General features: G+C 39.4%; 1 protein-coding gene across 1 annotated transcript; it reads left to right on the top strand.

Moving 5' to 3' along the window:
• The first annotated feature begins 5,195 nt into the window (after window positions 1-5,195).
• LOC129641318 (sulfotransferase 6B1-like) lies at window positions 5,196-49,729 on the top strand. Its single transcript, XM_055566078.1, has 8 exons — window positions 5,196-5,289; window positions 5,386-5,510; window positions 23,926-24,070; window positions 25,767-25,951; window positions 31,705-31,831; window positions 41,861-41,955; window positions 42,108-42,294; window positions 49,611-49,729. Exons 1-8 carry the CDS (start codon window positions 5,196-5,198, stop codon window positions 49,727-49,729), a joined length of 1,077 nt encoding a protein of 358 aa, XP_055422053.1.
• Window positions 49,730-60,948: the final 11,219 nt, after the last annotated feature.

Here is a 60,948-nt window from a genome sequence, read left to right as displayed (position 1 = left end):
TAGTGGTTTTCCTTACTTTCTTTAAGTCTGAATTTGGTAATAAGGAGTTCATGATCTGAGCCACAGTCAGCTCCTGGTCTTGTTTTTGTTGACTGTATAGAGCTTCTCCATCTTTGGCTGCAAAGAATATAATCAGTCTGATTTTGGTGTTGACCATCTGGTGATGTCCATGTGTAGAGTTTTCTCTTTATTCTCTTTATTAACTATGCCAAAGCCTTTGACTGTGTGGATCACAATAAACTGTGGAAAATTCTGAAAGAGGTGGGAATTCCAGACCACCTGACCTGTCTCTTGAGAAATTTGTATGCAGGCCAGGAAGCAACAGTTAGAACTGGACATGGAACAACAGACTGGTTCCAAATAGGAAAAGGGAGTATGTCAAGGCTGTATATTGTCACCCTGCTTATTTAACTTATATGCAGAGTACATCATGGGAAACACTGGGCTGGAAGAAGCACAAGCTGGAATCAAGATTGCTGGGAGAAATATCAGTCACCTCAGATATGCAGATAACACCACCCTTATGGCAGAAAGTGAAGAGGAACTAAAAAGCCTCTTGATGAAAGTGAAAGTGGAGAGTGAAAAATGTTGGCTTAAAACTCATCATTCAGAAAACAAAGATCATGGTATCCGGTCCCATCACTTCATGGGAAATAGACAGGGAAACAGTGGAAACAGTGTCCGACTTTATTGTTCTGGGCTCCAAAATCACTGCAGATGGTGACTGCAGTCATGAAATTAAAAGACGCTTACTCCTTGGAAGGAAAGTTATGACCAACCTAGATAGCATATTGAAAAGCAGAGACATTACTTTGCCAACAAAGGTCCATCTAGTCAAGGCTATGGTTTTTCCTGTGGTCATGTATGGATGTGAGAGTTGGACTGTGAAGAAAGCTGAGCGCCGAAGAATTGATGCTTTTGAACTGTGGTGTTGGAGAAGACTCTTGAGAGTCCCTTGGACTGCAAGGAGATCCAACCAGTCCATTCTGAAGGAGATCAGCCCTGGGATTTCTTTGGAAGGAATGATGCTAAAGCTGAAACTCCAGTACTTTGGCCACCTTATGCGAAGAGTTGACTCATTGGAAAAGACTCTGATGCTGGGAGGGATTGGGGGCAGGAGGAGAAGGGGACGACAGAGTATGAGATGGCTGGATGGCATCACTGACTCGATGGACGTGAGTCTGGGTGAACTCCGGGAGTTGGTGATGGACAGGGAGGCCTGGCGTGCTGCGATTCATGGGGTCACAAAGATCGGACAGGACTGAGCAACTGTACTGAACTGAACTGAACTGAAAGGAGATAAAACATGTATAAAAATTAGAATAAATGAAGCCATGAGACAAATGTTGGCAAAGAATTCAAAAACAAAGAATTCTAAAAATTCAAAGAAGTAGTGAACGCTTGCCCAGTTTAAGTTTCACTGACTTGGGAAAAAAAAGAAGTGGTATTTCCATAGTGCAGTGGCCAGCCCCTGTATTTCAAATGATTCTTCTCACTGGGGTTTGAGCAAGAATCAGCCACTTCTTGCTAGTGCCTTCAAGGGACAGCTGAGGTAGTGGTGGCAACATGTGCTTCTTCTTGTCTTTCTCTCCCTTTTTCTCTTCCCTTCACAGACTTCCCTTCTATCTGTGTCTTCTTTCTTGGAGTATTTATTCCAAACCACAGTGGCCCAACAGTGACTGTAATATGCAGTCTTAATCTTAAGGGCCACATTGTGGACCTAAGAATTTGTCTACCCCAGTTCCAAGGTAATTTCTGGAGCATATTTTTTCCCCAGGAAGAGACTGTGGCCATCAACACCTCTGATTAATAATACTAAGTTGTCCACTCCAGTTCCAGGGTAAATTCTACAACATTTATCTCCCCAAGAAATTACGGCCATCAACACCTGTTATTAGTATTACTGTGTATGCATTTTCCAATCTTGCCAAAACTGCAATGAAATATTCAACTCTCTCTGAATTAAAGAAGCAAATTGTCAGAGCAGGAGCAGAAATAGAGCTGAAGAAATATTGACCTCTTTCCATTATCATCATGCATACACATTTTTGCCCACTTCCTACCCCAGCTATACTCTGGCCTTACTTTCTGAGCTCTTAGACCTCCCAAAGCTATAATCTTTGGGACATTTTGAAATCTTTCCTGAGAATTCAAGAGGTCTACTCAATTCTATGGGCCCAGGGCAAAAAAAAAATCTCTGTTTTCTTATTTTGGCTTTCCTTCTTCATTGAGAAACTAAAGATTCATTTAAATTATTTATTTAAAAACCCAAATTTAAAAAAACCATCAGATTTAAAATGTTCTGAAAATCCTGCTCTCTTATAACCTTTACTCAGAGGCAACAATCATTAATGTTTTGCCCATATTTATCTATCTCTCTAATCTTTGCTACTGTTATTATTGATGAAACATCTCAGAGTAAATTCTAGACACCATAATCTTTTAACCCTTTAATTTTTCAGCATATATCTCCTAACAACAAGGACATTTTCCTACATAACCACAGTATAAAGATAATTTCAGAAACTTAATATTGATGTAATAGTATCATATAAGTATTTTTATTCATATTTTATCAATTGTCCCGTTTACGGTCTTTAAAATTAGTTTTCTTTTTCCTGTTCCAAGATCCATTCTAGGATCACATATTGCATTTAGTTGTCATATCTTTTTAGTTTCCTTCAATTTGGAACTAGTTCTCTGTCTTTAACATTGAAAGATTTTAGGAGTTCAGAGTCATCAGAAAGTCTCTGAGTTTGGGCTTGTCTGATAGCCTCACCTGATTAGATTCTGTTAATGCATTTTTTGGCCGGAATGCTATACATTCTTAGAATATTATATAAAGAGGCATATGATTCCTCTCCTTAGGGCTTGAAAGATTTTTTCCTCCCTAAGCAATATGAGTATTCATTAAACCCAGCCTCATCAAAAAAGTGTGCTGTCTAGCTTTTGAAATTTTTGCTAATGTGATAGGTTAAAAAAAAATGGTATCTTAATATAGTTTTAAAAAATCTTTATTGAAGTAGAATTTAAAAGGAATAACATGAATACGTTTTAAGTGCACAGTGTGATGAGTTTTTGGAAATGATGTAAGGGATAGATATGTCCATAACTCTAAAAAGTTTCTTGTTCTCCTTTTCAGTAAATTCTCCCAATATTGGCCCCAGAAAACCACTTTCTGACAGTATAGATTAGGTTTTTGTACTGTAGAATTTTACACAAATGGAATCATATGGACACATTTTTGTCTGTAAGGAAGAAAATACTGGTGGTATCTCTATGGTAGATTACACAAAGAAAATGAGATTTATTTTTAGTATGATTAAATTCAGGCCAGATGACCTGAAATATATAGATTATAAGTAAAACTGAATTCTTCTAATTTTAAATAAAATACACTTTCTATTCTAAATGTTTTAGTTGGTCTTCCTACTATACCAATATAATAAGCTACAAAGGATGGCAGAATTTTACTATCTGTAGGAATGTTAAGACATCATTTTCATAAGTTCTACCCTTACTCTGGAGTAACTTTTTGTAAACCTTCTGTGACAAGGATTCTGTATCTTCCAAAGAAATTGATCTCCATTTAAATAACCTTCTTTCTCCCTTGGGATGCTATATTAAGATCAGTGGTTATTTCTGGAAAAAGGAAAAAAAAGACTGAGTTTAATTCTACCTTTCCAAATAAATGCATTCTGAACAAGTGTTGCAAGGGTTATATGAGGGGGGATGGGGGATATAAGTGCTCTCATTTGTAAAATTGTCTTTTCTCTAAAGGTCCTCAGTTTGTCAAGGGGCACTAATGATTTTATTGAAATGTTGATTCCATATCATCTTAACTTTTCATTGTGTCATAGGTGTCTCTTCTGGGGTTTAGGAGAAAAAAAAGAACATTGCATCTTTGATACTTCATTTAGCACTGACTTCACTGGGTGTTAGTGCTGCTTTTAGCAATCTTTGGAAGTACGTGGGTGAGCATGGTGAACAAACCGAGCTGATGCAATAAAGGAAGATCCACTTGATTGAAACATCTAATAACCCCTCACAAATCAATCCCCACCATACTTGTATTCACAACTAAGCTTCTTGGTAGCTATGAATCAATATCTGTGTGAGATTCAAAAGAAGAAAAGCAATTAATCTTCAATACTAGTGAGAAATATGCCCTGTTCTGGTGTAAAATACTTCCCTAAACTGAATCTCGTCTGCATAAAGTATATTTCTGATTCAACAGCTAAATGAGGAAATAAAGCCCTGATATTTAAAGTCAGTGATGCTTTGGTTCACTTTGCTTTTCAGATGGTACTTCTGGGGGGCCAGGAGGGAAGTTGACAGAAAATGACACACTAGGAGGAGGGGAGAGTGGCAGGCTGGGAGGGCAGAGAAAATAAGGGCATGTAAAAAGCCTCTTGATGAAAGTGAAAGTAGAGAGTGAAAAAGTTGGCTTAAAGCTCATCATTCAGAAAATGAAGATCATGGTAACCGGTCCCATCACTTCATGGGAAATAGATGGGGAAACAGTGAAAATAGTGTCAGACTTTATTATTTTGGGCTCCAAAATCACTGCAGATGGTGATTGCAGCCATGAAATTAAAAGACGCTTATTCCTTGAAAGGAAAGTTATGACCAATCTAGATAGCATATTGAAAAGCAGAGACATTACTTTGCCAACAAAGGTCCATCTAGTCAAGGCTATGGTTTTTCCAGTGGTCATGTATGGATGTGAGAGTTGGACTGTGAAGAAAGCTGAGCACCAAAGAGTTGATGCTTTTGAACTGTGGTGTTGGAGAAGACTCTTGAGAGTGTCTTGGACTGCAAGGAGATCCAACCAGTCCATCCTAAAGGAGATCAGTCCTGGGTGTTCATTGGAAGGACTGATGCTAAAGCTGAAACTCCAAAACTTTGGCCATCTCATGTGAAGAGTTGACTCATTTGAAAAGACCCTGATGCTGGGAGGGATTGGAGGCAGGAGGAGAATGGGGATGACAGAGGATGAGATGGCTGGATGGCATCACCGACTCGATGGACATGAGTTTGAGTGAACTCCGGGAGTTGGTGATGGACAGGGAGGCCTGGCGTACTGTGATTCATGGGGTTGCAAAGAGTCAGACACAACTGAGCAACTGAACTGAACTGAACTGAAACCAATGAAAATACAAATGTAAATAAAATCAGTAACTTTAAGGACCAAGATGGCAGTGCCCATGTGTGTCCCGGAAGTGGAACCTGTGGTGTCTCTGGCCTGCCCTGCACACCTGCATGGCCGGCGCCAAGAACCGCGAGATGGTGAGTTCTAGCAGGTGAGAAGGACAAGCCAGTGACCTGCAAGGCACGCACCTCGCTACATCACCCACCCCAAAAACTGGCCATGCCTGCACATAGGTAACTTGGATGGGGAGGACCATACTGCAGAGCGAACGGTGGAAGATGTTTTCCTTTGCCAATTTCTGATGGACATCCCAGCCTGCCTGGCCAATCGTCTTATTCTGAAGCTCAGGGCTAATCAGGTTTGCTCAACTCTGGGAGATAGTGGACGACAGAGGAACCTGGCTGTGCTGCAGTCCACGGGGTGGCAAAGAGTCAAACAACGACCTAGCCACTGAACAGCAACAACAAAATCAGGTGGAGATCTGTGCCCTGGTCCCTGCCACACAACTTCTACTTCCTTGTGGGCTATGGTGAGACACTGTCCCACTTTTACAAATGTCCTGTGCCTCTCCAAATTGTGCCCTCAAAGGTTGTGTATATCTATGACAACCACCTTTTGGAGGGTTGGGGGAGGACAAGCGATAGCTTACAAAGGACAGAAATTTGTGGAAAGATGCAGAGTACATCATGAGAAACACTGGGCTGGAAGAAGCACAAGCTGGAATCAAGATTGCTGGGAGAAATATCAATCACCTCAGATATGCAGATGACACCACCCTTATGGCAGAAAGTGAAGAAGAACTAAAAAGCCTCTTGATGAAAGTGAAAGAGAAGAGTGAAAAAGTTGGCTTAAAGCTCAACATTCAGAAAACTAAGATCATGGGATCTAGTCCCATCACTTCATGGGAAATAGATGGGGAAACAGTGGAAACAGTGAAGACTTTATTTTTTTGGGCTCCAAAATCACTGCAGATGGTGATTGCAGCCGTGAAATTAAAAGATGCTTACTCCTTGGAAGGAAAGTTATGACCAACCTGGATAGCATGTTCAAAAGCAGAGATATTACTTTGCCAACAAAGGTCCATCTAGTTAAGGCCATGGTTTTTCCAGTGGTCATGTATGGATGTGAGAGTTGGCCTGTGAAGAAAGCTGAGCACCGAAGAATTGATACTTTTGAACTGTAGTCTTGGAGAAGACTCTTGAGAGTCCTTGGACTGCAAGGAGATCCAACCAGTCCATCCTAAAGGAGATCAGTCCGGGGTGTTCATTCGAAGGACTGATGCTAAAGCTGAAACTCCAATACTTTGGCCACCTCATGTGAAGAGTTGACTCATTGGAAAAGACCCTGATGCTGGGAGGGATTGGGGGCAGGAGGAGGAGGGGACGACAGAGGATGAGATGGCTGGATGGCATCACTGACTCAGTGGACATGAGTTTGGGTAAACTCCAGGAGTTGATGATGGACAGGGAGGCCTGGCGTTCCGTGATTCATGGGGTCGCAAAGAGTCGGACACGACTGAGCAACTCAACTGAACTGAACTGAGAAATAGGAGAAAGACATCCACTCAGAGTATGAAGGCTGTGTCTTCAAGATGGCTGTTGAAGAAATGGCTCTTCATCTTGTCTTGTCTCTGGGTCCTTCTAAAGAACTAGACTGGGGTTTCTTTGAGGATGCTCCAGGGTTCTCAGGTAGGATGCCAGTTACCTGAGGTATGTTATAGCTACAGTTCAGTAGTATCTTGTGCCAAACACTGTGTCAGGAACTTTACCTGAAGATTTTTGCCTTCTCTTAAAATGGAAAGATCCATTTTTAGGCGATTATAAAGCAATGTTAATTTAAAAAAAAATCAAAACAATAGGGATATGTGATAAATCAACCATGTCATTTACTCATAATTCTGCCCCAGAGAGAACCGCTGTGAACAATTTGTTGTGTTTTATTATCAGATATACTTTCATCCCCCAGAAATACTGTAGTGCATACTCATCATTTGTTAAATAAGTTTTTAGCTGTGCAAAACTAGTAACTCTAATAAGAAAGACACCAACACAATTACATGATATTTCTAATCGTGTGGCATTGTTAACTTTAAAACTACTAATCAAATTTCTAAATAAAAAACTTCTAAACAATTTGTAAAGATAAACGATTTATCAAATAATTTCAGTAGCACTGGTAAAGACCAACCTCACATTGACTACACACACACACATTAAATAGGAAAGAGTCTGCAGTAACCTTTGATTGTCAGGTTCTACATATTGAAATATTTTCCTTGATAATTTTAACAGCTTCATTGAGGTACAATTGGTATACAATAAATTGCACATATTTAAAGTATACAGTTGGCATATGTACACACCTATGAAAAACATCACCACAATCAAAATAATGAGTATATTCTGCTGCTGCTAAGTCGCTTCAGTCGTGTCCGACTCTGTGCGACCCCACAGATGGCAGCCCACCAAGCTCCCCTGTCCCTGGGATTCTCCAGGCAAGAACACTGGAGTGGGTTGCCATTTCCTTCTCCAATGCATGAAAGTGAAAAGTGAAAGTGAAGTTGCTCAGTCGTGTCTGACTCTTTGCGACCACATGGACTGCAGCTGACCAGGCGCCTCTGCCCATGGGATTTTCCAGGCAAGAGTACTGGAGTGAGGTGCCATTGCCTTCTCCAAATGAGTATATTAATCACACCCAAAAGATTCCTTGCACACCTTTGTACTTCTGCTTCCTGCCTATCCCCACCTCCTTCCAATCCCTGGCAAACACTGATCTATATTCTGTTATTATAGAAGAATTTACTTTTTTTTTTAGGATTTTCTATATATAAGATCAGAGAAGGCAATGGCACCCCACTCCAGTACTCTTGCCTGGAAAATCCCATGGACAGAGGAGCCTGGTAGGCTGCAGTCCATGGGGTTGCTAAGAGTCGGAAACGACTGAGCGACTTCACTTTCACTTTTCACTTTCATGCATTGGAGAAGGAAATGGCAACCCATTCCAGTATTCTTGCCTGGGGAATCCCAGGGATGGGGGAGCCTGGTGGGCTGCCATCTATGGGGTCGCACAGAGTCAGACACGACTGAAGCGACTTAGCAGCAGTAGCAGCAGCATATATAAGATCACACAGTGTATACTCTGTGTTTTCTGGCTTTTTATCTAGCAAAACTTCTTTGAGATGTATCCATGTAGTTGCACGTATGTGTGCATGCTCAGTTGCTCAGTTGTATTCGATTCTTAGTAGCCCACCAGACTTCTCTGTCCATGGAATTTTGGCAGGCAAGAATACTGGAGCAGATTACCATTTCCTACTTCAGGATATCTTCCCAACCCATGTTTTCTGCATTAGCAGGCAGATTCCTTACCACTGAGCCACATGGGAAGCCCCATGTATCAGTTGTTTGTTCCTTCATATGGCTCTACCATGATTTGTTTTTCCATTTACTTCCTGATGGACATGTTTTTTGTTTGTTTGTTTGTTTGTTTTGTCTTGTTTCTCAGTTTTTGGCTATCAGAGACCAAACTGCTATGAGCTATATGTACACATCTTTGTGTGGATGTTTGTTTTCAATTCTTATACCTACGTGTGAAATATCTGGGCTACATTGATAGCCCAGATATGTTTAACTTTCTAAGAAACTACTAAACTGTTTACAACATGGTAATAACAAAATTTTACATTCTCACTAGAGACCTAGACCAGTCAATTAAATTTGGTAATTTAATAAGAAATATGCAGTAATATGGGCAGGATAAACTACTAATCCCCTGTTTCCAATGTCTTAAAAATCTATTGCTTCTTGATGTCCAACTCTTGTGACCCCATAGACTATAGCCTGCCAGGCTCCTTTGTCCATGGGACTTTCCATGCAAGAATACTGGATTGGGTTGCCATTTCCCTCTCCAGGGGATCTTCCTGACCCAGGGATCAAACCCTGGTCTCCTTCTTTGCAGGCAGATTCTTTACCAACTGAGCCACCAGAGAAGCCCTATTGCTTCTTAGATCTTCTATTTTGTTCTTTTGTGTCTGTTTTATTTCAAGTTGGAAAGTAAGCCAACTCCCAGTTACTCCATCTTTGCCAGAAACCTCTCTCAATTTATATTAAAGGCAAGAAAACACTCCGTGAGAGAAAAATAAAACACTGAAGTAAACAAATAAATTAAAAACCAATTTTCACTTGCCAATACTGCATTGGAATAATGGCTGTATCTGTGTTCAGCTGAGAATTTTCCCTACCAGTGAGCGCAATTTAACAGTGTCAGGACTCTCTTAGCAAATTCCTCAGGTTCTGTCCTCCTTGGCTCAGGGTGATTTTCTTTTCACTTACTCATATAACAGTACACGTTTAGATTCTAGATGAGGACCTCCTCTTGAATGTAGAAAATGGAAACTGGCCCCTCATAGAGAAACCTCTCCTGACCACCCAAATCAAAGTACCCCTAGTTATTCTGTACTGCATCACTGTGGTTTTTCTTTGTATCTTACTTATCATAACTTAATATTTTCTATTTAAAAAAAATTATCTGACTCCTGAACTAGAATTCTTTTCACGAAAGTACAGACTTTACAATCATATTCAGATTCTATTTCCTGTAGTCAGAATAATGTCTAGTGCATTAGAAGTGCTTGATAAAATATGTCAGAAGAGTATTTTCTGCCTCTGGCCTTGGAGCAACTGTTGCTTTATTAATTAAAAAAAAGTGTCCTTAAAGAAAAGGAAACATTAAAAAAAAGTTGGTATCACAAGGCAGCTCCGTATTCACTGACATCCAAACTCCTTTTTACTTCATTTCTTGTATTACCTCTGAACCTTTCCTGACATCTTCTTGTCTGACTTCTTTCTGCCTGTACTGTTCCTGTTGCTTCACATCTCCTGTTCAGAAGCACTTGAGGTCTTGAGGTCACTGTCATACCCTCCCTTGGTGTCAACATCCTGCTACCAAATCGTAACTCTCTTTCACAGTCCTACACCTGGAAACACCTTTCCATTTCCTTAGCATCCTACTCATTTCAAGCCAAGCTTTTTGAAAGATGCCTTAACTGGTTATCTGCTGTGAGTTCTCCTTTTGCTTTAGTTCATTTCATATGTGACCAGCAGATATGTTCCTAAAGTAAATTCTAAATGTGTTATCCTTCTATTCAAAAAGCATTATTTCCTAAACAAAGGTGCAAATTAGGAGCCTATAGTTCTAATGTAGATGGAATATATATTTTGTTTATTTGGCTTACTCAGTTTTTTAATTTTTTAGCCTTTGTTAAGCAATCAAATGACTTTACATCAAAACCAGAACTTCTGATTTTTCATGAAAACCTAAAAGATCTGCAAGTCCTGGGCCCAGGCTGTCATGAGGCAATAAAGAGCTGAGTATTGAGTACCTCCTAAAGACAAAAGTCCACGCCAGTTTGTCCAAGTCCTCAACTGTGCCTTTTGATTCCTGATGCTGGGACTGATTTGTTACTTACATGTGTGCTTGTGCTGTTCTTCTTAGAGTGGAGAACTATTCTCTTTCCTCCTATCACTTTCAAAGATAAGACGATGAAAGATAACCTGAGAAGCTATATATTTAAGTTATAATTGAAAAGTAACATATTTGCTTAGGAAAGTAAAGATAATTTCTAAATGTTTAATATAAATTCAGTGTATGCCTGTGTCTTATACTTGGCTCTCTTCACCCACTTATGTTACCTACCTGGCCTATGTTGCGGTGAGAATTTGTGACCCTGTCCTATTTCAGATTGAGAACAGACTCCTCACTTGGGAGTCCAGTACTGTCAGGGCAGAGACTTAGTCTGACTTTTTAACCTCATCTTCTGCTGCTCCTATTCTATCTCCAACCCAAGTTGTTGTACTTGCACTTCTCAGCTACTGTCCTCTAGGCCTAAATCTCCCTCCTTCAGCGCCCCTACAACTTCTATCTAAATAAAATCCTTACCCACTTCAGCTCAGTTCAGCTCATTCGCTCAGTCATGTCCAATCTTTGCAACCCCATGGACTGCAGCACACCAGGACTCCCTGTCCATCACCAACTCCCAGAGCTTGCTCAAGCTCATGTCCATCGAGTCAGTGATGCCATCCAACCATCTCATCCTCTGTCGTCCCCTTCTCCTCCTGCCTTCAATCTTTCCCAGCATCAGGGTCTTTTCCAATGAATCAGTCCTTCACATCAGGTGGCCAAAGTATTGGAGTTTCAGCTTCAGCATCTGTCCTTCCAATGAATATTCAGGACTGATTTCCTTTAGGATGGACTGGTTCGATCTCCTTGAAGTCCAAGGGACTCTCAAGAATCTTCTCCAACACCACAGTTCAAAAACATCAGTTCATTGGTGCACAGGTTTCTTTATAGTCCAACTCTCACATCCATACATGACTACTGGAAAAACAATAGCTTTGACTAGATGGACCTTTGGTGGCAAAGTAATGTCGCTGCTTTTTTTACCCACCTACACTTTGTGAAAACCTTCCCATCTTTGAGGCCCTGGTCAAAGTCCACCCTCTCCAGCACCCATTATTGACTGTTTATTAGATGCTCTCTCCCTTCACTCAGCTGCCAGAGCACCATGTTTCAACTTCACAGAGCCTGGATCTTCTCTTGGGTTTAGTTCCCTACTGAGGATTATACCTAGGCTTCTGGAAGGCCCCAGATATGCAAATCTTGCTTTTAGAAATGGAGGGAATGAACAGAGTTTATTTGCAATAAGTCCCCTACATTAAAATGAGTTCTGAGAGCACATTCTTAGGTCCAATTTTTTTGTAAGTCCAACAAGCTTAGCCTAGGTACCCAACTAATACTAATTAGCTATATAGTACTATACTGTAATAGGTTTATAGTACTTTTCATACAAATAATACATAAAAGCAAACAAACACAAATAAAGCATTTTTAATCTTATAATACAGTAGCTGGAAAAGTATAGTAGTCCAGTACAACAGCTAACATACAGGGGCCAGCATCCAGTGAACAGGCAAGAAGAGTTACTGACTAGAGAAGGGAGAGGAGGTGGGAGATGGTAGAGCTGAAGGATCATCAGCAATAGGAGATGAAGGGCAAACTTTGATTTCATTCATGCCTAATGTTGATGGCACAGGTTCTGGTTCCTTGCTAAATTTAATTCTGTCTACCCTTTTGAAAAAATGATCCAGTGAAACCTGGGTGGTAGCTCTTTTTTTCTCACCATAGATATCATGGTAGCACTGGATTGCATTCTGAACAGCTGATGCAACCTTCAGGTACCATTCTTTGTTCTGGTCCTGTGATTCAAAAACTAACGGTGGAGGTTTAGTTGCTAAGTCGTGTCCGACTTGTTGCAACCTCATGGACTGTAGCCCGCCAGGATTTACTAGGATGTTAAATATCAGATAAAAACTTCTAATATTTACAGACAAAGGAAGACATTTTACTCATACATTAGTGCACATACACAGAGGCACACGCTCTCATGCAAGTGAGACCAGAAGGACTGTTTCACATGGGCAAACACACACAGACATGTTCTGTGTGGTTAAGAGCAGATGTTTTCAAGCTAATAGTATTTACCACTGACGGTGATATTCTAAGTGTATTCTTAAGTAAATTACTTAATCCCTTGAGTCTGTTTCTTTTCACTAAAATACTTGAGTTTAACAATATTTCTTGTATAATGTTGTTGTAAGGATGTGCATATAGAACACTGCAGTGTCTGACACGTAATAAGTTCACTGTAAATGGAACTTGTTGTGATGGGGGTAACATTTTGGTAATATTACCAAAACATTTGAAATATTTGGTAATTTTTAAAAATAATTACTATAATTTCCTCTTTTGAATTTCCAAGCACATGAACTTTACCGCAGTACTTTAGAGGTAGGAAAAGGGAATTATGCAATGTTACAAAAGAAAGCAAATAAAAGATCATTTTCCACATTCGACATTGAAAACAGAATTATGCATTAAGATGTATTCTAGTGAACAGTTTATCATTTTGAAAGAAGACTTAAATTTTTCCTTAATATTCTCCTCCCACCTTTTTTCTAAAGCCTATAAAGGCTAGCTTCTTTACTTTCCCAACCAGTCCTTCCAGGTGAGGGTCTTCCTTCAGGAGGTTCAGACAAGATGACTACGGAAGCGAGTCTGCCCCTTTCTGGCCCCAGGGGATTATGGGAGGAAGGAGAGGGAATGAGGGCGGAGTTAAGGGCTTGCACATGTGTTGCTATTGGCGGTTGTCATTTCTTGGTCATCACTGCCACACACACTGATACCCAGTCGTCACACCCACAAGGGCCCTGACCCTCTCTCAGGCAAGAGGAGAGCACTCCTATCTGTATGATGGGTTTTCCTTCCCATACTATTAGATCTCTTTTGGTCAACTTTCAATTCTTGAGCTATCAAGGCTCTCTTGCAGGACCATCCAGTGCTACATCAAAGCATATTTCTGGCTGATAGTCAACTAGGCATCCTTTCAGCTTTCAGCCCTTTTCTAATGTGTTCATTAAAGTTTTATCTAGTCTTCCTCTCCACATTTTTGAGGATGTGAGGATATTGTCTGTAAAAATAAAATTCAAATGATTATTAACATGTATGTAAGAAAATTATATATATAATATATATTATATATATATAAACTCCTTTCTGCAAATAGATACACATTTATTGTTGCTGTTCAGTCACTAAGTCATGTCCGACTCTTTGCTACCTCATGGACTATCGCACACTAGGCGTCCCTGTCTTCCACCATCTCCCAGAGTTTGCTCATATTCAGGTCCACTGAGTCGGTGATGCTGTCTAACCATCTCATCCTCTGCTGCCCATGTCTCTTTTTGCCTTCAGTATTTCCCAGCATCAGGCTCTTAACATCATGTGGCCAAAGTGTATGTCTATGTAATTACATAATTTGTGCCATATCATGTTTGCTGTTTTTCTCAGAAACAATCTTCTTGATCTTTTTTATTACCTCTTTCTTCTTATGCAGTCATAATATCCATGTGTTGTAAATTTTTGTGTCTTTCTCTGACTCATATTATCATATACAGACAAATACATATGTTGTAAGGTTTTGGGGGAACTGCTTGCTTTATAAAAATGGGATCATATTATGATATTTCTTTTTATGCTTATACCTTTGATGTATCTTTTTAATGGTACCATAATATTTTTACTGTATGACTATATCCAAATTAATATAGCCATTTCCTTATTGATGAAAGTAAGGCTCCTATTATATATTTACTTTGATTTGGATCTGTAGTTTGTCTCATATTTTTATCAAGTTTTCTTTTTCAAAATCAATTTTAAGTCTTTTTATTATAGATAAAAACACTATCTGCCATAGTGTTTGGAAATAGTTTGCACGCATGCATGCTGAGTCACTTCAGTCACATCCGACTCATTGTGACCCTATGGACTGTAACCCACCAGTCTCCTTTGTCCATAGGATTCTCCAGGCAAGAACACTGGAATGGGTTGTTGTGTCATCCTCCAGTTGGAAATAGTTTATATTATCTTAATTTAGTTCATAATTTATGACCTTTTCCCATTGTCATTGTTCATTTGCTAAGTTGTGTCCTACTCTGTGACCCTACTGACTGCAGCATACCAGGCTTCCCTGTTCTTCACTATCTCCTGGAGTTTTCTAAAACTCATGTCCATTGAGGTAGTGATGCCATCCAACCATATCATCCTCTGTCACCACCTTCTTCTCCTGCCCTCAATCTTTCCCAGCATCAATGTCTTTTCCAATGAATTGGTTCTTTGCATCAGGTGGCCAAAGTATTGGACTTTCAGCTTCAGCATCTGTCCTTCCAATGAATATTCAGGATTGATTTCCTATACAATTGATTTTTATGATATCTTTTCTCATTAAACATTTATTTTCTACCTAGGCAAATATGTCTATTTTTTCTCTTATGTCTTGTAATAAAATATTATGCCTCCTGGATCTGTCTTCCATTTATATTATTTTTGCTTTATTTCTTTTACATTTTGCTCTGTGTTTTGTGATTTTCCTCTGAGTGGCTCTTATAGGTTACCTGTTGGGTATTCATCAAGAAACAATCTCTCCTTTGAATCACTTGCTAACATTTGTGATTGTGAATCATTTCTAAAGGTCTTTAAAAAGGGTTTTAATAGAATCTCCTTAAATGCTCTGATTATTTATTTTCTAAATTTGTCACTTATCTCTTCCAGCAATTCTAATCCACAAAGTTCTTTCAAGTCTGGGTATTCCATTTGTTTTTCTTCTTTCTGGCTATTTGCTGATGGATTATAATTACCCATCACTTATTTGTAGTTTTACAGCCTTAGGTCTCAAACCAAGCTTTAGGGACCCCATGTGGCACAAACCTACTAGTGATGGGAGATGTACCATGCTCTGCACCTGTGGGCCAGAAATACATTTACTGACAAATTGTTGACATCTAGCCAAGACACGAAGATGAGGTCTCTCTCGTCTCAGGTTTCCTCACTGCAAAGACTGAAGTCTCAAAGTATCAAATAGAAAGAAAGGAAGGAAAGAAGAAGGAAGGGAGAAAGAATGAAAGGAAGAAAGAAATAAAGAAAAGGAAGGAGAGAGAGAAAGAAAAGCAGAAAAAGGAAGGAAAGAGAGAAGAAAATAAAGAGAAGCAAGAGTAGGAAGGCAAGGGGGAAGGAGGTAAGTTTATCTGGTAGGCAGTCTAAGATGAGCTCCCAGCCAACAGACAGCATTAATTCTTACCCATGTAGAGGAGCCATCTTGGATGATCAACTCAGTCTTCCTGTGACTCTAGTCCCAGCTTCCATGAAAGACTCCAAATCAGAATTGCCCAGCTAAGCCCATAACATCATAAAACCCTGAGAGATTACACTGTTACTTTAAAATGCTGCATTTTGGTAGTTGTTTGTTAGTCAGCAAATATATAATGAAATAGAAATTGATACCTGTATGTGAGGTGTTTTTGTACCAAAAACCTAAAACATGTAACATTGATTTGGGGACTGGACAGTGAGAAGAAGCTTGACAGAGCATAAGGAAACTGTTATCAAACTTTGTGAGGGACTGTGAGGAAGTTATTATTGGAGTCCAGATGAGAGAGGATATATGGCAGAAAAATTAGGAACACCATCCACTGAATACATTTGGAAAATAGGAGTTCTTAACATGTAATTTTTCTAAGGAGAATTTCAGGCAAAATTTGAAAGTGATAAGTGGCTTCTTCTAGTGTCTACAATAAAAAGAGGAGGAGTTGAATTAAGGAGGGAACTGTCCAGTTTTGTTTTTCCTAATCAGAATTTATGAAATAAGACCCATGACAGTGTTTCTAGCTAGCAAAATGTTCTCAGCATAAGAAATGACCTCAGAACAAGATTTGGCGCTATCAGCAAAAGATGGTCTCAGGGTAAAGATGAAGTCTAGGATGTGACTGTAAGATCTTTTGCTGATAACTCAGAAAGACAGAATGTTTCCCATAGACCTCATAAACAATAGACTTTTAAGAATCTTAAAAGCGTGACTCTCAGGCCCTATCTACTAGACAAAAAGGCTTCTAAGAATCTCAAAGACATCATCTCAAAGCATTCTGTTCCTCATTCCAAAGAAGAATGTGACCTATCTGGGAGATATTTTGGGGTGTGCCTTTTTGTCTCACAAGCAGAGCAACAATAATAATCACAGAAAGCTTACACCATTTTCCAAGAGCATTGCATTGGAAAAATAAAATAACAAACAGGCAAAAAAAAAAAACCACCTACTAGGACTTCAGGGACAGAGACAGTTCAAAAGAAAAAGAGCCCTTATAACCCCCAGCTTCCTACAAGAATGAGTCATTCTGAGAAATGTGCTCAGCTCTTAGAGCTCAGAGTGTAAAACCAAGAGCCCAGAACAACACAAGAGAAGACTCTACACATGGATATCACCAGATGGTCAACACCAAAATCAGATTGATTATATTCTTTGCAGCCAAAGATGGAGAAGCTAAAAACAGTCAGCAAAAACAAGACCAGGAGCTGACTGTAACTAAGACCATGAACTCCTTATTGCCAAATTCAGACTTAAATTGAAAAAAGTAGGGAAAACCACTGGACCATTCAGGTATGACCTAAATCAAATCCCTTATGACTATACAGTGGAAGTGAGAAATAGATTTAAGGGACTAGATCTGATAGATAGAGTGCCTGATGAACTATGCATGGATGTTCACATTGTACAGGAGACAGGGAACAAGACCATCCCCAAGAAAAACAAATGCAAAAAACCAAAATGGCTGTCTGAGGAGGCCTTACAAATAGCTGTGAAAAGAAGAGAAGCAAAAAGCAAAGGAGAAAAGGAAAGATATACCCATTTGAATGCAGAGTTCCAAAGAATAGCAAGGAGAGATAAGAAAGTCTTCCTCCATGATCAGTGCAAAGAAATAGAGGAAAACAATAGAATGGGAAAGACTAGAGATCTCTTCAAGAAAATTAGAGATACCAAGGGAACATTTCATGCAAAGATGCGCTCGATAAAGGACACAAATGGTATGGACCTAACAGAAGCAGAAGATATTAAGAAGAGATGGCAAGAATACACAGAAGAACTGTACAAAAAAGATCTTCATGACCCAGATAATCACGATGGTGTGATCACTGACCTAGAGCCAGACATCCTGGAATGTGAAGTCAAGTGGGCCTTAGGAAGCATCACTATGAACAAAGCTAGTGGAGGTGATGGAATTCCAGTTGAGCTATTTCAAATCCTAAAAGATGATGCTGTGCAAGTGCTGCACTCAATGTGCCAGCAAATTTGGAAAACTCAGCAGTGGCCACAGGACTGGAAAAGGTCAGTTTTCATTCCAATCCCAAAGAAAGGCAATGCCAAAGAATGCTCAAACTACCTCACAATTGCACTCATCTCACACGCTAGTAAAGTAATGCTCAAAATTCTCCAAGCCAGGCTTCAGCAATATGTGAACTGTGAACTTCCAGATGTTCAAGCTGGTTTTAGAAAAGGCAGAAGAACCAGAGATCGAATTGCCAACATCTGCTGGATCATGGAAAAAGCAAGAGAGTTCCAGAAAAACATCTATTTCTGCTTTATTAACTATGCCAAAGCCTTTGACTGTGTGGTGGGAGTACCAGACCACCTGACCTGCCTCTTGAGAAACCTGGATGCAGGTCAGGAAGCAACAGTTAGAATTGGACATGGAACAACAGACTGGTTCCATATAGGAAAAGGATCAAGGCTATATATTGTCACCCTGCTTATTTAACTTATATGCAGAGTACATCATGAGAAACTCTGGGCTGAAAGAGGCACAAGCTGAAATCAAGAGTGCCCGGAGATATATCAATAACCTTAGATATGCAGATGACACCACCCTATGGCAGAAAGTGAAGAGGAACTAAAAAGCCTCTTGATGAAAGTGAAAGTGGAGAGTGAAAAAGTTGGCTTAAAGCTCAACATTCAGAAAACGAAGATCATGGCATCCGGTCCCATCATTTCATGGGAAATAGATGGGGAAACAATGGAAACAGTGTCAGACTTAATTTTTTTGGGCTCCAAAATCACTGCAGATGGTGACTGCAGCCATGAAATTAAAAGTCACTTATTCCTTGGAAAGAAAGTTATGACCAACCTAGATAGCATATGAAAAAGCAGAGACATTACTTTGCCAACAAAGGTCCATCTAGTCAAGGCTATGGTTTTTCCAGTGGTCATGGATGGACGTGAGAGTTGGACTATAAAGAAACCTATGCACCGAAGAATTTATGCTTTTGAACTGTGGTGTTGGAGAAGACTCTTGAGAGTTCATTGGACTGCAAGGAGAGCCAATCAGTCCATCCTAAAGGTAATCAGTCCTGGGTGTTCATTGGAAGGACTGATGCTGAAGCTGAAACTCCAGTACTTTGGCCACCTGATGCAAAAAGCTGACTCATTTGAAAAGACCCTGATGCTGGCAAAGATTGAGGATAGGAGGAGAAGGGGATGACAGAGGATGAGATGGTTGGATGGCATCACTGACTCAATGGACATGGGTTTGGGTGGACTCTGGGAGTTTGTGATGGACAGGGAGAGGTGGCGTGCTGTGGTTCGTGAGGTAGCAAAGAGTCGGACATGACTGAGCGACTAAACTGAACTGAAGAAGGCAGAGCCTAGACCCTCAAAGAATCACTTGTAGAGAGGAGTACCAAACCCAACAGAATTTCTCTAACTCACTGACAGTTACGTGCTTTTAAAGTAGAAATGTCTCCACTGTATGTTGAGTGTGTATGAGGAGATAACCTGTCTCTTTAATTCACAAGTCTTCAGAATTGAGAAAATTGTGTTCTAGGTGCTATACTCAAGAACTTTCAGGAGAGGGACTGGCTCCAAGGACCTCCAGTCATGTCTATACCTGATTTAGGTAATGAGATCACAGACTTCAAGCTTGACCCTGATGACTTAATACAATGAGGATTTGGAGATCTTGAGAAGGTTTTGGGAGCATTTTGCTGCTTTCAAATGGACACGGAGGTCAGAGGAGGATGGTGAGAGCTCGTCTTCCAGCGTTCATGTGCCCTGTGGTCCTCTTCTCACTGAGTCTGGGCTGACCCTGTGTAGCTTATGGAATGTAGCTGAAGTGCTGCCACATGACTCCCAAGAGTCTGTCATAAGAAGCCTTGTAGTTACTGCTTTGGCCTCTTGGAGGGCTCACTCTTGGAATGCTCTGTCTTCAAATCCAGCTGCCATGCTGTAAAAAGCCCAAACCATATGGAAAAGCTCCATACAAGTACTCTGATAGAGAGCCCTTGCTAAACTCCCAGCTGACAGCCAGAATCACCTGCCAGCCATGTGAACAAACTGTTTTCTACGTCAAGCTCAGTCAGGACTTCAGAAAAATCCTGTTCTTAACCACCATCTGAGAGTGACTGCACCAAAGGCCTGAAGCAAGAACCACCCAGCTGAACATGGTCAACCAATAGACCTGGGAAAGAACAGACTTTTGCTTTTAAGTCACTGCAATTCATGGTGGTTTGTTACCAGCAACAGACAAGTGGAATACTACCAAACACTTTGCCAATGTATTTGTAGGTGATTTATATACTCTTGCCAGTGAAGTATGACAATATCACATTCTGGCAAGGATTTGAATCAAACTAGGATTCTTATATTTTGCTGACAAGAGATTCTGAAGGATTGTACAATACTAGTTGTTTTTCTTAATATGACAGATTTATTTATATATACTCACATATCCTGGAATCCACCCATTGAAGTGCACAGTTCAATCGTTTATATTAATAGTATATTCACAAAGTTGTGCAAGCATGTCACAATCACTTTTGAAGCATTTTATCACCTCAAAAAAAGAAATCCCATACATATTAGTAGTCATTCCCCATTTCCCTTCAACTTCTCCTGTTGAAGGCAACCACTAATCTACTTTTGTTTCTATAGATTTGAATATTCTTGGCATTTTATATAAACGGAATCATAAGATTTGTAGTCTTTTGCAAATGGTTTCTTTCACTTAATGTAACATTTCAATGTTTACTCACAGTGAAGCCTGTATCAGTATTTAATTTCTTTTCATTGCTGAATAATATTCCACTTTATAGTGTAATAGATGGAATAATAGCCCCACAAAGATGTCCATATCCTAATCCCCACAACCTATGCATATGTTACCTTATGTAGCACAAGAGACTGAAGAGATAATTAAGTTATGGATCTTGAAATGAGGAAATTATTCTGAAGTATCTGAGTACACCTGTAGAATCACAGGAACTTTATAAGAGGGAGGCTATGGGGTCAAAGTTAAAGAGAAAATGGTGTGACAATAGAAGCAGAGGGGAAAAATGTTTCAGATGCAGGGCCATGAGCTAAGTCTAGAGAAACTGAAATGGCAAGGAAATGGAATTTCTCCCCACAACCCTCAAAAGAAGCACAACTCTGCATTTGAGTGGTTTTCACTCTTGGCTATTGTGAATAATGCTGCTGTGAACATTTGTTTACAAATTTGCGTTTGGACACATGTTTTCATTTTGGGGTATATAGTTGGGAGTGGGATTATTATATAATAACTGCATGTTTACCATTTTAAGAAACTGCCAAACTATTTTCCAAAGCAGTTTACCATTTTATATTCCCACCAGCAGTGTCTGAGGGTTCCATGCTCTCCAGAAGTTGTCATGAGTTATTAGTGATTTATTTATTATAACCATCCTGGTGGTGTGGAATCATCCTTCACTGTGCTTTTGATTTGTAGTTCACTGATGGTTAATGATGTTGAGCAACCTTTCATGTGGTTATCACTCATTTGTATACCTTTGGTGAAATGCCTATTCAGATTTTTTCATTTGTTATGACAAAAAGGCACACGGACCTTTTCTCTACTTGTGGCTTGTGAGCTTATTGCCCCATGGCATGTAGGGTCTTAGTTCCCTGACCAGGAATATAACCTGTGCCCCTTGCATCAGAAGATGGATTCTTAACCACTGGACTACCAGGGAAGTCCCCTACACGTTCATTTTAATTATTTATAGGTTTTTTTTTTTTTTTTGAGGAATTTTTAGGTGTATAATCATTTAAAATTTTGTTTCTGCTACTTTTATATCTTTCTTCTTCAATTAGTTCTTCAACAATTGACCTCTACTTTTTTGGTGCTCAATTAAAATGCTGATTATTTCCTTGTTGTGTACATTTCTTTTTAAAGGTTAGACAAGCAAAGAGATTGAACTATGGTTCAATGAAGTAACTGGGCATTTCATTGCCATATGTAACTGAATCCAGAATATAACAATATTGGTGACAAAAGCTAAGAATGACTCAGACAAGAGTTTATTTAGTTTAACCAAAACGTCTTGTGTACATCAAAACTCAAGATACCTTTTTACTTGGGTTTCCTTATTCCCACGGTAGCTTTAGTACTTTTTATGTAAAGTATTTCTTGTAAGGTTTCTCTCTCGTCAAAGATTTACCTGCCAGTTCCTTGAAAAAATTGTATTTTCTTACTCTATTCCTCTTTTCTTCCTGAAATGCAATACCAGCTGCTTCCTCTCAGATCAAATCAGATCAGATCAGTAGCTCAGTCGTATCTGACTCTGCGACCCCATGAATCGCAGCACGCCAGGCCTCCCTGTCCATCACCAATTCCCAGAGTTCACTGAGACTCACATCCATCGAGTCAGTGATGCCATCCAGCCATGTCATCCTCTGTCGTCCCCTTCTCCTCCTGCCCCCAATCCCTCCTACCATCAGAGTCTTTTCCAATGAGTCAACTCTTCGCATCAGGTGGCCAAAGTACTGCAGTTTCAGCTTTAGCATCATTCCCTCCAAAGAACACCCACGGCTGATCTCCTTCAGAATGGACTGGTTGGATCTCCTTGCAGCCCAAGGGACTCTCAAGAGTCTTCTCCAACACCACAGTTCAAAAGCATCACTTCTTCGGCGCTCAGCCTTCTTCACAGTCCAACTCTCACATCTATACATGACCACAGGAAAAACCATAGCCTTGACTAGACGAACCTTTGTTGGCAAAGTAATGTCTCTGCTTTTGAACGTGCTATCTAGGTTGGTCATAACTTTCCTTCCAAGGAGTAAGCGTCTTTTAATTTCATGGCTGCAGTCACCATCTGCAGTGATTTTGGAGCCCAGAAAAATAAAGTCTGACACTGTTTCCACTGTTTCCCCATCTATTTCCTATGAAGTGGTGGGACCGGATGCCATGATCTTCGTTTTCTGAATGTTGAGCTTTAAGCCAACTTTTTCACTCTCCACTTTCACTTTCATCAAGAGGCTTTTGAGTTGCTGCTGCTACTGCTGCTGCTAAGTCGCTTCAGTTGTGTCCAACTCTGTGCGACCCCAAAGACGACAGCCCATCAGGCTCCACCTTCCCTGGGATTCTCCAGGCAAGAACACTGGAGTGGGTTGCCATTTCCTTCTCCAATGTATGAAAGTGAAAAGTGAAAGTGAAGTCACTCAGTCTTTGACTTAGCAACCCCATGGACTGCAGCCTACCAGGCTCCACTGTCCATGGGATTTTCCAGGCAAGAGTACTGGAGTGGGGTGCCATTGCCTTCTCCGTTTGAGTTCCTCTTCACTTTTCTGCTATAAGGGTGGTGTCATCTGCATATCTGAGGTTATTGATATTTCTCCCAGCAATCTTGATTCCAGCTTGTGTTTCTTCCAGCCCAGCGTTTCTCATGATGTACTCTGCATAAAAGTTAAATAAACAGGGTGACAATATACAGCCTTGACGAACTCCTTTTCCTATTTGGAGCCAGCCTGTTGTTCCATGTCCAGTTCTAACTGTTGTTTCCTGACCTGCATACAAATTTCTCAAAAGGCAGGTCAGGTGGTCTGGTATTCCCATCTCTTTCAGAATTTTCCACAGTTTATTGTGATCCACACAGTCAAAGGCTCTACTGTGTGCTAATATTAACCAGAAGTTCAATTTTTCCAGACATTACCACAATGATATAATCCATTATAGCCACTAAAAGTCTCTCCTTACTTAGGCCCAAGGATTTGATGAACCTTAGTCCCTTAATGTAATGATTACACTCTGGTGGCTTGGTAGCTGTGTATGTAAACTGTCTGAGTCAAGTTGGAGGGAATATTTTGTAACACGTGTTATCAGTAACATTCAGATAATAGCATTTTCACAGTAGACTTTGGCTCAGTTATCATTTAAAAATTACTGTTGTCAAGAATTGCAAAAGGTATGTATATGATCCTCTCATCAGGATGCCAGCTCAGTGATTACACTGCCAGCGAGCTGGGATTAAAATCAAGGACCACACTTGCTCCGTGCCTTGTGTAAAGCTAGTGTTTAGTAAATACTTTTCAATTGATTTGACAAAAGATGTCATCCAAGAGCCAGTCAAGTGTTCTTCATAAGTTCAAGGGAGTCATCTTTTCTACCATGTCTTCAGAAGAACTTCTAAATTCCCTGGATTCTTTTGAGGCAAGAGAGGATGATGTGTTCCTGGTTTCCTATCCAAAATCTGGTAAAGTTTATTTCAATGTATCTTTAAAATGTAGATATACAGAATGATAATGTGTGTAATAAGTTCTTTTAAACATTTACTTTTCAGAATTTTTCCACTGGAAATTAAAGTATCTTAAATGCTTATTTTCATGAAAAAATTTGATATTAGAAAGTCAAAAAAATGTGCTTTGAGAAAATTCGACTGGAGAAATTACAGCTTTAGTACACTTTTGTTTTGACTTTATTCACAAAGACATACAGATATTAATATATAATAAGCATAATATCTGTAACATTATAAAGTTCTCTTCATACTTTAAGCCAGGCATAGTGATAAATAAATAGTTTTTGTTCAATTTGTACTTAATGATTGATCTGTAAATAAATAATTGTTTTCTTATGGGCTGATAAGAACAAGTGGCTAATTTATACCATATACAAACAACTATATATAAGGCTTCCACTAGACATATTTTTTAAATATGTATTTGGCTGCACTGGATCTTAGTTGCTGCATGGGGGATATTTTTAGTTGCAGCATGAGGGATCTAGTTCCCAGATGCTAGATCTAGTTGTAGCATGAGGGAACTAGATCTCCGGATGGAATTTGGGCCCCTTACATTGTGGGCCTGGAGTCTTAACCACTGGACCACAAGGGAAGTCCCTGGACTTATTGTTGCCTATAAATTTTCCATTAGCTGCCAGGAGGTCCCCTTCAGCAGCACAAACTGTGTATTCTCTCTTCTTATCAGAATAAATCAGTATATTTAATTAAAATAATGCAAATATCATTACTATACAGTTACATTTATATGACGGTTATACATATTTAAGACTATTAACATCATAATCTAAAGTAGTCTTAAATTTAAAACATAATGTTAGAGCACTGTTTAAATATTTATTCAACTATAAGTTTGTTCATCTTATATCTAACTGGAATTATGAGATAAATGGAAACTAAGCCTCATTTAAACCAATTTGGAACATTGCTTTCAAATTAGCAAAACATCCTCCCCACCCAAACTTTTACTTCTCTGCTCCATTTCTCTATAGTCTACACCACTGGAGCATATCCTCATGTGTTTTCAGTAAGATAAAGTGGTATCTCTTCCAGACTTCATGGTAGTAAATTTGCATCTCCTTGATGTTTGGATGTAGCATTCATTCATTGTTCAAATGCTTTGTTTGCACAACTGCTCTGTACTTGCATGCAGACAAAAACAAGATTCCGTGTCTGTATTCAGCAGGGAGCTGGGGAGATAGACATGAATACAACTTTATTTTGATGTGTGCTGCTTCCGAGAGACAGAGAGGGTGGGCAATTAGAAGAGGGAACTGGGGACTCAGAAGGCAGTTTTTAGAACAGCAAGACGCATGAACTTGCAGCACCAGCAGGAATCATGAATGAAAAGATCTGTGTGTTTGTGAACTGGAGAAGATGCTAGAAGTGAGTGGTAACGTGGAAGAGTATTTCAGGCCCAGGAAACAGCATATACAGTTTTCATCACTCTTCACGATCTTTAAAACGTGATTCTTCTTGTAAAGGGAACTAACATCTCAAATGCTCCAACAGGTTTATCTGTGTGTCGAGGTGACAACTATTTATAATAAAACTAATGTAGTCATTGCTTTTAAAACCTCATGTTCATTTTCTGTATTCATTTTGAGTATCATTTGATTAAAAATGCATTTCATTTTATTTTCTTATGAAGGCACTCACTGGATTGCAAAAGTCATTGAGAACATTCCCAATGCTAGAATTACCCTAACACCTCCTATTGAATTGGGAGACATTTCTAAATTCGAAGAACTAAAAACGTACTGTGAGAGGAGAGTTATTCCAACACATTTGAGCTACAGCATGCTACCAATGAATGTTAAGCAGAAACAATGCAAGGTAAGTTCAATGGTTAAGGACAGAGGCTCAGGGGTACACAAAACTGAACTTGGATTCTTGCTGTGTTACTTTCAAGCTGTGTGACCTTTGAAAACTGATGATGTTCTCTGAGTTTTGGTGTCCTCATGTAACACAAGGATAATAGTATGCATCTCACATAGTGTGATGAACATTAAACAAGAGAATGAGTATATAAGTATTACCACAGTATCTGGCTCATAAAAATCTCAGTATGACATTAGTATGTCAACTGTAATTATGCTAGATGATGTCTTATTCTATTCTGAATCTAGTTTGAGTCATTTTCTTTAAATATTGATGTCCAGAGAGAGAAAAACTGCCTTAATAATATTATTTTAATTATTTTATCTCTCATTTTTGCAAAAGATTATATGGGAAAGAATAAAAAGTAAAATTTAATGTAAAACACTGAAGAATAGTTATTTCAAGCCATTTTTAAAGCCCTCACATTATTATTTTAAAAGTTACTTCTAATTTTAAAAGTTTACTTTCTATTTTTATGTATTTATTAAAATTTGTTTTCATGGAGAATGCACGATAAGGAAAAAAGAGGATAAAATTTGTAAAGCAAAGGCAAGACACATGTGTCCAATGTAAACAATATCCCAGTAATGAAGCCTTTTAAACAATGTCAGTCATGTTCTTAAAAATAAATAAACCTGCCAAATGTGTATACATCAAAGCAGATCTTCCAAAGATTATAACTCTATGACTACAATGTCTCCATGTATACCATCTACTCTTCAGTTCAAGTAAAAGTAACACAAGGAGAGGTAAATGCCATGGAGTTTGTGCTTATCCCAAGCAAATCTATCAGAAAATGTGAAAGTATACTAAGCTGATTACAGTTTGACTCAGTTGAACATTTTCATTTCAAATAGACTACCTAAGAGAGAGAGATTTGGATAGAAAAAGAGTATGGTACACTTAACAACCCTTCAGTTCAGTTCAGTTCAAAAACTCAGTCGTGTTGGACTCTTTGCGACCCCATGAATCACAGCACGCCAGGCCTCCTGTCCATCATCAACTCCTGGAGTTCACTCAAACTCATGTCCATCGAGTCGGTGATGCCATCCAGCCATCTCATCCTCTGTCATCCCCTTCTCCTCCTGCCGCCAATCCCTCCCAGCATCAGGGTCTTTTCCAATGAGTCAACTCTTCACATGAAGTGGCCAAAGTATTGGAGTTTCAGCTTCAGCATCAGTCCTTCCAATGAACACCCAGGACTGATCTCCTTTAGGATGGACTGGTTGGATCTCCTTGCAGTCCAAGGAACACTCAAGAGTCTTCTCCAACATCACAGTTCAAAAGCATCAATTCTTTGGTGCTCAGCTTTCTTCACAGTCCAACTCTCACATCCATACATGACCACTGGAAAAACCTTAGCCTTGACTAGACAGACCTTTGTTGGCAAAGTAATATCTCTGCTTTTCAATATGCTATCTAGGTTGATCATAACTTTCCTTCCAAGAAATAAGAGCTTTTAATTTCATGGCTGCAGTCACCATCTGCAGTGATTTTAGAGCCCCAAAAAATAAAGTCTGACACTGTTTCCCCATCTATTTCCCATGAAGTGATGGGACCACATGCCATGATCTTCGTTTTCTGAATGTTGAGCTTTAAGCCAACTTTTTCACTCTCCTCTTTCAATTTCATCAAGAGGCTTTTTAGTTCCTCTTCACTTTCTGCCATAAGGGTGGTGTTATCTGCATTTCTGAGGTGATTGATATTTCTCCCTGCAATCTTGATTCCAGCTTGTACTTCTTTCAGCCCAGCGTTTCTCATGATATACTCTGCATATAAGTTAAATAAGCAGGGTGACAATATACAGCCTTGACGTACTCCTTTTCCTATTTGGAACCAGTCTGTTCTTCCATGTCAAGTTCTAACTGTTGCTTCCTGACCTGAGTATAGATTTTTTAAGAGGCAGGTCAAGTGGTCTGGTATTCCCATCTCTTGAATAATTTGCCACAGTTTATTATGATCCACACAGTCAAAGGCTTTGGCATAGTCCATAAAACAGAAATAAATGTTTTTCTGGAACTCTCTTGCTTTTTCCATGATCCAGTGGATGTTGGCAATTTGATCTCTGGTTCCTCTGCCTTTTCTAAAACCAGCTTGAACATCTGGAAGTTCACGGTTCACATACTGCTGAAGCCTGGCTTGGAGAATTTTGAGCATTACTCTATTAGTGTGTGAGATGAGTGCAATTGTGTGGTACTTTGAGCATTCTTTGGCATTGTCTTTCTTTGGGATTGGAATGAAAGCTGGCCTTTGCCGGTCCTGTGGCCACTGCCAAATTTTCCAAATTTGCTGGTATATTGAGTGCAGCACTTTCACAGCATCATCTTTCAGGATTTGAAATAGCTCAACTGGAATTCCATCACCTCCACTAGCTTTGTTTGTAGTGATGCTTCCTAAGGCCCATTTGACTTCACATTCCAGGATGTCTGGCTCTAGGTGAGTGATCACACTATCGTGATTATCTGAGTCATGAAGATCTTTTTTTTGTGCAGTTCTTCTCTGTATTCTTGCCACCTTTTCTTAATATCTTATGCTTCTGTTAAGTCCATACCATTTCTGTCCTTTATCGAGCCCATTTTTGCATGAAATGTTCCCTTGGTATCTCTAATTTTCTTGAAGAGATCGCTAGTCTTTCTCATTCTGTTGTTTTCCTCTATTTCTTTGCATTGGTCTCTGAGGAAGGGTTTCTTATCTCTCCTTGCTATTCTTTGGAACTCTGCATTCAGATGCTTGTATCTTTCCTTTTCTCCTTTGCTTTTTGCTTCTCTTCTTTTCTCAGCTATTTGTAAGGCCTCCTCAGACAGCCATTTTGCTTTTTTGCATTTCTTTTCCATGCAATAGCACTGATAACAAATGTCACCAGAGATTAAGTTATGCTTTATAAACGTTACAACAGTGACAAGAGTAGCTATTTTTCCTTTGTAAGCAAAGAAGCCAAAACTCAGAAAAGGGGTGTGTGTGTGTGTGTGTGTGTGCATGCTCAGTCGCTTAAGACATGTCTGACTGTTTGCACCCCATGGACAGTGACCTGCCAAGCTCCTCTGTCCATGGGATTCTCCAGGCAAGAATATTGGAGTGGGGTGCCATGCCCTTCTCCAGGATTATAGCTGGGTGTATTTAAAACCACCACAGTAACACTACAGCCTGAAGGTATGATCCTGTCTTTGCCACACTTTAATGGGGACTGAGACTGTCTGGTTATCCCTGGAATGCCAAGCAATGACCTGTCTTCTGTTGCTGATGACTGAGCCCCAAGAGCTTGGAGGATGGGCAAGCCTTAACTACCCTTGTAGTGCTGGACAGATAGTAAGTTCCTCCTCCCATGGTCCTCTATCAGCTCTCAACCCTACTTGGCCTCCTATATTTTCTTCCTAACATTTGACTCTCCTTTTGAATGTTTCCACACTTTCTTACATGAAATTTATATTTTCAGCCCATTTCACGCTGTGTATGTGCTCAGTTGTATCTGACTCTTTGTGACCCCGTGGATTGTAGCCCACCAGGGCTCATCTGTCCATGGAATTCTCCAGGCAAGAATACTGGAGTGGGTTGCCATTTCCTTCTCCACAGATCTTGTCGGACCAGAGATTGAACCTGCATCTCTTGTGTCTCCTGCATTGGCAGACAAGTTTTTTACCACTGTGTCACATGATATTTAGTTAATATTTAATTTTTAAATAAATTTTTAATTTTTAAGGAAATTTAATTTTAAAAATATTCAGTTAATATTTAATTTTTTCTCCAGAGTACTATTCTACCTTCAGTCCATATTTCTTAACCTCTCCCTAATAATTTTTATAATTTCTTAGGAGACATTCATAATGTGTGTGTGTGTTTATTGAATGTAATTGACATATAACAGTATGTTAGTTTCAGATGTATGACATAGTGATTTCGTATTTGTATATGCACCGCACCATCTATTTAACATTCTTCATTGTACATGAACACCTTCTTTTAACCTTTTTTGGTAAAATATGTGTTTATGGGTTGCACTGTCCCTCCCACTAGATCATCCTGACATGTAACTTTAAGGAAGAGTTCTTCAAAGTCCCTAAAAAATTATTCTGTTTATCAAAAAATAAAGTCTCCAACTGGATGTCTAAGGCTTAAAATTCTACCATTTATTCCTTCTTGCTAAAGTGGTGGATTTTTAAACTGTGGTGTCTGGGCCTTGAGGTTCTGTAAATCTGCCCAGGAAGCCTATGTAGTTAGAGGAAGCCTGAGTTGTTGTGTTCTTCCATGATTATCTCTTGGGACAAAGAGAAGATAACTGTGGGGGTAAAGGTGGCTCTTCATTCTTGCGTGTCGTGGTCTTTGTGTATCTTTCAAGTAAAGAGGAGCAGGTGCTGTTAATAAGGGTCACAATACCTGGACTATGAACACAGTAGGGAAAGATAGTTATGTATAAAAAATGACTCAGTAAACACTTCCTTATCTAAGTCAAATATGTCCTCCCTGATATTCAATTAAAAAGCAAGTTAGAATATCTGGTACTCATGCAATGGTGACCTTGACTGGGACAGCCCTATTACCACCAGGCTTCTCACATTGGCTTCCAGAGGTTTTTATATGCTCCTATCGTTCTCTGTATTTCACTATTGTAACCCTCATAACACTGCACTGGCAAAAGTGGATTTAATTATCTATTTCCCTCACTTGACTGGGTCAGGAAGATCCCCTAGAGGAGGAAATGGCAACCCACTCCCAGTATTCTTGCTTGGAAAATTCTGTGGACAGAAGAGCCTGGCGGGCTACAGTCCATGGGGTCACAAAGAGTCAGACATGACCGAGTGTGTGCACCACACACACATACACACACACACATCACTTGACTGCAAGTTTTGAGAGGGCGGGAATCATTTCTGTCTTGCTCATTATTCTATTCCTTGGCTCTGGAACGTTTTTGCACGCTAGTTGACATATAATAGTGAAAGTTGCTCAGTCGTGTTCAACTCTTTGTGACCCTATGGACTATACAGTCTATGGAATTCTCCAGGCCAGAATACTGGAGTGGATAGCCGTTCCCTTCTCAAGGGAATCTTCCCAACCCAGGAATCAAACCCAAGTCTCCTGCATTGTAGGCGGATCCTTCACCAGCTGAGCCCAGACATACAATAGGTATTAAATAAATATTTATTGAATCAAATTAAATTGCAGTTGCAGTATTTGTATAAATTGGCAAGGTATCTCAGACCCCTTACTCTTTAGCTGATTAAATTGTAGAAAAAGAAATTCCAGAACATTATTCTTTCTATAAATATGGATAATTTGCAAGAAATCTTCTTGTACATAAATCATATTTTGTCATACATCGACATTAAAATATTAATCTTGTCCTTCACCTGAGGAGGACTTTCTCAAGTCTACCCCTGAAAAGACAGGACCAAATTTTAGCACATAAATTCAAAACGTCTGCTCAGTGGGCCAGCAGCGTCAACATCTCCTGGGAGCTTGCTACAAATGCACAATGCAGGCCTCATCCTGGAACCTCTGAGTGAGAATCTGCATTTTAACAAGATCCCCTGATGATTTTTTATGCACCTTCAGTTTTGAGACACTCTGGTATCTAAGTCTGTATTTAATAATCAGCTGAAGCTACCAAAAAGGTGTGACTTGCACAGGTAAGTGTGGCTGCTACTTTCTCTTAGGAAATGTTTTGTCTTGGGGCTACTTCCATACAAAAATAAATTGATTTTTTTTAACAGATTATCTACATCATTAGGAATCCAAAAGATATAGCTGTTTCATTCTTCCACTACTACAGGGATAACCCTAATCTCCCTAGCATTGAGACCTGGCATGAATTTTTTGAGCTGTTCCTAAAAGGAGATGGTAAGTATAACAGTGATTTTTATTCATAATACACAGGGAATATCTTCACTCAAGATGAAAACATTTTCCAAAAGTTCAAGTGAACCCTAACAGCCTACTTTCAGAAATATTTTTTAATAGATTATTCTTTTGCTTCTTCTATGCAAATTCTTTCTCACTTTGTTTCTTCATGGTTTTTCTTATCACCAAGGGGTGGAACCTATTAGCAATAACTTATTAGCTGGTTTTCATGTCTTCAGAAACAGAAATTAATTCTGATCAAGCATTATTTTCACATACCCTCAGTCTGTTCCCTGAAGTAATTATTCACTGATTGAAGTACAGTGATTTACAGCTGAAACCTAGACAGGTAGCTTGAAACATGCCTTATATATACCTGCATGGAAAAGAAACCATGTCAAACAGTACACACACACACTCCCAACCCCCCAGATATAACACATATGAAAGAATTTGCCATCTTGACACTTGGAAGAAAGTAATTTATTCTGAAAACACCTCAGTGATACATCACTTGTTGAGCTGCATAGCACATGTTGGGCCTGCCACCATGCCTGACCCTTGGATTTATTCTTTTTTCCCTGACTCAGTGGTGCCTGGAGTACTTAAAAAAAAAACTCTTTTAAATCCCCAGGGCTTTGATTAAACAAAAATAATATAGTAAGAAGATGAAGAATCCAGAAGAGACACAATTTAGAAATGATATATTCCCTGAGGATCTTATCTCTCACTTGGCTTAATTACTAATTTCACTATTTTACTTGCGGATTGTCAAGCTTTTGCTTGTTAATTTAAGAGAGGCCACAGCAAGAGTAACCTTAACATGAGGACATAGAAAACTCACCAGCAACAAGGTTTAATATTTTGTTTTGTGATAATTGCTATGGAAGAACATGCTATGCTCACACTATTTCAACTCCTCTTTCTATTTTGTTCCCTATATATTGGCACAAATTTCAGAAATGACAGGTATAGTAAAGGTCACCTGGTTTAAACACCCACCTGATGTTTGAAGCACCTTTACAACACCCCCATTTACAACACCTCCCGAAACTGTAGAGGCTGTTTGAACTTCTTAACCTTGACAAGTTCATACCCCTTACTAGTACCCCAAAGCAACACCTTCAATATTGGTATTGCTAAGATGTTTTAAAAAATCTTCCCATGTGATATAAATTGTGCACATACCGTGTGATACAGACACTTGGTTAGGTACTCTGCAAACACAATCTCATTTCATCCTCACTAGAAAACATGTAAAGTGAGTGTTACCCTCACTTTACAGGTAAGGAGAATGAAGACTTTGGTAGGCCAAATACCTTTCCCACAGATCCATAAATAATACGGAGGAGAGCTGATACTTAAGTCAAGTGTCAAATCCAAAACCCTTTGCTCTGACCACTGTGTCGTAACTCATCTGGAAAAAAGAAACAAAAAAAACAAAAACTATCCCTCTGATCATTAATTCATCTTCCACCTGAGAGCCCTCTAAATATTTGAAGATTGTTAGCATGCCTCATTCTGCCTCAATTCCATTTTTGGAATAAGCAGAGTTCAAATACGCAAATTATTTTTGAAAAACAGATCTTGAGTCCGCATTTCTTTAAGAAAAGAAAAGCTATGTTCATCTCCAACTTTATAGACTGTGGTCCACCACCTCTGTCACCACTACATGAGTGCTCATTTGGCGACATCTCTATCATTTTGCAGTGGTTATATGCATGTGACTGTGTTTCAAGGATGTTCTTCAGTCACTTTTTGAGGAAGGGGTTATTTCTCTTGCAAATGACATGATGTAGTAGAAAAAACAAGCTATGGAGACAGTAGAACTGGGATCAATCCTGACTTTATTTTATTCCATATGTAAGTTTGTACAACTAGCTTAGCTGTTCTGAGGTTCAGACTCCTAGCATAGAATAGGATTTTTTAAATTATCTATTTTGTAGAATTATTTAGAAGCTAAAGTTTGTTGTAGAAATCTATTCACTTATTCTATTAGACATAGACATTTAAACACACAAAGACTCACATAGTTTCACATTAGGGTGGAAATGTTACAAGTAGATATTTACCTAGAAAGATTAATTTATAGCTGAGGCATCAAAATACCCTGGACCCAACTCCAAACCATAAATACAAATACACATGATATGAGCAGATAGGATAGTGGAGATATACATAACTACACATTTGTCTAATCATTAAATTTTCTCTTTCAGTTTATAAATACACTTTAGGTTTTCAAATTACATAATAACTATACATTGTGTTCTGGCAATATCCCAACAGATTAATATCTCAATGCAATATTAGTATTTTATTTTTTCCCCTACAGTCCCTTCTCCAGTTTTATATTAGAACTTTGTATTTCCTATGCTACTTCATCTAGGCAAGTTTCATTTTCCACAGTTATCTGTCATCAGAGTGCTTTCTAGAAACTAGTAACCAAGAGCCTCATTATAACAGGATATAAGAGTGGGGTACAAGGTTTGCAGGAAATGTGGGAGGTTTGAAATAGCTGAGGTGAAGAATAAGAGAATGTGTTAATGCAGAACAAATAGTTTTGCTGGGCAAACTTGGGGCCTTTAAGGCTGGAAAAATGAATTTGCAGTGCTATAAACAGAGTTGTGTAAATTTTCCAGCAGAACTCAGCAGCAAAGAGAGAAGAAAAGAAGAGGAATTGCTTCATTTAAACACTGGGTGTTTTTTGATGATTGAAATAAACAGTAAGGGGGCAAAAAAGTTGGAGGTATTGGCAAATCAATTGCTGAGGGGATAAATAAAAGCAAGAAAATGAAGGGGGAAAAAAAAAAGGTCAGAATATGGGACTGTAAAAGCTACCCATTAAGGTTTTGCTCTAAAATCAGAATCTTCAGTAACTGTAGGAGAGAGACTGGAAGGTTGATTTCTGACTGAGACAAGGATGGAAAGAGCAGTATATTAAAAACCATGAGTTCCAAAGGAGCTTGGATTCTTTAGGAGAGAGAAGTTCTAGAAGTTGGTAGGAAACAGTGAGGTTTATGACTCACTCTCCAGACCCGAAGACACTTGGATTGGTTGAGAAAGAGCAACTTCTATTCGGGAGCATTTTAGAAGAGTAATTTTGGATAGCAGAAGGGCCATCCTGGCATATGTTAAGGCCAGGAAAAGGTAGAATAATTCTATATTACTTGAAGAATGTGCAGAAAAACATTTCCCATTAAGGAAGATTTCAAATGTGTTTTGGAAACTGGTATTTTCTTTAAAGCCAGAGGTCTACTAATGACCTAGACAATGAGGATTCTGATTAAAATATAAACTAAAACTGTAATTTCCTATACTAGTAACAATGCCACAGGCAGCCAGTTTCTTTAGATTCTTTTGGCTGGCTTACATCCTTTTGGAACAAGGTAGAGAATGAATTAATTAGTCAATAGTAGAATAGCTGGCTCTCAAATTATGATCAGGCCATTATGCAAAGTTGATTCTTAAATCTATTTGGGGCATGTTGGAATACGCTTCCTACAGAAAAACCATAATGGACAAGGTCAATTACACCTAATCACTGGGTATGATGCTGGGTCTGTGTCCCTTCTCAGCTTCTTGGTAATAGAAGTATAGGCTCTCCTGATGGTATTGGGAGCTTTCATAGCCTCAACAACTCTGTTGTTGTTTAGTCACTAAGTTGTGTCTGACTCTTTGTGACCTCCTGGACTGAAGCCTGCCAGGCTCCTCTGTCCATGGCATTCCCCAGGCAAGAATACTGGAGTGGGTTGCCATTTCCTTCTCCCATGGGATCTTACTGACCCAGGGATTGAACCATGTCTCCTGTATTGGCAGGCAGATTGTTTACCTCTGAACCACCTGGGAAGCCCTAGCAACTCTAGGAGGTGACATTAATAACCAGGGCTGGGCTGTAGCTGCTGGGGAGAGGGGGTGAGGCAGATTGAATCTGTAAGCATAGTTTAAGATTCCAGGGACTTCCTAAGTTTGAGAGAAAAATCAGTCTTCCTCCTACATTGTTTTGAGCCTAGGAAAAGGTTGGCCATTCTTAGAAGATAAACTATTATCACTGATATGGTAATTTGGGTAATTCTAAGATAAAGTATTATGTAAGATAAAGTATTATGTAAGTCACTGAAATAGCAATGAAATTGCTAATAACTGAAGATTTTATCAGGGAAGCTCTTCTTAGCACCATTATTATTACACAGTCTTCAGGGTCCATGGAGTAGAAAATTGGGCTGATACTCTAATGATACCACTGTAGTCTTGGAAATTCTTGTTTTAAAAATAGATTATAGTGTATTTTTTTTCCCTTTGCTTCCTCATGAGCTGAAGCTATGAAAAATTGCAGTTAGCTTAGAGTTTGTTGTACTTCAATTTAATCAAAGATTTAATGTTCTAAATGTATATCACAATGTCTGGCAGACACTAGTAGCTTAATAAATGTTGATTAAATGAATTGCTGCTAAGTCACTTCAGTCGTGTCTGACTCTGTGTGACCCCATAGACGGCAGCCACCAGGCTCCCCCATCCCTGGGATTCTCCAGGCAAGAACACTGGAGTGGGTTGCCATTTCCTTCTCCAATGCATGAAAGTGAAAAGTGAAAGTGAAGTCGCTCAGTCGTGTCTGACTCTTCGCGATCCCATGGACTGCAGCCTACCAGGCTCCTCCATCCACGGGATTTTCCAGGCAAGAGTACTGGAGTGGGGTGCCATTGCCTTCTCCGATTAAATGAATTAGCAGTCAGCAAATCTTCAGGAAATTGTTAGTAATATAACTCTTTTAGGATTGAGGCATTGTGTGTGCTTAGTCATTCAGTCATGTCTGACTCTCTGTGACCCCATGGACTATATAGCCCACTAGGATCTTCTGTCCATGGGATTTTTCAGGGACGAATACTGGAACGGATTGCCATTTCCTCCTCCAGGGAATCTTCCCAACCCAGGGATCAACCCGCATCTCCTGTGTATCCTGCATTGCAGGTAGATTCTTTACCTACTGAGCCATTGGGGAAGCCAAGACTGAGCTAGTTTTAAATCTTTGGATGATAAGGAGATGTTGACAAAAATTAATCAATACTCTACCTATGAAAAAATGGAAAATTTTACTTAAGTCAACCCGAGGATTAAAACCGAGGAGACAGATTTTCAGAAAGCTGTGAGGACTGTTCCACCTGCTCGAGGTCAAAGCACAGTTATATAAGTTCTGAGACAAGGGATCATATGTCAAATGATGTGTAATAGAAAGTTTACATGGTCCAGATCTACATGTACAAAGTGAGTCTTGAATCATCATGATTTCATACAAGATTAAGAAGGAACATTGTCTCCTAAGGATATCTGGTTAATACAGAGGCACAATATCCTCTAAATGGGAGCGAGAAAGCCCAAATAGGCAAACTTTGATGTTTAAAGTTTTCTTTTCTTACCATAAAATATGAGCTTTATTTCACCAATGTCCTGCTTTTGATCATTATTTCTTTATGGCTATTCTCTGAACATGTATCTTTTTCTTTTCTTTGAACTTTTAAACTTTGTATTGCTAAATTTTGTAATATAGCCAATCAATGTTGTGATAGTTTGAAGTGAACCGTGAGAGGATTCAGCCATACATATACATGTATCCATTCTCCCCCAAACCCCCTCCTGTCCAGGCTGCCACATAACATAGACCAGAGTTCCATGTATTATACGGTAGGTCCTTGCTGGTTATCCATTTTAAACATAGCAGTGTATACATGGCCATCTCAAGTTCCCTAACTATCCCTTCCCCTTGACAACCATAAGTTCATTCTCTAAGTCTGTGAGTCTTGACCATTAATTTTTTGATAGAAAGCATTAGGTGATCAGATATTTGGTCCCTTGATGCCAGGGTAGTTGCTTACCTAGCCTGAGTCCACTGCGTCCCTTGATATCAAATCTTAATAGCCTGATTCTGTTTTTCCTTTTAGGAGGTTGTACTTGTAAGATAAATGGCAAAGGGTAATAGTCAATTCCCAGTACTTAATGCCGATTTTTGCCTTGCATGTGCATCCATGTGTATGTTCATTACTTTTTAAAGAGCTGTAGATATGAAAAACAGTTACAAGTTGTTTAGATATTATTAACTTCATAGGAGTTCATGATAACTTTATAAGTTACACAAAAAGTAGTCAAAATTGCCAATAGGAGTAACAATGTCATTAGTAAAGACTGAAGCCAAAACCCTCCTAGACCATACCATTTTCCTGGTATTTTCCTTAGATCAGGAAAGGAATCTTTTATATGGGAAAATTGACTCTTCAGGTGTCATAAGACAAGTTACACTAGAAGACTCATCAGGTATAAAAACCCAATATTCGGTACTATAGCACATTTCTCTCTGAGAAGGAGTTAGAATATCCAGGACCATTCAATCCTGTAGGGCCACTTTTCTCATCGTGGAAACTTCCAAACTGAGCAAGCTAATGGCTTCATTACTATCATTCAGAGCTTGCTGAGTAAATTTCATTAAAGCCTCTATGTGATTAATGATATCTTCTCTTCCAAGTGAAAGAAAGAGTATCACAGCCAAATGGTCATACCATTGGAAAGCTGATCAATGTTTTAATGCCAGCATGCTTGCAGGTGTCAGAAATAGGATCTGCAGTTCTTTCAGGAGAGGAGGGCTGATTGGGTCCCTTCCATCATGACTATCGATGTTCCTTTACCTGACTTTTCCAGTATGCATAATGTCCCAGTTACAGGTCATGGGGCATCTGTTCTTCATCCTAAAATGGATTACTGTGATAGTAAGTTTCAGAAACAATGTTTATGGTAATATAGCAAGAAGGAGCCATCTGAGAAGTAAATCTTAGGTAGTAAATACAAAAAACCTAATGACAACAGCAGTAGAAATTAATGGCCCATTAAACATGATATTTTTTCTCTCTACTAAAGTAATTACCCTCATTTCTACCAAACATAGCCAAATTAAGACTTAATTATTTGGAAAATAAGTCTATGTTAATAAACTTGGCCTGATTATTTACATAAGTGTAATTGATCATACAAGTCCTTTTAAGGTGACTCTGCTAGAACTCTTTATAAAGAACCTCAGTTGAAGCTATTTTGGAATTGTGAATCCTTTGGGGACTTCTGCATACCAATTAAAATAGGTGCGATATTTTAGGATGGGAGCTCTCTGTGCTAAGCTGCTTCAGTCATGTCTGACTTTTTACAAACCCATGTACTGCCAGGCTCCTCTGTCCAGGGGATTATCCTAGACTATGGGATTATCCAGGCAAGAATACAGGAGTGGATTGTCATGCTGCCCTCCAGGGGATCTTCCAAACTTAAAGTAAGTCTTTACAATTCAAAGGACAGGATAGGAGCTCTCTAAGTCTTTACAATTCAGAGGATCCTAGAAATTAGCCCTAACTCTACATTTACCCCTGCTAACTTAATTTTTAGAAAAGAGAAAGTAAACCTGGCAGGCAGGGATCCAGAAGACTGATTGACATGGTAAAAACTGATGTTCTACAGGCTTTTCCTAGTCGTGCCCACAAAACTCAGTTTTGGAATGACAAAAAGAGCCCGCTCTTGATCATTTCAGGGCAGGTTTTCTTTTAATTCACAATTAAATAAACACTTGCAAGCATACATATATTCAGTTGGTATCCCCGCAGGTGGGTGTCCATTTGGGAGCTATTTGGCCTTTGAGGCACAATTTCCTGCTATCAGCTTGACACCCTAATTTATTTATGATATAAGATCTGATCAGTTTTCTGAGGACAGTGTGATGGATTGGATTCATGCTGCTTCTGAGTCCAGCTCTCCAAAGTAGGTCAGTTCAACTTTTATTTGTGTCTCAGTTTTCTCCTCAATAGTCTAAAATCACCATCTACAAGATGACCCATCTTTTTGTCATGTGTCCCTGGAAGAGTAATATTTACTTAATGGTTGTAGGGAGAATGGTTGTAGTGGGGTTCCCTTGCTCTTTGGAGCTGAATAATTCTGTCTCTTATTTTACTAGCAAATGGTTTGTTTAAAACATACATCACCACCTTGTTTGTTTTTATTTTTTTCAATTTAAGTCAAATATAACAAAAACCCAGCCACCTACATTTTCCTTTGAGCTCCCTGCTCAAAGCCCTCTGTGGTCCCTTCCCACAAAATGCACTGGTATGCCTTAAGATTCCAAGTCTCAGTGAAGTAAAAAACAACTCCAATAACATTTTTAGGATTATCACTTAAGAGCAATGAGATCTGGATAGCAGGAGAATGCACCAGAACATCTGAGCTGTACCAAGAAGCCAGAGGGGCTCAATGTGTCCACACTGATACCAAGTACAGGTTCAGGTAGATTCCAGGTACTTTCTGGTGTCCTGCCAGCTACACCATGCATATTGATGAAATGTTGATCAACAGTCAATCTAAGAAGTGGAAATTTTCATTCAAGCCAGCCTGAAGATTATCACTCATGAGACAGTTATTTCAGAAAGCTCTGATGACTATTTTGCCCCTTAGAGGTCAAAGCACAGTTTTGAAACCAAGGATTATATGTCAAATTAGGTATTATTGACAGTTGACACGATCCAAATCTACAGGTACAAAGTGAGTGGTGGGTTATGAGCCATCATAACCCCTTACAAGATTAAGGGGGAAAATTATTTCCTAAGGATTTGTGACCCTTTATATATTTAAGAAGGAATGCTACCACCTAAGGAGGCCAGCTGAATGGAGATGCACAATATATTCTAAAGGGAAGGGAGGAGATCCGAATGGACAGAGAAAGCAGTGTATATTAAAATTTTTGTCTTGTCATAAAAACTGAATTTTATCTCATCAGAGGCATGGAAATATGTATATGTAGTATTTTGTCTATTTATTTATTTTAAAATATTCATTTGGTGGCACTAGTAGTAAAGAATCTTCTTGCCAATGCAGGAGACACAAGAGATGTGGGTTCTATCCCTGGGTCAGGAAGATCCCCTAGAGTAGGAAATTGCAATCCACTCCAGTATTCTTGCCTGAAATAGTCCATGGACAGGAGGAGTCTGGCGGGCTACAGTCCATGGGGTTACAAAGATTCGAACATGACTGAGCACATAGTCACTTATTTTTAATATTTATTAATTTATTTGGCTGCATCAGGTTTAGCTGAGGCACATTGAATCTTTGTTGTGTCATCATGCAGGATCTTACATTGCCCCACCCGAACTCTCTACTTGTGGAGTGTGGGTTCAGTAGGAGTGGTGTGCAGGCTTCATTGCTCCGAGGCATGTGGAATCTTCGTTCCCCAACCAGTGATCAAACCCCTGCCCCCTGCGTTGCAAGGCATATTCCTAACTACTGAACCACCAGGGAAGTCCCATATGTAGTATTTTAAATGACTATATTTTATGCTTTAGATTGTCAAGCTAGTCAACTTTTCTGTGGTGAGAAGTTGCTCACTGTTTGTTTTCAATCATCATCACTTAGAGGTTATTTTATGTGGTAATATTTTACTTTCAAGCCTTAGAGATTTTTAAGGCTGTCAATTTAACAAAACAATAAAGAGAGCATATCAACTACAGAGAAATCCCTAAGACGGTATTTTTCAGCCTTGAACTGTGAATAGAATTTTCAGAGGAAGTTTGTAAAGTTTTTGCATTAAGAATTTATCGTTATGAAACACGTGTCACTTTACAGGAAGAAAATGATAAATTCTCATTTTTCCCCGTATTTCTCCCAAGATCCAAAGTATCAGAACACAATTCTTGGGAAAAAATGTATCTTTCTAGTTCTGCTGTCACTTCTGATGATAAAAGAATATTTACTAGAAATAAGAAAAAAAACCACAGCCTAATTAAGAGGTGACCACCCAGCTTCATTTCACAATAGTGTATTTATTAATAGTTAAAATGGTGAAACTGAGCTCTCTGAAGGAAACTCTTTCACTCCAGAGTCTAGTATGTGTGTACCTTACATTGACTACTTCACCGAGGTGGGAAGAACCCAGGGATGCAAAGCTATAATGTGTAATGAAAGCTTTTTATTAAATGTGTTATTTAATATTAACACAACAACTCACTTTTCTTCTAGTTGTATATGGATCCTGGTTTGATCATGTTTTAAGCTGGGAAGAACACAAAAATGCTAAGAACATTTTAATTATATCCTATGAAGAGATGAAGAAAGTAAGCCTTTTCTGCCATTTCAACAACGAAAATTTAAGTAAAATTAAAACAGGAAATCAATCAATGAACCCCATTTTCAGATTTCAGAGAATGAATTTGATATTTTGATGAGTTACGCTTTATGTATATTTATTTATTTGCTGTTTGCTCAGGATCCTTCTAAAAACATAAAGAAAATAGCTACTTTCCTCGGTTTAAACATGACTGACAGTGAGATTAATCAGATTGTTTGGAAAACATCATTCACTGAAATGAAAAATAACACAGCCAAAGAAAACTGTGATCCAAATCACACCATCTGCGCCCTCACTTCTAACAGGAACCTGGTATTTAGGAAAGGTAAGTCAGAGATGAGATGGTTTGCCTGGATTTATATTTGGAAGTAGTTACATTTTGCCATTTTTAATGTCTCGTTTCACCTTTGTTCACCCCATACCTTGCACAGCAGATTGTGCATTGTTATCCCTCAGTAAAGGTTTATTAAGTAAAATTCTTGAGTTACATTCTTTCCAGATGTTGAGATTCCCAGGCCCAGTTAGGAACCAACCGAGAGATAGACACAGGTGTCAAACAGATGGAAGTGATAGAGTAACTTGAAGAACGTGCTTCAGGTCTGCAGCCTAGTGTGACTGCTCATAATGGATCCTGAATTTTACAAACATGCTCCCTTAGTCATAGCCACTCCAGTGTAGTCCTGACCCCTGCTGGCACAGAACACTCAGAGTGTGGTACAGAGCAGTACCTGACACATGTTTTCTCTAGGAGAGAAAAAAGAGCTGATGGATGTGACCAGGGCATTTTTCCAACCTCACCAATCAATCAACTTGCCCTGCAGAAGTAAGGAAGAGGTGGAGAGAAAAGCTGGGATCGTTATCTGGGGATATTCCTCTGCCTGGAAGCACAGAGGGCACATGTGCTCAGTCGTGTCTGATTCTTGTTGACCCCATGGACTGGAGCCCACTAGGCTCCTTTGTCCATGGAATTTTGCATCAAGAATACTGGAGTGGGTTGCCATTTTCTGCTCCAGGGGATCTTCTTGACCCAGGAGTCGAACCCTCATCTCTTATGTATCCTGCATTGGTAGGTAGATTCTTTACCACTGAGCCACCTGGGAAGCCAGAAACACAGAGAGAAGGAAATAAACCTCCACGAATTCCTAACATTTTACTTAGAAACAGTTTGGATACACCTGGATATAGAATTATTTTTAAATCCTTGTGTATTTTAATCCAGATCTGGGAGGAAAATGTTTTAACATTTTTCATATTTTTCATAACTTACAAAAACAAAATTCTTTGCATCTATATACTCAGATTTCTTACTAAAACACACACATTTATTTGTTCTTTGCCTCAGCTGAGTATGTTGCTTAGTCACTAAAGTCGTATCTGACTCTTTGCAACCCCATGAACTGTAGCCCACCAGGCTCCTCTGTCCATGGGATTTCCCTGGCAAGACTACTGAGTGGGTTGCCATTTCCTTCTCCGGGAGATTATCCTGACCCAGAGATTGAAACGGGGTCTCCTGAACTGCAGGCAAATTCTTTTACCACCAAGCCTATCAGTTCAGTTCAGTTCAATCGCTCAGCCGTGTCCGACTCTTTGCGACCCCATGAATTGTGGCATGCCAGGGCTCCCTGTCCATCACCAACTCCTGGAGTTCACTCAAACTCTTGTCCATCGAGTCGGTGATGCCGTCCAACCATCTCATCCTCTGTCGTCCCCTTCTCCTCCTACCCTCAATCCCTCGACCATCAGAGTCTTTTCCAGTGAGTCAACTCTTCGCATGAGGTGGCCAAAGTATTGGTGTTTCACCTTTAGCATCAGTCCTTCTAAAGAGCACCCAGGACTGATCTCCTTTAGAATGGACTGGTTGGATCTCCATGCAGTCCAAGGGACTCTCAAGAGTCTTCTCCAACACCACAGTTCAAAAGCATCAATTCTTCATTGCTCAGGCTTCTTTATAGTCCAACTCTCACATCCATACATGACCACTGGAAAAACCATAGCCTTGACTAGACGGACCTTTGTTGGCAAAGTAATGTCTCTGCTTTTTAATACGCTGTCTAGGTTGGTCATAACTTTCCTTCGAAGGAGTAAGCGTCTTTTAATTTCATGGTTGCAATCACCATCTGGAGTGATTTTGGAGCCAAAAAAATCAAGTCTGACGCTGTTTCCACTGTTTCCCCATCCATTTCCCATGAAGTGATGGGACCAGATGCCATGATCTTCGTTTTCTGAATATTGAGCTTTAAGCCAACTTTCTCACTCTCCTCTTTCACTTTCATCAAGAGGCTTTTTAGTTCCTCTTCACTTTCTGCCATAAGGGTGGTGTCATCTGTATATCTGAGGTTATTGATATTTCTCCCGGCAAGCTTGATTCCAGCTTGTGCTTCTTCCAGCCCAGCATTTCTCATGATGTACTCTGCATATAAGTTAAATAAGCAGGGTGACAATATACAGCCTTGATGTATGTACTCCTTTTTCCTATTTGGAACCAGTCTGTTGTTCCATGTCCAGTTCTGACTGTTGCTTCCTGACCTGCATACAGGTTTCTTAAGAGGCAGATCAGGTGGTCTGGTATTCCCATCTCTTTCAGAATTTTCCACAGTTTATTGTGATCCACACAGTCAAAGGCTTTGGCATAGTCATTAAAACAGAAATAGATGTTTTTCTGGAACTCTCTTGCTTTTTCCATGATCCAGTGGTTGTTGGATTTGATCTCTGGCTCCTCTGCCTTTTCTAAAACCAGCTTGAACATCTGGAAGTTCACAGTTCACATATTGCTGAAGCCTGGCTTGGAGAATTTTGAGCATCACTTTACTAGTGTGTGAGATGAGTGCAATTGTGTGGTACTTTGAGCATTCTTTGGCATTGCCTTTCTTTGGGATTGGAATGAAAACTGACCTTTTCCAGTCCTGTGGCCACTGCTGAGTTTTCCAAATTTGCTGGCATATTGAGTGCAGCACTTTCACAGCATCATCTTTCAGGATTTGAAATAGCTCAACTGGAATTCCATCACCTCCACTAGCTTTATTTGTAGTGATGCTTTCTAAGGCCCACTTGACTTCACATTCCAGGATGTTGGCCAACTCATGTGTTGACAGACCAGATATTGTTTTAACTTTACAGATTACTTTTGTCCTCTTGGGTCATTCATTTAAAAATTTCCTTAGAGTTGCAAGAATGAGGGCTAGGAGAAAGGAATATTTATTTACCAATATTTACTAATAAACTATTTTTGAATGTTTACCAAATGTTTATTAATAAACTATTTTCTAAAAATGTTACCTAATATTTATTAATAAACTATCAGGTTTATTAATTGAATAGGTTTCAAACATTGAATAAAATACAGACCTGTCATTCAGTAGATCATAATCTAGATAGTAATATAAGGTAATGACAAGTATACTAGTAAAATATGAGCAAAAGTGAATCTACATGGATAAAGGAGAACATGTTTGCCTAGCAAAATAGGTGAAGAGATCAGATCTGAAACTGAGAGCATATGCAAAATTTTACTAGGAAAATGCCAGGAGGAAATACATTCCATCAAGAGCCAACAGCAAGAAGAAAACCTCAGAACCACCATGGAATTGGATGGTATCTCCTAGAAGGAGCAGGTAGTGCCATGTGCTAAAGTGGTGGTGGTGGTTCAATTGCTCGGTGGTGTCCCACTCTTTGCGATCCCGTGTACCCAGACTCCCCTGTCCTTCATCCGCTCCCAGAGTTTGCTCAACTTATGTCCATTGAGTCAGTGATGCCATCCAACCATCTCTTCCTCTGTCATCCCCTCTCCTCCTGCCTCAATCTTTCCCAGCAACAGGGTCCTTTCCAATGAGTTGGCTCTTTGCATCAGGTGGCAAAAGTATTGGAGCTTCAGCTTCAGCATCAGTTCTTCCAATGAAAGTTCAGGGTAGATTTCCTTTAAGATTGACTGGTTTGATCTCTTTGCTGTCCAAAGGACTCTAAAGTGATAGATGATACATAAAGCAGAATGAGAGAGAGAAATATTATGGCCAGAGAGTAAAAATCTCTGATGGACGCCATGAGGTCTGTTTGCTGTTTTAAGAATGGACCTGACATAGTCAGACCTGTTTGCTAGAAAATTAATAGAACCAGAGTTGAAATTGATTAGAATAGAGTGAAAGCAGAAGCAGAAAGTGCAGTTAAAAGGTTGTTGTAATGGTGCAGGTAAGAAACATCGAGGGTCACAATTTGGATAGTGGCATTGAGACACTGATGGGTGCTGCTCAGCTGAGAAGTCAGTTTAGGAGCCATCACCAGACTGTGGAATTAGGTAAAATTGTTCAGGGTGAGTGGGAGGAACTAGTGAAGAAAGGATAGACATGGGAAATCCCAAGAACCCTGACATTAACAGCCCAAGACAAGCCAAGAAAAGAGATCTGCCAGAATTAGTAGAAAGAAAAACCAGGGTTAAACATGACCATTTGTTTAGCATTTGTGAATTCTGAGAATGCAGTTTCTATAGCAGTGGAGATGAAAACCACATTGAGGTGGAGGTTAAAGAGTTAAGAGATTAAACAAGAGGAGCAGAAGCGAAAGACCACTCTTAAGAAGCAGAAGAATGGAGGACAGTATTGGAAAGATATCAAAGCAGGGTGGGGAGAAGGGTTAGAAGGAGAGGAAGAGATGATAAAGGGAAGACAGAACATAGAAAGGGATGCACGAAGAAAAGAGTAGAGAGAAACAGGAAGGCACTCGGAGGGTCAATGGTAAAGAGAATGCTGAAAAATAAGGAAGTTCTGATCCTTAGTCCAGTACTTCTGCTGACGTCTTTTATCTTTGCCCTTTGAAATCTGATTAGCAATACTCAGTATTCACATGGCTTATCCTGCAACCTTGAGAAATTTTACTCCAATGAGTTAATCTCTGACTTGGCAACTAGTGACCCTAGCAAATATCACCAGGTGAAACCATATCAACATAACTGTAACTAGCAACAGTAATTCTAACACGTTTAAATTCTCCCTAAAAGTGGTTTCCTTATTATATATATATATATATATTAAAAAAAAAAATAAGTAACAGTGGAAACAGCCTCTCTGAGACTAGTCCCCCTCAGGGCCAATTAGTAAATTAGGATTATATGAGGAATTATACACAAGGATGGGTCAATAGAGACCATTCACTTCATTTCTTGAATGGCTGGATGGAGAGTGAGTGAGTGGGGAATCCATCCTTTAAAAATAATCATTTCAACCAAATGACTAAAGTTATTGATTCAGACTCTGTGATAAACAGAGCCATTCCTTACTTTTCAGAGGGGAATTTGTGTCTGCAGTTGTCTTTGAAGTCGGAAATGGAACTGATATTCTAGAAAATTACTATGGTGGCCACAGTGATAAGGTGATAAGGAAGGGTACAGCATAGTTCACAGAAGTGTCAGAAGTCCAAAGGCCCATACACACTAAAACTTAGGGGGAATATCACAGGTGGATAGAAATATATATGGACAGGATGCATGTTGCAATATTGCTTATAACAATGAAAACCTTGGATGCACTTACATGGCACTTAATATATTTAGTCAGAAATTTAAATCTATTAAGTTACATTCATGTTTTTGATGGAGTCACCAAAACTAGAAATGCTAGATGAAGAACAGCCACTGTTTATTGAGCACTTATTCTATGCCAGGAACATTATTTGATTTATGTAAAACTTGGAAACAGACTTTTAGGATGCTGTTCATGTGATTTTATTGAGACACCAGGCATCTGAATAACTTATCCAATATCACACCACTAGTAGTTGGCAGAGTCAAGATTAGAACCCAGATGGTATTATTCTATTCAGGATAACTTTCATTGTAGGTGTACAAATAGTAATATTGGAAGATGGTCAAAGTAGAATGAGAAAAGTAGGTTATAATTGTATGATTTTAAATGCAGTTTATATGCTTATATATGTTTGCAAAGAAAAGCATCTAGAAGAATGCATGCTAACCAATTTATCAGCCATGTGAGTTGGGTGTATTTTCTTGATTTTTATCTTCTTTTGCTTATAGGTATGTATTTTCTGAAATGTATATATTATTCTTTAAATAGTTTTTTATTTAAAAAAGTAGAAGAAAGAGTAAAAGAATAAATCAGAAACCAAGCACACAGAAGTCAGGTCAAATGTAAAAAGAAAGACAATAATGGTTCAGGTGAATTAATATAAGAAGCCAGAAAGGAGAGCCAAGAAGGATGAAAGAATATTAAGTAAATTGATAGCATTAACACTGCTCTCCTAAGGGCCAGGCACCTTGATCTCATGAAGTTGACTTTGTGCCCCAACTGATGATGTATTTCAGAAGCAATACCATTTCCTGACTCTGGGATCTTCTATCTCTGATATGACTCTCTTTCCTTTTTCTTCTCCCTCAAACAGAAGAGTTCCACTTTACTTCTTAAACTCAATCTTCTGAACCAGGAATCAACAACACCCAAAATTTCTTAGGTTGTTACCTGTTTCTTTGCTGTAGGTGACATTGTCTGACATTCAGTCAAGCCATGGGTTTTGAACACCCACCATGTGGTCAGCACCTGACTCAGTACTACATTACTGTAGTAATGCATTACTGTCCCTAACTTGACAGAGTGTATAAACTAGTTGGAGAGAAAAGATTATAGAGAATAATATAAGACAGTCTATGTACATGCATGCTAAGTCACTTCAGTTGTGTTTGACTCTGTGTGGCCTTATGGACTGTAGCCTGCCAGGCTCCTCCATGCATGGGATTCTCCAGGCAAGAATATTGGAGTAGGTTGCCATGCCCTCCTCCAGGGGATCTTCCCAACCCAGGGATCAAACCCATGTCTCTTATCTCACCTGCATTGGCAGGCAGGTTCTTTACCAATAGCACCACCTGGGAAGCCCAAGACAGTCTGTAATGAAGGGATACAATGATGTATTTTGAGCTCCAGTGCACCTAGACTAGACCCCAGGGATGAAGCCTGGGGCCAAAGTGGCAAAGGACCGTGATCCACCAGGTCAAGGATTGAGGTTTGGTGTAGTGTGTGTGATGGAGGTGAGAAGGGCAGTCTTATGGGGTTGATGCAGTGGCCAAGGCTTTAAGGGTGACTCCAACAATCAGGAGAGGCCGAAAGACCATGTGATGTGTATGTCTTATTTCGATTTCAGGACACCTTATATTGAAAGTAAGGGTGTCTTACAAGTAACTTGGTATTGTAGCCTTTTTTTTTTTAACTTTCTGTAACCAATTTTGTGAAGGAAAATTTCCTAAAATGAGACTAGTGAACCACCCCTATAGTATGTTATCAGCCCTGTTACTACTGCAGAGGTGAAGAGGTAGAAAAATAAATGAAGCAACATTGTGTCCACTTTGCTTTCTGTTTGTATTAAATGTAGGTGAGATCCTTCTTTGCCTGCTATAGTAAAACCTAGGGTATTTATATATTTTTATTTTCTTTCCAAGAAATAACTTTTCAAGCTATACAAATTAATATGCAATTACTGAAGAAATTAGAAATGACAGATAAGCAAGTGAAGAAAAGAATAGTTCCCCACCATCTTAGCAGCAAGAGATAAAATTATTCACATTTTCTTATAAATCTTACAGTTTCCTTTTGTACATACTATACATTTAAATTGGTTCTTGTCTGATTTCTTTCTAATTTTTTTCAGGGGCAGTGGGTGATTGGATAAACTACTTCACTTCAAAGCAGAAGCAAGTATTTGATGAACTATTCACAGAGAAAATGAAGCATAGTGAACTAGCAAAACACTTTGGAGATTACTCTTAATATAAATGGGAAATGAAACCAATTTCCATTTTATGCAAGGCAGTGCTTGGGGAATACATAAATATTTTTCACCAGTGTGGAAAGCAGATATTTCTTGCAGTGAAAAACAGACACCTTATGAAAAAGTGTCATGTGTGAGAGACAATTATTAGCCTATTTGGGGATAGAAAATTACTAATAAAAGGAAGTATACAATTTTTGCATGGCTGAATTATATGTCTGCTTTCAGGATGTTCATAAGACAAGGAGATTACTTTTATTTAGAGATAGAATATTACTGTGGGTGTTCTAGAAGCTGCATTAATGTACAGCAAAAGAGGTGTGGGGTTAACCAAAATAACAAATGTCTGAGAAGAAATTATTTTCTGCCTATTTAGACCATCATGACCTCTAGACAAACATTTTTTATTTCAACATTCCCCAGTGTCTATGTAAAAATATTCTCCAGTGTCATACAATGACAGACATCATTTTATTAAGGAGAGAACTCTTAATAGATTATATTAAATGATAGTCTGGTATATTAGTGAGGATGAAGAATGAAAAAATATTCTTTAGCTTTAAATTCACACTGGCTTGACATTCCAGTATTTTATCTTTAATAAAGTCAAATTACAAAATGTCTTACTTTTCATTTTGAATAGTATGTTTCCTTGAATTATTTATGATTTTTTACAGTATTTTGAATATGTAGGCTTTCTCCCAGAAGCATTTCTAGCATTAGCACAATCCCCATAATTTTCTTCTGTAATGAATATTATTCTGTAGCTTTAGCCTAGAGGACATTGTAATGAAATTTCAGTGAACTTATTTTAGGATTATCACCTAAATGACAAAAGACAAGTTTTGAATATCTATGATACATTGTTTACACCTTGGCCGTATTATCTAATTCAAGGCTAAATGGAAAATCAAAACTGTGTACTGTATATGACTCTGAGCTATAAATGCAAAGCCATGGATTGAGTTAGTTAATTCAGCCAAACACTTTGATTCTGTATCTCAATGTATTGTTAATCATTTTTAGTAATTTTGGAGTCTTTGTGGCAAGTTTATCACAATTCAATAACCATTAGCTTTTGATCAGTCTTCTCTATAGACATACTTGTTATGAATAAAATGTTTTCTTTTGGACTTTATGCAAAAAGCATTTTTGCATAATTTTTTTTTTTTCAAAATTAAACACTTACAGAAATCTACTTCAACACCTCCCTTTCCTAAATAAATAAGGTTAGTGAATGAGAAAAGCAATCAGGCATGATTTTGGTCAAGTCCTTATCTTCATGTTGGAACTAAATTCATACTTAACTTTCCCTGATGTTAATGTACAGAGAATGACTAAGTCATTGGAGTAATGCAAAGGATTAGAGACTGGCAAGAGGAGAAGACAATGACTGTGGTCTTCAAGGCACCAAATTCCATGAGGCTGTATCATCTTCTCATGTTGAGATGATCACTGAGGGACTTCCCTGGCGGTTCTTCAAGGCACCAAATTCCATGAGGCTGTATCATCTTCTCATGGTGAGATGATCACTGAGTGGCTTCCCTGGCGGTCCAAAGAGTACGACTTCTCCTTCCAGTGCAGAAGGTGCAGGGTCGATCCCTAGTCAGGAAGCTAAGATCCCATATGCCTTGTAACCAAAAAAACAAAAACGTAAAACAGAAGCAGTATTGCAACAAATTCAAGAAAGACTTTAAAAAATGGTCCATGTCAAAAAAAAAAAAAAAAGACCATCACTGAGATGGAGAGAATGGAAATAGGACTTTATTTGATATGTTTGGGATCATTGTAATCCAGTTTTGTCAGGAAATTGTTTAAGATCAATTAGTTAAAGTTATAACTAAGAGCCTTGATTCATTCATCACTATCAGTCAGGTAAGAAAAGTTTTTGGAGCATATTCTATGTTCCAGGCCTTATTGTAGACTCTAGGGACACATGGTGAACTTGAAAACGCTCTCAAGATGCCTACATTCTAAATATATAATTAAAAAAAAAATTTTTGAGATATGCCATGTACCAAAATGTTCTCTAAAGGAGATAAAATAAGGCAATGTAGCAAACAGTGACTGCAGAGAGGCCTTAGCTGCATGTTGGGTTGAGGACCCTGAGGAGGCAATGTAGGAGATTCAAGATGAGTGATGAGTGGGGCTCCCTGGGCTTGGAGGCATGGCAAGGAATTTGTATTTTGTGCTAGATGGGGGATTTCCCATAGAGGAGTGAAACATCCTGATGGATCCTTTCACAAGATCAATCTGATGACTAGATGGAGGATGGACCTCGGGTCAAGGTAAGAGGCAGGTACAAATGCCTGGTACAGGAGTGTAGGTCAGGGAAGAGGGACTCATGGATAATGTAGCAGTGGGAATGGTGAAAAATGGTCAATTTTAGGATATAACATGGATATTGAAATAGCTTACCTGTTATAGAAATGAAAGACAGAAAGGAATAGAAGATGAAGCCTAGATTTTTAGCTAACCAGCTGAGTATCTGAGAAACTTTTTATTTAAATGAAGATTTGATAGCAGCATGATTTTGGTGGTGGCAATTGGGGGAGCTAAGGATCAAGACCTCTGCTTGGGCCATGCTATTGGAAATGTCTATTAGATACCAGGTAACAGGTAGGATAAGGTATGAAATTAAAAGATGCTTGCTCCTTGGAAGAAAAGCTATGACAAACCTAGACAGCTTATTAAAAAGCAGAGACATTACTTTGCTGACAAAGGTCTGTCTAGTCAAAGCAATGGTCTTTCCAGTAGTTATGTATGGACGTGAGTGTTGGACCATAAAGAAGGCTGAACACCAAAGAATTGATGCTTTTGAACTGTGGTGTTGGAGAAGACTCTTGAGAGTCCCTTGGACTGCAAGGAGATCAAACCAGTCCATCCTAAAGGAAATTAGTTCTGAATATTCATTGGAGGGACTGATGCTGAAGCTGAAATTCCAGTACTTTGGACACCTGATGTGAAGAACTGACTCATTAGAAAAGACCCTGATACTGGGAAAGATTGAAGGCAGGAGGAGAAGGGGACAGCGGAAGATGAGATGGTTGGATGGCATCACCGACTTGATGGACATGAGTTTGAGCAAGCTCCGGGAGATGGTGAAGTACAGGGAAACCTGGCATGTTGCAATCCATGGGGTCTCAATGAGTTGGACATGATTGAGCAGCAACAATAAAGAAAATCTCTCTGATGATTGTGGTGCTGTTCCCAGGATCCAATAGGGTGATTTAAGAAGGTGGGGAAAAATCCCACAGTCCAGATTTGTGTGGGAGATACAAAGGCAAACGCCTATCCTATGACCGTACTTTCAGTTTCAAATATATCATTTAAGTGAATGTGAAAAAAAAAAAAAAAAAAAACCCAAACCCTGGTCCTGCTGAACGTGTGCTAGTGGAGCAGACAAGTGAGCTGAGCTTTTATCCCCCCATGTCCCTCCTCCTTTTCTGCCGCTCCCTCAAAATACTTTGTGAAAGGCAGTATTTGACAAAACTGTAAAATAAAAGCATTGCCAAAAAAAAGAAGGTGGAGACATGGAAGGCTGGGCCCACTTAGAAGATTTACCGAGCCTCTTGTAAATGAGCGTCTGCGTGGTGATGGCTATTGCTGGAGATGGACTGTAGGCTAATGGCCACTGGTGGTTTCACCATTTCAGAGATAAGTTCTGGATCTCTCCCCCTGAACTCTGACCCACACCACATTGCTCCTTCACTTCCTTGAACCTGACAAAACAACTTCTATCCATTTCCTCATCCAAATTGCTCCCCACTACTCCCTTATGGATTCCCTTGTCTTTTTTTTTTTTTTTTTTTTTTTGCTCTTTTTCCTCCATTTCTCTGCTCTACCCTTTCCTCTCTGTAGTTAATACATCGCTGCCGGATCCTAATGATCTTTCTCAGGTTTCATTGGAAAAGACCCTGGGAAAGATGCTGGGAAAGACTGAGAGGGCAGGAGGAGAAGGGGGAGACAGAGGATAAGATGGTTGGATGTCATCACCGACTCAATGGACATGAGTTTGAACAAGCTCCAGGAGATGGTGAAGGACAGGGAGGCCTGGCCTGCTGCAGTCCATGGGGTCGCAAAGGGTCGGACATGACTTAGCGACTGAACAACAACAGGTTCATTAGGAGGCACTGTCTCATTTCCATGTATTTGTTTGTGCCTTAGAGGCCTTTCACCCCATTATTGATTTAACACCAGCTCTGAGAAACTCTTCTCTGAAACTCCCCTTTCTCTGCCCCATTGTTTTTCCTTTCTTCCTCATTGGCTCTTCAGTGACCCTTTACTTATATAGTACTTCCCACACTTAATAATTCAGGCTTTGTATTACTAGGTAAATTATATTATAGTTTATAAGTTCCCTGCCAGTTAGAGTCCATGGCCTGTCCATTTTTGTATCCCCTACAACACCTAGCCCTTGACATCACTCATCATGAAGGTGTAACTAATGTTGGTTGTCAATTGGATTTATGGACCAGTTTAATTTTACATCTTCCGGGAAATTCAGTTACAGTATCGTTATCCACTTTGGTCCTATTTTTGTATTCTCCTGTTACTCCATGCTTGCATTAGTCAATTTTGTTTATACTTATTTCCTTCAATTATTACTTAAGTATTTCACATTAGGCAAGTCTTTCCTTCTCAATTTTATAGTAGACTTACAAAGAGCTTGTCAAAAGCTTCTTCAGTAACCGATGCAGTGTTGATCTCAGAAATTACTCAGTAAGGGTGGTTTGAATGAATTAATGAATGAATGATTTAAGGAATGAAAACACATTCCTGTCTATCTACCTGCTCAGCAGTAGGCATGAATGCCTAAAGTCATATTTAATTCTTTGCTTTTCCACCACCTTCCACCTCAAACCAGTCAAAAAATACTATTGATTCTTGCTTTTCAGTCTCTCTTAATCTATTCTGCATGCAATGAAAGACTTTGTAAATCTTCCCTCAAACATTAAATAAGTAAAGATAAGTTATAAATGATAAGAACAGCTTACCACCTATAGGGTAACTAAATCTCCTGGAGAGGTCTGGGGATCCACACAATGTGTGTGTGCTTTTAGCCTTTCCTTGTTTTTGTTTGCAATTTTTCCTTGTCATATGTAAGACTATAAAACAGAAATATTTTTGTCTTTGGCAGCTCTTTCACACACTAATAAAATATCAATTGAAAATCAATGTCAAAGAGGAATCCTGTAACCTTTAACTATAATATTCACATTGGTTTATTAAAAGAATTCTTGATCCTTTATCTAAATGCACAAATACAGATCTCGATGGAATTTTCTAAGGAGTTAGCAGAGGAAGAAGTAGGAAATGGCTCAATGGTTACTTTGGATGAAAACCTATGTAAAACATCAATAGCTAAGGAGTCTTCAGTCCACCTAATCATCCCTCCCTACCACCAGCAGCCAATCTGGAAACTAATTAGAGCCTGCAGGGTTACTTGGCGGTTGTGTTCCACTTGGATAAGGACAGTTCTCTTTATTACCCATCTGAAGTGTGAAGTAATCTCACACTATAACCACTATAGCAGGGTTGGGTAAATAAACTTGGGCATTTTTTTTCCAGTTTATTTACAATACAATCATTTAGTAGTTTAAAATCTTCATGACTATTGGTATATAACTGTGAGGGTTTATTAATCTTTGACTGTTGACTGGCTGTATGATCATTATCCCTAGGAAGAAAAGGAGGATCTCAAACTAATTAATAACAGGAGTAGAAATATGAGCCAGTTTATGTCTACAGTATATTAATATGATATTGATGATGATATTTCATCATCAGTATCATATATCATAGTGGGGTTTCCCAGGTGGCACAGAGGTAAAGAATCCACCTGCCAAAGGAGGAGATGCAGGAGACGTGGGTTTGATTCCTGGGTTGGGAAGATCCCCTAGAGAAGGAAATGGCAACTCACTCCAGTATTCTTGTCTGAGAAATTCCACAGACAGAGTAGCCTGGTGGGCTACAGTCCATGGGGTCACAAAGAGTTGGACATGACTGAGCAACTGAGCACATACATCATGCTATGCTATGCTAAGTCTCTTCAGTCATGTCCGACTCTGTGTGACCCCAGAGATGGCAGTACACCAGGCTCCCCCATCCCTAGGATTCTCCAGGCAAGAACACTGGAGTGGGTTGCCATTTCCTTCTCTAATGCATGAAAGTGAAAAGAGAAAGTGAAGTCGCTCAGTCGTGTCTGACTCCTAGCGATCCCATGGACTGCAGCCCACCAGGCTCCTCCATCCATGGGATTTTCCAGGCAAGTGTACTGGAGTGGGGTGCCATTGCCTTCTCCGACATACATCATAGACTTGGATATATATGTTTCTAAAAGTACAATTCTGCTCAGTTCAAATTTTCTATTTATTTCAATGGCTTATATTAATTTACATTATCAAATTTAATAGAAATGAGAAAATATAGATCTTTGAATGTTCTCAGTTATTTAGACTGCACCTTCATTTTGTGGAAGTTTCATAGTCCACCAGGATCTCTGCTAAGGACCCTGATGAGAGGTTCAGGCAGGCACGGAGGGAGAAATCAGAGTGGTGATAACCAGCCTGGTTAGGAAAAGAGGGCATAATTCTAAGTAATTGGCTCAAAGGAAATTTCAATTAAAAGAAATGTGAACAACTAAATCTAGCCAGGTAGTAGACAGCTGAGTTAAAAAAATGGCACAGAGAAGTTTATTCACTCCTGACAAATATTTTAAAGCCATCTGGTAAACACACAAATTAATACTGTTGATGTTACATTTGATCCAAAAGTCAGTTCAAGCCAGTCTGATCAATGTCTTATTTCATTCTTCTTTTTCTCAAATGGTAAAGGTCAACTGTATCCTGTTTTGTGAGATTTCAGCTTCTGTTTCATAACTAAGGTTATAAGGCTTCTGCAGGCAATAATAGGTAAAGTACCATTTCCGCCCTGATGATCACAAAGCTGATGTAGGAATTCCCTGAGCCTTCTATAGAGGGCAAATAAAATCAAGGACCAAGGGGGATGAGCTGCAGTGACAGGACTTGTCACAGTGCTCTTTCTATGATGCCAATCAAACCAAAGGGCCCAGGGTCACAGGAAGGACAGCTGACAAGCTCACTGGCCAGGCCTTGTTTGATACCTAGACTGTTAAGCTCCTGGCTTCAGTCAGAAGTGCTGGCTCTCTGTCTCTTTTAAATTCCAGAATAATTGCTTTACAATGTTGTGTTGATTTCTGCTGTGCGCGTTTAGTTGCTCAGTCTTGTCTGACTCTTTGTGACCTCACAGACTGTAGCTTGTCTGGCTCCTCTCTCCAAGGGATTCTCCAGGCAAGAATACTTGAGTGGATTGCCAGGACCTCCTCTAGGGGATTTTCCTGATACAGGGATCAAACCCACATCTCCTGCATCTCCTGCATTGCAGGTGAATTCTTTACCCGCTGAGCCACCTGGGAAGCCCACCTGGGAAGTTGGTGAGAGAGTCAGTTCCTAGGCAGGTTGATAGGGAGTCTAGGGGTCCCCAAGGAGAGAGGGGTCTGGAATTCTCAAGGAGGAAGAAAGGACAAACTTTTTTTTCTTTCTCCACATTCCTTAGGATTATATAACAATAATGTATCCTGCCTAAGGACAGTCTTTGGATTAAACCTTCTGTTATCTTAAAATGTAAATTATGGGAGTAGACCTGGTCTTTACAAGGATGTATCCTGCCTGAGGACAGTGTTATCTTAAAATGTAAATTATGGGAGTAGGTCTGATGAGGTCTTTACAACCTCCAGACATCCTTTGGATTATATAACCTCATTGTTAACACTAGCAAGCGGGTACTCTTTCTGCCCCCTTCTGATGCCTATGTCAGAAGCTTTCTCTATCTCCTTTATACTTTAATAAAACTTTATTACACAAAAGCTCTGAGCGATCAAGCCTCGTCTCTGGCCCCGGATTGAATTCTTCTTCTCTGGGGGCCAAGAATCCCGGTGTCTTCGCGTGATTCAACAACAACCTTTCATTAGTTTCTGCTGTACAAAAACACAAATCAGCCATAAGAATATATATATATATATATATATATATATATATATATATATATCTCCCTTCCCTGTTGAGCCTCCCTCCCACCCCTCTAGGTTGTCGCAGAGAGCTGGGTGGGGCTCCCTGTGTTATACAGCAGCTTCCCACTAGTTATCTGTTTTACAGATAATAGTGTATATATGTCAGTGCTACTCTCTCAATTCATCCCACCCTCTCCTTCCCACATTGTGTCCACCAGTCCGTTGGGTAGGAATAGAGATGCAGATGTAGAGGTGTTGGCTCTTAAAGTTTGGCCCAGGCCTGGGTCCCTGCTATGAAATGAGAAATCTGAAATTCAAAGAAAGACAACTTCGGCAATGGTATTTACTTCTATAAAATGAGGAGACAAAAAGACCCCTCAGGGCCCATGTAAGTCAGCATCTTTCTCACGCCCTAAACCATCCTCCTTAGGGTCTCTCTCTTCCCACCTTCTCCCCTAAGGAGTGGCAAGGATGAGGCATGTGGGTGCCAGGTGTGGATAGAGGATGGAAAAAGCAGGACAGAAATGTGTTGTCATTTCCCCAGCCACATCCGGTCGTGTCTTTACTCCTACTGCAGTCTGTGTTGCTTTCTTCCTGCCACTACTTCCGGCTCTCTTATTTTTACAGGTGATGGAAGAAGGATCGAGAATCCCTTAGAATGGATTCCAGGTGGTGTTCTAGAAAGTACTGGTGAATAAGCCAGAAGATATTGCTTCTTCAGTGCTTATGGCCAGAAATGGAGGGTGGTGATTAAAAAGCCCAGTGGCAGAGCTCTGCAGGCCTGAATCTCTGTGTGTGAGCTCAGGAATGGGGTCCTTAAAGGGGCCCGGTAGACTGTCTGGGCTTCCTAGGTGGTGCAGTGGTAAAGAACATGCCTGCCAATGTGGGAGACACAAGAGACACAGGTTCTATCCCTGGGTTCGGAAGATCCCGTGGAGAAGGGAACAGCTACCCACTCCAGTATTCTTGCCTGGAGAATTCCATGGATAGAGGAACCTGGCAGGCTACAGTCCATGCCACAGTCCATATGGTTGCAAAGAGTCGGACATGACTGAGCGATTTTCACTAAAAAAAAAAAAAAAAATGATTATAAAAAACTTTGATGAAGGTGTTAAGGTACCATGACATTTTGAAAACACTGTCTAGGCCTTCATCAAAGATATAATATGCTGCCCTCAGGGATGCTCTCTGTCTTGAATTCTGGTTCCGCCAGCTCCTGTAGGATCTTGGGTACTTTAACCTCTCAGTGTCTCAGCTTCTCCATCTATAAAATGAAGGAAATAAAAGTACTTACTTTATAGAAGTTGTGAGAATTAGACAGAGAGAGGTCATTTTTATCTTGGGAATCTCTATAGTTGGTTCTAGGCCTTTAAAAAGGCAATGATTCAACTGTTTTTGTGTTCTCTTTCAGCCTTAGCCTTCCCATTCCATTTGCCAAGGCTTCCCAGGTGGCACTAGTGATAAAGAACCCACCTGCTAATGTAGGAGACATAAGATATGTGGGTTCAATCCCTAAGTTAGGAAGATCCCCTGGTGAAGGAAATGGCAACCCCCTCCAGTATTTCTTGCCTGGAGAATCCCATGAACAGCAGAACCTGGTGGCTTATGGTCCATAGGGTCACAAAGAGTCAGACACGACTGAAGTGACTTAGCACAAGATTTTCCAGTCATGATTAGAAGAAACTTCCTCTCCATGTGATCTGCTGTGAAGAAAAACTAAATGTCCTAAAATTGTATTTTACAAAGAATTTCCTCTAGTGGATATTAATGCTCAACATATGACGTTTGAACAATGAAAATACATGATTAAATCTCTAATAAAATTAATAACCATGAGATTTAATAATCTCATTAGATTTAACATTAATTAATTTCTTATTAATTAAGAAAGTCCCAGAAAAACATATACTTCTGCTTTATTGACTATGCCAAAGCCTTTGACCCTGTGGGCCACAACAAACTCTGGAAAATTCTGAACAATTCTGAAAGAGATGGGAATATCAGACCACCTGACCTGCCTCTTGAGAAATCTGTTTGCAGGTCAGGAAGCAACAGTTAGAACTGGACATGGAACAACAGACTGCTTCCAAATTGGGAAAGGAGTACGTCAAGGCTGTATATTGTCACCCTGCTTATTTAACTTATATGCAGAGTACATCATGAGAAACGCTGGGCTGGATGAACCACAAGCTAGAATCAAGATTGCCAGGAGAAATATCAATAACCTCAGATACACAGATGACATCATCCTTATGGCAGAAAGTGAAGGAGAACTAAAGAGCTCTTGATGAAAGTGAAAGAGGAGAGTGAAAAAGTTGGCTTAAAGTTCAACATTCAGAAAACTAAGATCATGGTATCTGGTCCCACCACTTTATGGCAAATAGATGGGGAACAAGTGGAAATAGTGAGAGACTTTATTTCAGGGGGCTCCAAAGTCACTGCAGCTGGTGACTGCAGCCATGAAATTAAAAGACATTTGCTCCTTAGAAGAAAAGTTATGACCAACCTAGACAGCATATTAAAAATCAGAGACATTACTTTGCCAACAAAGGTCTGTCTAGTCAAGGCTATGGTTTTTCCAGTAGTCATGTATGGATGTGAGAGTTGAACTATGAAGAAAGCTGAGCACCTAAGAATTGATGCTTTTGAACTGTGGTGTTGGAGAAGACTCTTGAGAGTCCCTTGAACTGCAAGGAGATCTAAGCAGTCCATTGTAAAGGAAATCAGTCCTGAATATTCATTGGAAGGACTGATGCTGAAGCTGAAACTCCAATACTTTGGCCACTTGATGTGAAGAACTGACTCATTGGAAAAGACCCTGATGCTGGGAAAGATTGAAGGCAAGAGGAGAAGGGGACAACAGAGGATGAGATGGTTGGTTGGTATCACTGACTCAATGGACATGAGTTTGAGCAGGCTCTGGGAGTTGGTGATGGACCAGAGAAGCCTGGTGTGCTGCAGTCCATGGGGTCTCAAAGAGTCAGACACAACTGAGCGACTGAACTGAACTGAACAAATTATTTATTAGTTACTTCCAGCCAGTTGGTTAATTCTGTCTTTTTAAAATGTAAAACTGTAATGACACCGACTTTATCTTTGAAAAGATATACAAAATTGATAACCTTTAGCCAGACTGATCAAGAAAAAAGGAGAGTGCTCAAGTCAAAAAAATTAGAAATGAAAAAG

Source organism: Bubalus kerabau, chromosome 1 (genome assembly GCF_029407905.1).
Source record: "Bubalus kerabau isolate K-KA32 ecotype Philippines breed swamp buffalo chromosome 1, PCC_UOA_SB_1v2, whole genome shotgun sequence".
Classification (NCBI taxonomy): domain Eukaryota; kingdom Metazoa; phylum Chordata; class Mammalia; order Artiodactyla; family Bovidae; genus Bubalus; species Bubalus kerabau.
This window is presented reverse-complemented; position numbering and strand designations above follow the sequence as displayed.

Bases quoted from the DNA above. Each gene is read 5' to 3' on its own strand.
- LOC129641318 (XM_055566078.1), top strand. From the start codon at position 5,196: ATGGCAGTGCCCATGTGTGTCCCGGAAGTGGAACCTGTGGTGTCTCTG. The intron at 5,290-5,385 runs GTGAGTTCTAGC...GCCTGCACATAG, and splicing joins GCGCCAAGAACCGCGAGATG to GTAACTTGGATGGGGAGGAC. The intron at 31,832-41,860 runs GTAAGTATAACA...CTTTTCTTCTAG, and splicing joins GCTGTTCCTAAAAGGAGATG to TTGTATATGGATCCTGGTTT.